The 69,655-nt window shown below is 50.5% G+C and overlaps 3 protein-coding genes and 1 long non-coding RNA gene across 20 annotated transcripts in view; 1 reads left to right on the top strand and 3 right to left on the bottom strand.

Annotated features, from left to right (window-relative positions):
- Positions 1-9,349: 9,349 nt before the first annotated feature.
- NDUFS6 (NADH:ubiquinone oxidoreductase subunit S6) lies at positions 9,350-24,648 on the bottom strand. Its single transcript, XM_003776565.5, has 4 exons — positions 24,465-24,648; positions 23,637-23,690; positions 11,017-11,139; positions 9,350-9,547 (listed from the first exon to the last, which is right to left on the bottom strand). The coding sequence occupies exons 1-4, from the start codon at positions 24,594-24,596 to the stop codon at positions 9,482-9,484; spliced, it is 375 nt and encodes a 124-aa protein (XP_003776613.2). The 5' UTR covers positions 24,597-24,648; the 3' UTR covers positions 9,350-9,481.
- Positions 24,358-27,640, top strand: MRPL36 (mitochondrial ribosomal protein L36). 8 transcript variants are annotated; one of them, XM_054555375.1, is made up of 2 exons: positions 24,358-24,680; positions 27,093-27,640. In XM_054555375.1, exons 1-2 carry the CDS (start codon positions 24,648-24,650, stop codon positions 27,414-27,416), a joined length of 357 nt encoding a protein of 118 aa, XP_054411350.1. In that variant the 5' UTR covers positions 24,358-24,647; the 3' UTR covers positions 27,417-27,640. The 8 variants fall into 8 exon arrangements, with proteins under 8 accessions (XP_054411350.1, XP_009238833.3, XP_054411351.1 ...); XM_009240558.3 differs by having other exon boundaries at positions 24,670-24,774; XM_054555376.1 differs by lacking the exon at positions 24,358-24,680 and adding an exon at positions 26,041-26,207.
- Positions 27,641-35,544: 7,904 nt separating this feature from the next.
- LOC129059318 (uncharacterized) lies at positions 35,545-56,074 on the bottom strand. 10 transcript variants are annotated; one of them, XM_054555368.1, is made up of 5 exons: positions 55,165-55,795; positions 53,826-54,618; positions 46,762-46,916; positions 45,370-45,651; positions 41,919-42,540 (listed from the first exon to the last, which is right to left on the bottom strand). In XM_054555368.1, the coding sequence occupies exons 1-3, from the start codon at positions 55,202-55,204 to the stop codon at positions 46,814-46,816; spliced, it is 936 nt and encodes a 311-aa protein (XP_054411343.1). In that variant the 5' UTR covers positions 55,205-55,795; the 3' UTR covers positions 41,919-42,540; positions 45,370-45,651; positions 46,762-46,813. The 10 variants fall into 10 exon arrangements, with proteins under 10 accessions (XP_054411345.1, XP_054411343.1, XP_054411348.1 ...); XM_054555370.2 differs by lacking the exons at positions 41,919-42,540; positions 45,370-45,651; positions 46,762-46,916 and adding exons at positions 35,545-35,839; positions 36,970-37,152 and having other exon boundaries at positions 53,826-56,074; XM_054555373.2 differs by lacking the exon at positions 41,919-42,540 and having other exon boundaries at positions 44,181-45,651; positions 53,826-56,074.
- Positions 56,075-66,768: 10,694 nt separating this feature from the next.
- Positions 66,769-69,655, bottom strand: part of LOC134761478 (uncharacterized) — a 9,852-nt gene continuing 6,965 nt past the window's right edge. The window contains exon 3 of the long non-coding RNA XR_010140146.1: positions 66,769-67,818. This is a non-coding gene — a long non-coding RNA (uncharacterized LOC134761478). The remainder of the gene's footprint in view (positions 67,819-69,655) is intronic.

Genomic DNA, 69,655 nt, shown 5'->3' with positions numbered 1-69,655 from the left:
TGCCCAGGTCCTCACGGGACCCTCTGTCACTGCCCCCCCGCCCCACCCACTACCTAAGCAGCTCTCTTCTTTGCCTTCTGCCCACCAGCACAACGGCTCCAAAGCGGCCGGGTGGCCCTCACAACCGCAGCTCCATGGCTGCCTCACTGAAGCACGGGGCAGAAGCAAGACTGGCGGCCCAGCAGCTGAGGCTGCAGAAATGAGAAGCACAAACTCCAAGTGTGTCCCGAGAGGGGCAATAAGAAGGGCAGGTCCTGCTTCCCTCCCCACCCTCAGGCCCTTGAATCCAACGTTTGGCGACTCAGTGCCACTGTCTGGGGCAGAGACACCTCAGCTGAGCCTTTGTCACCCCGCCTGCCTCTGGGAGGGGACACCGCAGGACCACGCTTCTGCAGAGTGTGCACGTCGCCTAGAAATGGGGCCCTCAGCTGCAGCAATGCTGTGTGGTCCCTGGAGACAGGTGAGGCTTCTGCGGTTCTCAGGAGTGCTGGGGATGCTGCAAGTGCACTGGGAGCTGTGGCGCGGCTCAGCTGGATCAGGCCGGGAAGGGAGCCCCCATCAGGACATGCGTAGCTTGCTCCCCTGCCTCAGTGACCCCTGGGCACAGGGGCCACGGTGCAGGCCAGGGGGCCAGAGCCCATACCCGAACAATACCTCCCTGTTGGTCCCACATGTCCCTCAGCAGCTGACATACATGCTCCGCACCTGCCCGCACAGGACACCCTCTCAGACCTTCTCCCGGGTCAGCTGCTCTTGCCTCCACCAGGCCCCTGACCTGCCAGCCACTTTTCATTATCCCCAAGAAGTCCAGGTACAGCAAAGTCTAAGTCTATGCTTCCTTCCTTTAAAAGTGAATGGCCGGTCCAGGAGCAGTGGCCCATGCCTGTAATCCCAACACTTTGGGAGGTCAAGGCAGGCAGACCACTTGAGGTCAGGAGTTTGAGACCAGCCTGGCCGACATGGCGAAACCCTATCTCTACTATCTCAGCTACTCGGGAGGCTGAGGCACGAGAATCACTTGAACCCAGTAGGTGGAGGCTGCTGTGAACCAAGATCGTACCACTGCACTCCAGCCTAGGTGACAGAGCAAGACTTTGTCTCAAAAAAAAAACAAACAAAAACCAAAAAAGTGAATGGCCAGGTCTTCTGCTCACAGAATGTGGAGGATATGAGCTTTCCCCATGCCTCTTGCTAAGTGCAACTGTGAACCCTGGACCCTGCACACAAAACAAGCACAAGACAGACCCTCTGAGAGGAGGGGAGGAGGCAGCCCCGCTGAGCTTGGAACCTGAGGAATGGCATTCTGGGGAGCCGTGGGCTTTTTCCTCATAGATCCCTGACAGATGAAGAAGCCAGCAACACAGAAAGACCAATGGATGCAAACCGCACCCCCCGACCCCCCAAAATGTCCCTGCAAAAGTCTGCTGTCTCTGGCCGGAGACCCAGGGAATGAGCAGTATAACAGGATGAGAAATGTCCAGATGGGAACTGCTCCATCCAGCCAGTCACCAGGGGCCACACTGCACCCCACCCATGCCAGCAAAGGCCAGCGGGGGAGCCTGGACTCCACCTCTGCCAGGCTGCAACAACACACCTCAAACCCTACCAAGGTGGTATCAGGAAGCTGCTGGGCAGGAAGCCGTATATGCCCATGTGTAAGGTAACTCCCAGAGCTGCCCACACACAGAGACACTCAGAACACCACAGGTACAAATCCTTCCGTGTGTGTGTAATCAAAACATCACAGAGTATCCTATGAATATTTACAATTATTTTTTGTCCATTTAAAGTAATTAAAAGAAACACGAAGCACAGAACAAAAAAACAAAAAGGTGGATGTAAGCCCTAACATATCAATAATTGCATTCAATGTAAACAGTACAAAGACATCAATGAAAAGAATAGAAAAGGGCTGACGCGGTGGCTCATGCCTGTAATTCCAGCACTTTTTCGGAGGCCAAGGCAGGCAGATCACGAGATCAGGAGTTTGAGACCTGCCTGACCAACATGAAATCCTGTCTCTACTAAAAATACAAAAAATTAGCTGGGCACGGTGGCACACGCCTGTAATCCCAGCTACTCAGAAGGCTGAGGCAGAACTGCTTGAACCCGGGAGGTGGAGGTTGCAGTGAGCCGAAATGGCAACACTGCACTCCAGCCTGGGCAACAAGAGTGAGACTCCATCTCAAAAAAAAAAAAAAATAGAAAAAGTGGATCACAAAAACTATGTGCTGTGTATAAGAAACTCATTTCAAATATGAGGATATATGCAGGCTGAGAGGAAAAAGGTGGAAAATAACACATCAGGCAAGCATTAACCAAAGAAAGCAAGAGCTACTATCCTCGAATCAGATAGTGAAGGCTTCAGAGCAAAGAACATGACCAGGGACAGAAGGGGAGGCCACGGTGGTGTTTTGGGTCCCCTGGCATCAGTGCCAGCTCAGAACTAACATTTAGCAGTCATAGAAGAGTCTAATTATTCTCCTTTCCAGGTCACCATTACTCTGGGAAACAGTTAAAATACCTTAAACAGGTTGGTGGCTCCAGACTTCCAGTCCCCCTTCCTCAGCAGGCTCCAAGTCTGTGAACGTCTGAGACCTGCAAACTGGGGGTCTTGTTTGCATTCTACTGAGAAGGGTTGAGACATGCACCCTGGTCTACCACACTGGGATAAGTACAGCCCACCAAAATTCATGTCTTCTCAGAACCTCAGAATGTGATGTTGTTTGGAAATCAGGTCTTTGTAGATTTAGTTAAGACGAGGTCATACTGGGTTAGGGAGGGCCCTAAATCCAATGACTGGTGTCTATTATAAAGCCATATGAAGACAGACACACACACAGGAAGAAGGCCACATAAAGACGAACACAGAGAATAAAGCGATGGAGACACAAAGCAAAGAATGCCAAGGAAGGCCAAGGATGACTGAGGAAGGACAAGGAAGGCCAACAAAGGCCAAGGACACCAAGGACGGCCAATGAAGGCCGAGGAACGCCAAGGAGGGCCAAAGAATGGCCAAGGAAGGTCAAGGACAGCCAAAGATGGCCAAGGACGGCCGAGGACGGCCAAGGACAGCCCGGGAATGCCAAGGATCGTCAAAGAATGGCCAACGACAGCCCAGGAGCATCAAGAAAAGCAAAGGACAGCCAAGGAAGGCCAAGGAATGTCAAGGACAGCCAAGGATGATGAAGGATGGCCAAGGAAATAAAAGGAAGGCAAAATAAGACCAAAGAACGCCAAAGAAGGCCAAGGATGGCCAAGGAACACCAAGAAAAGCAAAGAATGGCCAAGGAAAGCCAAGGAATGTTGAGGACAGCCAAGGAAGGCCAAAGACGATGAAGGACACCAGCATCCACCAGAAGCTGGAAGAGAGGTTGGAATGACCTTCCTGGAGCCTTCAGTGGGAGCAGGGAACTGTCAACACCTTGGTCCCAGATTTTAGGCATCTGTGAGGGAGTGGATTTATTGTTTGAAGCCACCCAGTTTGCATTAGTTTGTTAGGCAGCCCTAGGAGATCGGCACACACCTTCGAAATTCATTTTATGCCTAGGCTACCAGATGTGTAATACCCATATCTCAGCCTTACTACAGGATTGGAGAAATGCATCTGATTTTCCATGAAACTAGGTGTTTGGTATGCACATACAAAGCAAGTAAAAAACCAAAACAATAGGCACTCCTCCCCCCATGTCTCTAGGACTAGTGGCGACCGCCCCCCACCCTCAGGGCCAGGTACATGAAGAAGCAAGGAGGGCTCAGGGAGCTTCATGTTCCACCGCAGGGTCCCTGCCAGGCCAGCCATGGGGGTCTGTCCTGAGCTGAAACACAGAGACTTCCTCAGAATGCATGGGCCACCTGTGGCTAAACTCCACCTGCAGGATTGAGAACAGAGTTATGAGCCCCCACACTTCAAGTCAGCTCGGAGCAACAGCACCACGGGTCTATGTAGGAGTTGAGCAGTCAGCCAAACATTTATTTACAGCCCCCAAAGGATGGAGGGTGAGCAGCTGCAGTGAGGGCTCTCCCTCGGGGCCCCAGAGTCTCACTCCAGCTTCCTAGTCACCCCAGTCCCAGCAGGAAGGTGAAAGCAAGAGCTGGAATGTGGTTTCCATGGGAAACTTGTTTTAACTTCCTAACACTAACTTAGTTGGCAGTATTTGTGGGAGGACTGTCTGGGACAAGATTCCGTAATATCTAAGTGAGCCATGCAGAGGAAATGTGTGGTGGTGAAACTGGCATGTGTAGGTAAAGGCAGGCTGAGTGGGGAAGAGACAGGACCCTTGAGCTGGCACAGGAGCAGCCACCTCCCCTGGCGCAGCCAGCGCCCTATTTCCTGGGGGAGCAAGAAGCACCATGGTTGAAAAACCAGAGCTTGCCTGCTCTCTACCTCCAGGACCCAGGGCGAGCGCAGACGCTCTGCAGGGGGAGGCTGGGCTGCTGACTCAGCTGTTCCTCAGGGTGCTGCAGAAATTCAATCAGGGTAATTGGCTCTGAGAGTGGCCAGCTGCCCTGTGCATCCACCTTAGAGATTGCAGCCGGGACATATCGTTTCTGTGAACAGATCTAAGGACACAGATTAGAATGACAAATTTTGGATGCTGTAATGTGAACATAGCTGCTGTAGGTTTTATAAATAACAGAAGCTGAAACTGGTCTGCTTCATGAGTAATATTAGATCTTTTCTTCTCTGAAATTCTCAATCCATTACATTGATAAGAATATTGTTTCCCCATGTAAAATTTTGTATGGAAAACATATTTACCGTGACACATTTATTATAATAATCTCAAAAAGTACAGAAAGGGTACTAAAAATCACCCAAATCTCATTCCCAGAATCACAGTCAATGTTTTGGTGAACCTCTTTATACATGAATGCTCAAACAAGTTACAGCTACAGCAGCAACCAGTGGGCATATTCTATAGAACTATTCTGTTACTTGATTTCTTAATGCAACCGTATGTAACATACTTATTCCACATCAATGAATATTGGTCCATATCATTATTTCCAATGGATTCATACTATCTCATTGAATTAAGCACAAGAAAAAGAAACCTATTTAATCAGGCCTGTATTTCTGTATCATTTGCCTACCATAAACAGTCCTTTTATGACACCTTTGTGTATAATTTTCACACTTGACAACCAACTCCTTAGGATAAATTTCCAATACTAAGATACTAAGATGCTCCCTCCACTTCTGGATGCACAACTGACCCCCAGCCCAGACACCTAGAGCCGCTCCTTATACTGCTTTGCCCACGGGGCCTGACATCAGCTCATCGCGGAAATGCAACACCTGCCTTTACACACGACCACTGGCCTTTGTGTTTCCTCCTTCATATACTATCTTTATGCCTTTTCCCATTTCCCTCAAAGGCAGCTGTCTTTTTAATGTTGATGAATATAGGTTATGACCTATATTTTGCTATATGAGAAAGATTTTTTATTATTTTAGTTGTCAACAATTTCTCCAGTTTGTATGTGGCTTTTCTGTTTTGAAGAAAAAATAACTTCTAAAGTATTAGGAGGGAAAGAGAATGATAAAATAATTCTGCCAAACAAAGAAGACACAGGAACATGGAACAGCTGGGACAGATGGCAGCTTGAAACTGAAGCAGGCCAGCAATTACACTACACAGAAATGGACTAAAATCTCAAGGTAAGAGACAAAGAATTTTAAACTAGGTAGCACATATTCAGCTATATTTTCATAGGAGACGCAACAGAAACAAAGTCTACATTAAGATGCAGATAAAAGGACTCAACAAACATAGTAAGCAAACGTAACCAGACCAAGCCAGCCAGAGCCCAGTTAAATGCTGGCAGAACAGACTTGAAAGCAAGTTGTTAAAAGATTCCATTCAATGAAAAGATAAAGCCATTTTAAGATGAAAGACACTATCAGCAGAGCCTCAAAGGTAGTTCTTTAAAGAGGCACAAAAGAAGAGAGCAAGAACTCTGGGAGGGGCCCTGGGAGCCCGCAGTGGGAGGTGTGGACAAGGGTCAGCCTGCACTGAAACCTGAAAAACTCACATTCTGAGCAGGCGCAAGACGTTTCTAGAAACACATGTGGTGGACCATGGAGCAAGTCTCCACAGACTTCCCACAAATGAACTCATCTAAGGATGTTCTCAGACCACAATACAAATCAGCATAAAAGTATAAACCCCATACACTTTGTTTTAATAAACACACTTTTGTAAGATATTTAAAACTGAATGGTAATGAAAAAATAACCTATAAAATTAGGGGAAATGCAGCTGAAACAGAGATTAGAAAGAAATTTAAAGCATGAAATACACATGAAAAGACGAAAAGCTGGGAACAAAATAATTAACCCACCTCAGAAAGTTATAAACAGAGCAGTAATATAAACACAGCAAGAATGTAGAAACTGAAAATAACGAGCAGAAATTAAGTAGAAAACAATAAATACAACCGAGTGGATTGCCAAGCTGAAGGTCGCTTAGAAATACAAATGTTACTGACAACCTCTGGTGAGACTTAGGAATAAACAAAGGCACATATGAACATTAGAAAAGAGGGTGTCACTGTGAACCCGAGACACTGAAAAATCTTGAAAATACTTGAGCTACATCTCTAAGCCAGTAAAACTCTGAAAGTCTCCGCAAGAGAGTCCAAGTTTTAGAAAAAAATACAATTTACAACACTCAAGAAGAAGGCTGAATGTCCTACTCAAGGAGACTCAATCTTAGATGCTCACTTTCCCACAACAAACCCAGGCCCAGAAGACTTTCCTGCGAGTTCCACCAGGCAAGAAATAGGAATCCCAATCCTACACCTTCTCTTCCAGAGAACAGAAAATGTGGGCAGTTTCCCAACTCAAAGTGAGCATGGCCCTGACACAAAGACCCAAGGAGGACAGTGTTTAAAGGGGAATTAAAAGCAAGCCTTGCCCCTACACTCAGGTCCACCTTGGAACATGCAGGTCTGACTAACGTCACTCACCACGTCAACATGTGTAAAGAAAAGCAGCATGGTAGCCCAACAGATGAAGGACAAGCAAATGGCACATTAGAGATGGGGGGTGGCGGGGGGTGCATCTGTAGCCCAGGGTGGAGCTTTGGGGCCTCATCTCCACCAGCGGCTCCCCCAGGGGCTGGCCTGGCTCCTGGCTCTAAGTCCTCGCTCCTCCCTTCTCTCCCCGTTCCCCTGTGCTCACCCCTTCACCTCTCCCCATCCCTGGTTATTCTGCATCCACATTTTCAATTTCCTGGCCTGCTGCTGTTCCCTCTCTGGGCCCTCACGGGGACAGCTCACAGATGTTGCCACAGTTATTTCGAATCCAGGTGGCATCAGTGTACTCCATCACATCTGTCTCCATTTTGTTTTCACGCCACTCCAAGAGGGAGCTTCAGCCTCCTTCCACCTCCACCCACCCAACCCAGGGACCTCCTGGATCCCTGCATCCCCTTCTTCCCCCTCCCCCTCCCAGACCTCCCAACTCAGCACCAAGGGCAACATGATCGACTGTCCCTGCAGCCCGGGAGCATGGCCTCACACGCACGTCTGGGAAGGGTGCCACTGGAATGAACTGGTTCCCACTAGCGGCCGCTCCTGCCTCAGCCTCCCTCCCCACACCGAGGGCTGTGATCATGTCTGCTGGGTAAGGCCTTCTCCTCAAGGTATTTTCCCCAGTGGGGTCCAGGATGATGACCTCTGAACTCTCCCACATCCAAGAATGTCTTCCTCTCAGGATAAGGAATTTAACTTTGGTTATACATGAAGATTGTGGACAATGTTTCACTCTTCCAGCCTCCAGCATCAAAGACAAAGAGCTAGATGCCTGATCGCTGATCACTTTTCCATTATAGTTTGTTTTCACCCATAAGCTTAAAAGGTTTTCTTTTCTCTAGACTCTAAAGTTTACAGTTTAATTCTTTTCTTAAACCAGAATATGCCTAGTTGTCTTTTCTCACCAATACTGCTAGGAACTTGGTGAGCCCTGTGATCTGTGGCTTTTTCTTTGGCTTGGGAAATGTGTTTCTGCCTCACCTTCCCTCTCACCATCCCTCTCACCTTCCCATTCGCCTTTCCTCTCACCATCCCACTCACCATCCCTCTCACCTTCCCACTCGCCTTCCCTCTCACCATCCCACTCACCATCCCTCTCACCTTCCCACTCACCTTCCCTCTCACCATCCCTCTCACCATCCCTCTCACCATCCCACTCACCATCCCTCTCACCTTCCCACTCACCTTCCCTCTCACCATCCCTCTCACCATCCCTCTCACCATCCCTCTCACCTTCCCTCTCACCATCCCTCACCTTCCCTCTCACCATCCCTCACCTTCCCTCTCACCATCCCTCTCGCCATCCCTCTCGCCATCCCTCTCGCCTTCCCTCTCGCCTTCCCTCTCGCCATCCCTCTCGCCATCCCTCTCGCCATCCCTCTCGCCTTCCCTCTCGCCATCCCACTCACCTTCCCACTCGCCATCCCTCTCGCCATCCCTCTCGCCTTCCCACTCGCCTTCCCACTCGCCTTCCCACTCGCCATCCCTCTCACCTTCCCTCTCACCATCCCTCTCACCATCCCACTCACCTTCCCTCTCACCTTCCCTCTCACCTTCCCTCTCACCTTCCCACTCGCCTTCCCTCTGCTCTGGTATTTCCTCCTCTGGAATTCCCGTTACTCATGGGCCAGACTCCTGGATCATTCTAGCAAGACTCCTTTCTCTTCCCTCAAAATCTACTTTTATTTTTGTGTTACACTACATTATAATCCTTACTCTTTTAAAAACATAGACTGCCCTTAATGTGGCCAGTACGTGACTTTCGATACCTTCAAACCAGTGCTTAAATTCTTGGGTTTTAAGATCTGACATTTCAACATAGGGACTAGGACGGAGGGATAGACCAGCTCTGCAGGCCAGCGACAGGAGAGAGGCTGACCTTCCCACAGGACCAGGTGAGGCCTGGGTGCCCTCCTTCACTGTGCACCTCAAGAGCCACCTCGGCTCTCTGAAGCACAGTTGCATCTGCAAAACAAGAGGCACTCCTCCTTCTCCCTCCCCTGCCCTCGCCCGTTCCTGCAGCCCACGTGGCCCCAAGGATAAGAGGAGACATACAGAAGCAGCCGGTAAGGCAGGCAGCGGCCGGCAGGAGGCAGCTCAGGCTCCCTGGAGCAGGCACTGCTTCCTCACATGTCTACCCACGTCCACGCTGGATGTTCACTTCCAAAGCCCAGCCTATGAAAGACACAAACTCACAAACTGCTGGATGTTCACTTCCAAAGCCCAGCCTATGAAAGAAACAAACTCACAAACTGCTGGGTGTTCACTTCCAAAGCCCAGCCTATGAAAGAAACAAACTCACAAACCGTCAGCCTTGACAGCAACACCCTTTATTCAGCACCAGGAATAGCCTTCGCACAGAACCAGCGAGCTTTACGCGCTCAGCTTCCCTGTGGAAATGCTCACAGGACGCTGCAGGACCCCCAGCGTGCCACACGCTCTAGTGGTGGTGCTGTCTGAACTGGAGCCCACAGTAACCGCACGTGCCAGTTTTTGTTTCTTTGTCCTGAAAAAATTCAAAAGGAATGATGTCGTATTTCCATATTCTATTTCAAATCTGGATATTAAGCATTGAAAATGTATGTATAAAACTTGAAACAGACTGTCACAAACATAAAAATACACAGTTACTACTAAAGGAAGAATGCAGACTGTCAATCTCGGTTCCAGCCTGACTAAAGCCCCTGGCCTCAGGCTCCCACCCCAGGTTACGCAGCCATCCCCTAGGACCCCCAGGGACATCACTGTCGGTCTGCAGCTCCATTCACTCCCCACACCTCAGCGGCCTGGAGCAGGTGGTGGGTGCTGCACAGGACCGTGAGGCACACCCAGGCTCGGCTCACAGGGCTGGAGCCCAGGAGGGGACATGCTGGGTGCCCAGTCCCACTCTAGGCTGCTTAACCATTTATGCCTGTTACACTGTCCCCTTTTCAGGACAGGCAACAAGATAATGACAGCTTTTAATAAATGTCAGCTCTAACAAAGTTAAAGTCCCTTAACCAGGACTCTGCTTTGGGGAGAACACCAAGCCCAGCAGCTGCCAGAGTCCCTGAGTGCTCCACGGTCGGTGTCCTCCCTCCCTCCCTGCACCCCAGGTCAGCAGCTGCCTGAGTCCCTGAGTGTGCCACAGTCGGTGGCCTCCCCCTCTCCCTGCACCCCGGGACAGCAGCCGCCTGAGCCCCTGAGTGCTCTGCGGCAGCCTCCCTCCCACTCTGCACCTCAGTTGCACATCCCAGCTTCAGCCCATGGTCTCTTTCTCTAGTCCTGTGTTCTTTTTTTCTCAATGGTCCTGTATATGACACTCATCAACAGGCATAAAAGATTACATAGGGATTGTTACAAAATAAACCATGTGTCCCCAAAAGTCCTAACCCCCGATGTGACTGTGTTTGGAGATGGGGCCTTTAAAGAGGTGATGAAGGTAAACTGAGGTCACATAGGGGCCCTGAGCCAATCTGCCTGGTGCTCTTATAAGAAGAGGGGATGAGGAGTCTCCCACAGAGGGACGGCCCTGTGAAGACACAGGGAGGAGACCTCATCTGCAAGCCCCGGAGCGAGGCCCCAGGAGGAACCAACAGAGTGGCACCGTGGTCTTGGGCTGCAGCCTCCAGTGCTGTGGGAAATGTGTTTGTTGTTTTCGACCCCAGCCTGCGGTGCTGCGGTGCTGTGTGTGGCAGCCTGAGCTAAGATGATGACCAAACCGAGAAGGGCCCAGAGAGGAAAGACGCCTGAGCGTTTGAGAAGAGAAACACGCCACCCACCACTTCACAGTTGAAAGGGGGTTTTCGGACATGTGGCTATATGTAGGTCCTGTAGTGTGGCGCTGTAGGGTGAATGTGCCAGCAGTGTGAACCCCGTAAGGGCCGCCTTGGGAGCAGGTAGAGAAGAGGGCAGAAAGAACAGGCATTGGGAATGAAGGGGAGTATGAGGACGAGCAGGCCACCCTAACATGTGCGCGGGTGGCTGGCTACGCACCAAGTTTATATACACTTTTGGATGGCCAAGAGCTCCCCCACCGCCGTCGCACGCTATCACCCGAGTCTCCACCTCGCTCACGGGCTGCTCTGCTATCAAATCAATGGCAAAGTTTTCATTCACCTGGAACAAGAAGAAAAACTTACGTAAACAAATACACAAACTTGCTAACTACATACAATTTAACCCACCACACACAAATTCATGTACCATCAGCATGATCTATGGTGCATGCTTCATTTAACTATTATCATTGTAGACCTTCATGACTCACAGATTGTTAAATTCAGGGCCTACACACACATTTACTTTTCACTGGAATAAAGTTCCAAACTTGGAGAGGCGCTGCAAGAACCAGAGCAGCACAGAGGCTTTCCCTTCTGTCCCCGTGGACTCAGCAAACGCTGACAGGTGCCCCATGGGCTCTGCCATGCCCTCTTCTCCCCACCACATCGTTCTGTCCCACCTGAGGGCATTTGTATTGCTCGGGCCTGTCCCTCACAGGCTCCCATGTGCATTTCATAAGAACATTCTCTCACAGAACCGCCATGCAGTTATCCACCTCAGGAAACATGATACTGATGGAATAGATTTATCTAAAATGCCAAAAATGCCACTAGCGCTGCAACCCGTTAGACCAACAATGTCCTTCCGGCTTTCCCCTTGGGCCACAGAGGTCCTGAATGTCGGTTAGGTCGTTCCTAAGTGTTTTCTCTTCTTTGCTGCTACCGTACACTGGGTCTCCTCATCCGCTGTGTCTTCCACCTGGTCATTTATGACTCACAGGCATGTGCAGGAAAGACTCTGGTAACTTCACGTCCTGCTTGTGTGCTGTTGCTTTCAGTTACAATCAAAATGGAACGAAAAAGGTGTCTCCATAATACCGCGATGAGGTGAAGGAGGACACAGGACTACGTGGAGACACCAGGCAGTGGGTAAGTGGACAGAAGGCTTCCACTCATCCATGTGGGAAATACCAGGGGTCCGCCTACATATTCACTTATTTACATGAAATCCAAAGGAGAAAGCATTGAACAGTTACTACTGTGAGGTGGAAAGGAAGGAGGACGCGAGCACGATCGTTACTTTCTTCCAAGTTTTATAAATCTGACTCTGAGACTATATTTTACATGTTTCAAAGTTACAAAACTAAACTTTTAAAGGAGACAAATGGACCTAAGGAATTCCCAAAAACTTTAAGAGAGTAACAGGAACATTTCCAACAGGATACACCTTAAGAATAAAACCGCTTCCAAAGCAAATGAAATTATCATTGAAAAATCAGGATTTTCAGTGTGGGGAAGGAACTAGAGAGGTCAGCTCACTGGTTCAGCAGAAGTCTTGTAACCCTGAACTGAGTTTTGGAAGGATCAGTGTGACTCATCCCGTGTCTGATGTTCACACACACCCTTTCTTTTCTTTTTTTGAGACAGAGTCTCACTCTGTCGCCCAGGCTGGAATGCAGTGGCGCGATTTTGGCTCACTGCAACCTCCGTCTCCCAGGTTCAACCAATTCTCTGCCTCAGCCTCAGCCTGTCGCTGGGATTACAGGCACCTGCCACCACGTCCGACTAATTTTTGTATTTTTAGTAGAGACGGGGTTTCACCATGTTGGTCAGGCTGCTCTCGAACTCCTGACCTTAGGTGATCCGCCCGCCTCGGCCTCCCAAAGTGCTGGGATTACAGGCGTGAGCCACTGCGCCCGGCCTACACACACCCTTTCTAGCTCCATCCCCAGGACCATGATTAACTCAGCGGCAATGAGGACCCCTGCTGCCCACATGGTGGTCTCTAAACACCATTTCACACCGAAGGGAAGGGACTGGATTCTTTCAAAAATGACTGATTCTGGGTCCAGGACAGGAAATGTTATAGGATGAACTTCAGACACTGGATTGTGGCACAAGTCAGGGAAGCTTTTAAGGCAACTAAGGTTGTGTCAAAAGAGGAGTCAACCCGGGGAAATTTGCCACATGGGATAATCTGGGATACAGGAAATTGGAGGGACAAGGGGATTATAACTGCAAAATGGGGAAACACAAACTTTTACACTCATGATTTCATAAACATATTTTAAAAACTCATTAATTACCTTACTAGGTACTATGGTTTGAATGTGCTCCCCCAAAGTTCCTCTGTTGGAAACTGAATAGTCAATGCAACAGTGTTGAGAGACAGGGCGGGGCCTTCAGAGGTACTGAGGTCACGAGGGTTCTGCCTCATGAGGGATTCTGGCTGCCCTCACAGGTGGTGGGCGGGCTCCTGGTAGAAGGAGGAGTTCAGTCCCCTTCATGCACACTCTCCGGCCCTTCCACCTTCCACCCTCACCAGAGACAGCCCTCAACCTTGGATTTCCCAGCCTCCAGACTGTAAGAAATAAACCTCTGTTCCTTATAAATTATCCAGTTATCAGGAATTCTGTTATAGCAACATAAAACAAACAGAAACCAGAAAATCAGCCCATTAAAGACTGGTAAATAAACGGAAAGAATCAAGTATTTCTTCTGATTTTCCTACAGAAACTTTACCTCAGCACCAAGGTTTCTTTTGATATAAGTATTCAACCTAATAAGATAGATAATATCATCATTTTACAACCCCTTATGAAATCACAGATGTAAGAGATAATGATCAAAGTCTCTTACTACAACCAGAACCAATTATATTATGTGCCTCCTGATGGAAAGACACATCACCTATGTAGCAGTCTCACCAGGAACAAAACACTGACCCTCAATCCGATCAAGCCTTGAGATCCAACTAATTTCCAAAACATGCAGAGACAAGAGACATGTTCAACAACACTAGAGTGATGCGGTCAGTAGAATCCATCCAGCTGTGGGTGACTCTACAGAGGAAATGACCCAGGTTCTTTAACAAATAAAATTTTCCAATGAGAAAAAGAGAGTGGGAGACCGACGGGAACCTACAGATTAAAAGAGACATAAGAGACACCAACAGCTGCATGTAGGAACTTACTTGGGCTCGGAGTCACACTGTAACATTTTTAAAAACACGCATGATCAAGAATATTTAACACCACTTAGATATTTAACTTAAAGAAATTATAATTTTTAAGGTGTGATAATTATATTGTTGTCATGTTAATACATTTTGTTATTTTGATTTTTTTTTTACTTCCCTGTAAAATCCAAATGTTAGTATCTTTTGAAGGTACAGTTAATCCCTGAACAACTCAGGGGTTGGGGGAACCACCCCCAATGCAGTTGAAAATCTGCATATTACTTTTGACTCCCCCACAATTTACTCATAGCCTGACGCTGACCAGAATGTTTGCCAATAACATAAACGGTCAATTAACATATATTTTGTATGTTACAAGTATTATATATTGAATTCTTATAATAAAGTAAGCTAAAGGAAGAAAATGCAATGAAGGAAATCACAAGGAAGAGAAAATGAACTGACTTTTCATTAAGTGGAAGTGGATCATCATAAAGGTCTTCATCCTCATCATCTTCGCATGGAGCAGGCTGAGGAGGAGGAAGGGAGGGTTGGTCCTGCTGTCTCGGGTGGCAGAGGCGAAAGAGAAGCCACTTAAGTGGACTCACACGGTTCAAACCTATGTTGTTCAAGGGTCAACTTACACACAGATAAATTTAGACTCAGTAACATGACGTCAAAGATTCACGTCAACGTTACCAAGGGCTGGGGGCTGGGGGCTGGGGGCTGGGGGCTGGGGGAGAGGCAGTGCGGAGCTGAGCCAGATTGGCCCCTCCGACAACGATTAGCACAGCTTAGCCAGACTGGCCCCTCCGACAACGATTAGAGGAGCTGAGCCAGACTGGCCCCTCCAACAACTATTTCGGTTGGTAATTGTTGAAACTGACTGCCTGGGTACATGGGAAAAGGGAATCATTCGACCATTCCCTCTGTTTCACAGAATTTACGTTTTTTAAAAAGCAATTAAAACATCTTGGCTTGGCAAATAATGTATTTGATGATGCTCACGATGGGAAATCTGGGAACCTGGAAAGGGGACGTGCCTTGATTTCCTCCGACTCTGGAATGAGCCAGCCCCTTTCAGCTGCCCCTGGGAACAGTCAATGAGTAAGTGCCAGGAAAACAAGGCACGAAGAACCGGGAAGCTATGGGAAGTAGAGTGCTGGTATCCTTGCATGTAGAGGGAAGGGACTCAACTCTACACCCGCAGCAGGCCTCAAAGCCCAGGGATGTGGGTCTACCTGCGTGTCCCCTCCTGGAGGGCCGGCCCCACCAAGCATGACACAACCCTCTGCCTCGGACGTTGCTCCTGGGGTTCCCCTGCTTAATGGCACAGCCTGAAACTTTGCGCTCCTTCTACAGCGTCCCCGCCCCAGAGTGGAGGCAGCAACAGGGCTCATCACAAAATCACTCATTTCTGGAGGCCAGAGGCCCATTCAATGCCACACAGTCACAAAGAACACACACGCAGTGCGAGGCAGGGCACCACTCTCCCTCACAAATACGTTTCGGAAAGGTTTATTTTACAAGAAGTTCTGTCAGTTACAGATGACCATTGTGTAAAGCTTTTCCTTGAAGATCTTCATTAGCGGAAAATGAAGCCACATTAAAGCAAAGGCCTGAGCTGTGTGGCGCCGCCCAGGTTGTTCCACACGCTCCTGCAACACAAGCCTCTGCTGCCGGCCCGGCGGCTCGCCTTGTCCCAGCGCCTTACAGCGGGCTCTGGAGTGAGCAATGTTCTGCTCACCCCTGCTGCAGGCGATGCAACTAACCATACAAATTAAGCCTTATGGTGTAAATAATATGGTGTCTGCTTAAGTGACAACGTGTCACAAAGGCCGCACTAACAAACTGCCAGGCCCCGATCACGGCAGTCAAAGAGACCGGCCACCTCCCTGTAGGGAGGGCTGCTGACGCCTCGACACTGCTGACTGACGCGGGATGCCCTCCCGTCATTTAGTGTGCAGCTCAAGGGCGACCCTGCCGCCCATCACCAGCAAACGTCTGGCTCCAGGAGCTCAGTGCAACCGCAGGAATACAAAGAACCAGCAGTGAACACACCCAGCCACGACACAGACCTCGCTCCGGGTTCACACACACAAGCTCCGGCGGTGAACACACCCAGCCACGACACAGAGCCCCGCTCTGGGTTCACACACACAAGCTCCGGGGGTGAACACACCCAGCCACGACACAGAGCCCCGCTCCGGGTTCACACACACAAGCTCCGGCGGTGAACACACCCAGCCACGACACAGAGCCCCGCTCCGGGTTCACACACACAAGCTCCGGCGGTGAACACACCCAGCCACGACACAGAGCCCCGCTCCGGGTTCACACACACAAGCTCCGGCGGTGAACACACCCAGCCACGACACAGAGCCCCGCTCCGGGTTCAGACTCAAGGCTCCATTCTCACCCGCTTTCACCTGGGGAAAGGTGAGAAAAACTCAAGAGCGCTGCTGCACTTCACGAGGGAATCAACGGAGAACCGTCACGGCAGCCCGCACGCCATCTCTTGTTAAGCACAGGGCACATCATACACAGTGAAGTGTCCAACCACTGTAAAATGAGTCCTTCGCCCATCACTAACATCAAAAATAGGAAACACTCTTTCCACTGACCTCTTGATGATCAAATGATTGGGCATAAAAATACGTAGGTTTAAATCTTTAGGAGTGAAAGTCCTATTATGTCAAACTGAGATTACATCTATTAAAGATAAAACATCAAATATGTGATTCTGTGACACAGCATCAAAACCAACGCAAAAGGGAAACATCCGCCAGCTGGATCATCGACGCTCTGTAGAATAACCGACCCCATTCATGGACATTTAAAATCAAGGTTTAAGATAAAGTAAAAGCTCAGTTCAATTATTTAGAACATCAGGCATTCTTAACATTAACACCAATAATTATTTTAGCTAAACGTGTGTATACATGTCTACATAATTCTTAAATCACAGGCAAAACTGAAGTTTTCATTCAAATTAATTTTTCAACTAGGTAACTTCATAGAAAATGCTCTAAAAACCACAATTGAGCTGTCTGTACAACATGTTCAAACTTGCTCTGAGGATGCTGGAATCTGCTCTGAAAAGCACAATTGGGCTGTCTGTGCATGTTCAAACTTGCTCTGAGGATGTTGGAATCTGCTCTGAAAACCACAATGCAGCTGTCTGTACAACATGTTCAAATTTGCTCTGAGGATGCTGGAATCTGCTCTGAAAACCACAATTGGGCTGTCTGTGCATGTTCAAACTTGCTCTGAGGGTGCTGGAATCCGGTTGAGGGTGCTGGAATCCGGTTGAGGGTGCTGGAATCCGGTTGAGGGTGCTGGAATCCGGTTGAGGGTGCTGGAATCCGGTTGAGGGTGCTGGAATCCTAGTTGAGGGTGCTGGAATCCAGTGACTAACTTTGCCAGTGCCTTGGAAGAGAAAGAACCACAAGACACAAGACACCATAGAGAAGCAAAGAGGAAGCCAGGGAGCTGCACGAGGGAGGAAATAAAGCCCATCTCGCCGGCTCACCGACAAAGCCACCGGCATGTGAACCTGGGGCTCATGAATTCATAGTTCCAACTATTTTCCTCTGGGTCCTGGGATAAATAAACCTCACTTTATAACCATTATTTCTGACAGTCCAAGCCTTTCTAAAGGAAGCAAAGACCCACGGTTCTTATCCATCCAGAAGATTTCTTTTAAAATCCGATTGCCTTCACTCCACTATAAAGATGGCGTATTTGGGAGGGAAGCTCAGGAGGAGGAGCACGCAGAAGCAGGAAGCCACACAAAAGCTCTGGAGAGCAGCCATGGCACACACCGCACCGCCCGCGTCTCAAACACCCCCTAAAGGACACCCAGGTTGCTTCAAGACAAGAGAGACTCAGGAAAACCTCCCCTCTTAAACCCTCTAAGGATGAACCTGAAAGCAAGCACAGAGCTCCGCCTCTGCCACCAACCAGATGACCTGCAAAGGCGGAGGGTGGAATTCCGAGGCCCCTCAATTCAATCTTCCTCTCACGGAGGACCTTCTCAGCCACCACTGTCTGGCTGGGGGCCTCACCCTAGCACCCATCCCCGACTCCCAGTCCTGTCTCCCACCTGGAACTCCGGCAGCACCACAAGGGCACTTTCACAGCTTCCTCCTGGTGACGCCACCTCTTCCTCCTGCCCCCCATGTCCTAGGAATAGTGGCTGCTTCCTGCAACTACTGACCCCTGGGTACCTCAGCACTCCCTCTCAGCTCTCTGGCATCCCTCCTGTGACCAGCAGCGTGTGTGTGCACGCACGAGAGCCAGCATGGTTCGGGTGGTGCTGCGCTGGCCTCAAGAGACGGCTCAATGTGGACAAAAGATGTCACAAGTCTCTTCCACTGCTGATCTGAGGAGTGCGCTTGTCCTGGGTGATAACACAAGTTACCACCATAGGTGTGCAGAGCCTCTGGAGGTGCCGCATGGGCCCAGCCTCAGTCTCACTTGCTTCCCCGCCCGAGTGCGCCCTGCCCTGCCGGCCTCTTGGGAGAATTAAGAATGAGCGACACCAGCCACAGAAGCCTCAGGGAGGAACCTCTGGTTGATTCCTGCATGGGCCTGAAGCCCCTTCCCTCTCAATTTTTTTTTTATTGTGGTAAAATACACATAACATAAAACTTGCCATCTTTACCATTTCTAAGGACACCATGTATATTCACATTATTGTGCAACCATCACCACCACCCATCTCCAGAACCTTCCACCTTCCTAACCTGAAACCCCATTTCCATTCAACACTAACTCCAAATTCACCCCCCGCCCCCGGCAACCACCAACTACTTACTACCTCTAAGAAGTGACTGTTCTGGTCCCTCCTGTTAGAGGAATCACGCAGTGTTCACACAGTACCTCTAAGTTCCTCACACAGTACCTCTTAGTACCTCACACAGTACCTCTAAGAAGCGACTGTTCTGGTCCCTCGTGTTAGAGGAATCACGCAGTCTGCTTCTGCGACTGGCTCACTTCATTGAGGGCAATGTCGTCCAGGCTTATCCATGTTGTGGGGCATGTCAAGCATTCTTCCTTAAGGCTGAATAATATTCCACTGTCCATGGACAGATCACATTTTGCTTATCCGTTCAGCTGACAATGGACCCCCAAACTGCTTCCAGGTTTTAGTTATAATGAATAATGCTGCTATGACACGAGTGTACCCCAGACCCCGCTTTCAATTCTTTTGGGCACACAGAAGTGGAACCGCTGGATTGGATGGAAGTCCTAGTTTCAACTTTTTGAGGAACCCACACGCTGTTTTCCTTCACGGCTGCGCCATTTTACATTCCCAGCAGCAAGGCACAAAGTTTCAGTCGCTCCACGCCGTCACCCATGCTTGTTTTCTGTTTGGAGGGTCTTGGTAGTTTTCCTCTCTCGTGAGCACTACTCAATTATTTCCATTAACAAAATCTACACACACTCTTCTCAGAAGGATAAAACTTCACGTTATCGCAACAAAACAGCACGCCAGGTAGACATTAGCACCGCGTGCAACTGCTCCTAATCCTGGTGGCACCACACACCTTGAAGCCTGCTACTGAAGAACTGAGGGCCAGGCAGGTGAGGTCACAGGGTCACAACTGGACTCAACCCTGCCAGCCTAGGTGTCTCAGAAAACGTGCAGAATCTCGCTCTGACCCAAACGCCCAGCTGTGGGCTGTGCGGGTCGGGGAGTGACTCCACCCTGCCAAGCATCTGAAGACAGAATCCATCCCACTGGCAGGCAGATGAAGGCACAAGCTGAAGCCCCCCAGCTGTTCCATGTTCCTGACACACACAGGTGGAGAGGGGCGGCACAGAGTTGCACTCAAGGGATCCCAGCCTCCTGATGTTCTGGGTTTGCTGCCTAATTCCTTCTTTACAAAAACTAAAAGTAAAGACCTTGTGTATGGACACTAACGTTTAACTTCAGTATTTAAAAAAAATCTAAAAGTGAAGCCAGCCCTCATGGTGATTGTGAAGGCAGCAGCAGAGTAAGGTGAACACACACTAGAGGCTTCCCTGGAACAGGCACTGCTCCAAGCCTTTCCTCATCGTGGACTCAATGCCCACGAGCCTACGAGCTAAGTCACTGAAGCACACAGCCCTCATAAGCCCATCAGCGCAGGAGCCTGAACCCGGATGCGGCCAGGCAGGGCAGCCCCAGCTTCTAACCGAAAAAGCAAATGATGTCGCCAAGTACCTGGCTACCAGGCTGTTGTTATTGCTATTATTATTACCACACCTCACTGCAGACCTCCCCCAGTCATCCCTTCTATTAGAGGACAAGTCATATCTGCTTTTACTTGTATGACTATAAAGCAATGAAAATATTTCCATCAACAGTAGAGAAATACCTGGTCACTTCCAAGTGCATTCCAGCCCCCCATCTGACTCATGTGGCCCCAGAGTGCCACCTGCTCCAGGACCATGTGAGGCCTGACTTCTGGCTGGGGGTGGCTGGCACATTCTTTAGCACGTGAGGAGTCTCCTCACAGGAAGGCCCGTCACAGGCCCAGGGGCCATGGATTCCTTTGCAGGTACCCCCGGTCAAAGGTGGGCAGGAGCCACACAGAGATACTTTCCAGTTTTTTTCTGCAAAGACCAGCTCAATTATCTAGCTTCCTGCTATGCTTGTTCTACAGGTGAAGTTCAGATTCAGTTTATTTTTTCTTTTTTTTTTTTTTTTTTTTTGGAGATAGGGTCTTGCTCTGTTGCCCAGGCTGGAGTACAGTGGCATGATCTCTGCTCCCTGCAGCCTCAACCTCCCAGACTCAATGACCCTCCCCCCTCAGCCTCCCACATAGCTCGATCTACAGGCATGTGCCACCATGCTGGGCTAATTTTTATATTTTTTGTAGACACAGGGTTTCACCATGTTGCCCAGGCTGGTCTTGAATGCCTGGGCTCAAGTGATCGGCCCACCTTGGCCTCCCAAAGTGTTGGGATGACAGGCATAAGCCTACTGTGCCTGGCCCAGTTTATTTCTTAAAGTATTACTTGACAAAACTAGAGGACAGTACGATCACGGGCTGCCAGGGGTTGGGAAGAGGGAGGGATGAACAGGCAGAGCACAGAGGATTTTTAGGGCAGTGAACTCGGTACAACACTGTCACGGTGAATATATGTCATTACACATCCATCCAAACCCTAGAACATACAACATTAAGAGTGAACCTGTGGACTTGAGTTAGTAATAATGTATGAGTATCAGCTCATCAACTGTGACACACAGGCAGCACACTAACGAGAGATGGCAGTAAACAGCAGAAACTGAGCGGGGGGGCTGTGAAAACTCTCCTTTCTTCAGTTTTTCTGTAAATCTAAAAGTGTTCCAAAAAATTAAGTTTCTCAGAAGCCAAACAACTACTACTAAAAACAGTACTAAACACCCAATTTGTGTTGAAAGAAGGAAAGCTTGGGCAGGATGCCCACTCATCATGTTATAAACATGCCTTGAACCTCCAAGGTGTGAGGCCAAGACGTGCCCTGGACACTCGGGATGCTGAATGGGGGAAGGCACTGGAGGCTGCACCAGCTGGAGCATTGAGGTCACAACCAGGACGCCCTGGGTGAGCTGCCGGTCACAGACACTACTATCACACTCTCCCGTACCCACCCTCACTGGCTTTGCCAATCCTGATTCTGTTTGGTTTAAGTTGTTTCCCACTACCCTGTGCTACACCAACCAGAAACCAGAAGCTACACAAAGAATGTTCAGCAGAGAGGCGTTTGTGACAGGGACCTGCATACTTGCTTCATCACTGCAAGAGCTGAGATAGGGAGCTGGGCTGGGGGCCAGATTGCATGAATGAGCCCAAGGGCTTCAGGACCAATCTGCTCCGGAACTGCTCAATCTGGGGCTCCTACGTTGTCCTCACAACCCTGCCATAACACCCACAAAGCAAGGATGTAGAGTCCATCCACTACCTCAGTAACAACCACCCATCGATGCCCAGGAAACCTCCTTCCCCACAGTCACTGCCAAAAGAAACCAAAGGGCCTGCGAACCCTCCCCACATCCATCGGTTTCTCCCCTTCTCCACGGTCACCACCAAAAGAAACCATACCGCATCCACACTAGGAGAAACCTCCCCTTCTCCACGATCACTGCCAGAAGAAATCAAATGGCCTGTGAATCCTCTCAACATCCATCGGTTTCCACCTTCCAAATGTCAAGTTCGTATACCTAACAAGAATGCCCAGGGCAGCCTGCACACAGAAGAAATGTCCCATTCGCAATGCCATGAGCTCTTTTGTGTGAATCACTGCGATACAGCATTGGAGAATGTGGCACGTGGAACAGACGCTTCTACTGGGAATACACTAACAATTCAAACAACAAACAGACAAGGGTTTCTGAGGATGGAGAGAAGGAGGACTTACCCTATGCACCACTTACTCGACAACTGACAGTGTGATATCACTGGAGGCTTACAATTCGATTAAAAATATTCACACGGTTCCACTTCACAAATGAGAAAACTGAACCCATGCTGTGATTCGACCTCACAATTTTTAGACTGCAAGTCCACACGGCTTCTACTCCGAGAGGTAAACCCACCAGACACAAGCCCCTCTCCACCACCATGATCCTGGTAGACATCACTAATCAATCATGGCACACTCTTTCACTGAATGTGGATCAGGCCTCAGGCTCTTTCTCAACCCAACACTCAAGCGGCATTGCCAAATAATCAACCACTGTAAAACAAACTTTTCTGACACCCACCCATCAAACCACACAACAGTGAACCAGCTGAATTTTGAGAATGTGAATTTATAGTCAATTCATGATCATGTGAGCTTTTCTGGAATGCCCTGTAGCTCTGGAATAGAAGTACAAAAACTACACACCGGGAATGGATAACGTAACCAAGATTGAAGGAGAAGGGAAAATACATGATTTAGGGATAGCTATAGTGTTAACAAGAAGAATCACCAGGCTAACCAAAGTGGGAAAAAGAATGAATAAGGTGGCTGTGAAGGACGCTTCACAGCATCCTTCAGGAAGCAAATTCAGGAAACATGGAGGCATGCCTGATCTAATTAAGAATTCAGGAGCTCATAGACATGAGTGCTAGAGAAGGAGTCAGGTAAAAAAAAAAACAGGCTGATTTAGGCAGAAGGACTCTAATTTCAACATTCTTTCTCCAGTGGTCACTCACAGGCATCTGAACTGATCTACCTTACGATGTGTAGAGCTAACAGACCCACTAAGGGAAGAAAAACTCACGTGCCACTTTCAGCTCGTCAGTGTTAAGTCCCTGAAAAAATTCATACTAATTGATTTGGTGAAAACTATAAAAAACACACCTCCAGGTGGTTAAAAGAGTAACTTTTTAAAGTTGATATGATTTACTTAAATCTGAGTCTCAGGAGAATAAGGGACAAAAAATTTTAAAAAAGATCACTTCCATTTATATGTAAACGAGAACTATGGCTACAATGTTATGTATTTCAGGGGGAAACAAGTCAGAAATAGACATAATTAATATTATAAGAAAGATAGAGCCCCATCCAGAACTGTTAGGGTGCTTGCAACATGGGAAAAATTTATTTAAATCTTATATATTAATTTTTATTTCTTGTTGGTTACATGAAAGTTTTAGGAAAGCTTACCTCTCTTCACTAGATTTTTTACTCACCTCTTTCTGACGACCTACAAACCGAATTCTCCTGTAGTCTTTATCATCATAAACCTGGAAAAAAACAAAAAGACCATGTGTGATTTTTACGGCCTAATTCTGAAAATCACTTCATATCAATCATAAATATTACAGGAAAGTGTTTTTCTTAACTTTTAGGCCATTGATGAAAAATCAAACAAGTGCACAGTACTCGGTGTAATCAGGGGCATTTTTAGCGAGATACCTGGGATGAAAACGGGTGATCACCTGGATCAGAGAGCAGCACAGAGACATAGCCCGGGAAGGTGGAGCTAAGGAGGAGAGACAAATCCTGACCGAGGAGAACCGCCCCCAACCTTCTTTGGCATATGGCCTGAGAGCTTTAATATCCCCCCATTAAATCTACTAGGGCACATTCCAGTATACACAGGTACCTTTGTTCTTCATTTTGGCTTAGGGCTTTTTTGTGCCTTGGACTACAACCGACTTCTCAGGTTACTAAAATTTATTATTGAATATTACACAAATTCTAAACGTTCTGACCCAAAGAATCGGCGGCCACAGATCGCCTATAGGCAGCCAGTCCACAGCAAGTGCTGCCCGCTGGGGAGACTTCCCGTTCCAGAGCCCGCAGGCCCTGGAAGGACGAGACCCACCGCTACAGACTGCCGCCACCGTCCCGACTCGCGGGCGTCCTCCCCGGCGCGTGAGCGACAGAAGCACAACCTTACCACGACCTGCGCTGCAGGCGCAGAACCAGGGCCGCGGATGTCCGGCGAGCCCACCGCCACCAGCCGCCCGAGGTGCGGCCGGAGGAAGGGGCATCCTGTACAGAGCGGCCGTTACCTGGCCAGTGTGCGTGACCTTCTCCCCAGTCGGCGAGACCCGCACCCCGAAACACCTGGCGCCCAGGCGCAGGTTCCGCGCCGCCTCGCCCCACCGGTTCAGCAGCCGGTAGAAGGTCATCGCCGCCGCCATTTTGAGCCGCTGGCCTTTGACCCGGCGCAACGTCCCGCTTAGCGCCAACGCATGCGCACGGCTTCTGGCGGCGCCAAACCCGCGGTATTTATTTCGCCCTGGGGAGCGCGCGCGGGTCGGGGCAGAGGGTGCGCCGGAACTGCTCTCTGATTCAGGTGGTCACCTGTTTTCATCCCAGGTATCTCTCTAAAAATGCCCCTGATTACACCAAGTACTGTGCACTTGTTTGACTTTTCATCAATGGCCTAAAAGTTAAGCGGCCTCGTTGCGCCGGCAGGTGCAGCATCACGGAGTTGCAGCCGCAGGCTAGAGCTAGGGCCCTGATGAGGCAGGCAATGGTGTGCGAAACCTTCAGCGATTAGGAGTACCCAGTGGTTCTTATTTAGCGGACAGGCAGGGGAGGATGTAAACTGAAAATACATTGTTTATATTTTATGGTAACCGATAATCATGAGACGTTTAAATATCAAAGTTATTGGGTGAAGGAGTCAACTGCTTAGCAGAAGAGACTGGAAGTGCATTCTCTTCGTTCAAGGCAAGCGTTCCTGTGTGTGGTTATGGGGAGCCGCGGAGGAAACGTATATTTGGGGGATTTCTGCAACAAAGCCTAGTACACCAGTTGATTTTACAGCATGCAAATACAGCCTCTAAAAAGGCCCGTTTTGCTTAGAGCTGACTTGGGTATAAATCGCAGCTTAACGCTCCAGCATCCAGCTTTAATTTTGCTGTGGTCAGAGCCTGAGGACCACGTGACTCCAAGAACAAAACACTAGAGATGGATGAATGGCGGGGAAGATGATGAAGAGGGGGAAAGGCAGGAGAAACAAGAATGCACGTAAAAACCTCCGGTCCCAAAGATGTCCCAGCAAACGTGGTGGTCAGAGGCAGATTTGTCCTGGAGCTGATAAACTTCAGCGGCCCGCCCGGTGTTCGCCGGGTGAGGTGGAAAAAGTGGGCACTGCGATGAAGCGTTGGGGCCTGCAGGGAGCGCGGGGTGGACGCAGCCACGTCTGCAACTCACCCGGACACACACAAAAAGGAAGGGTGATGGGAGTTACGGGTAGATACCTGAAAAGGCAGGGATAAGCCAGCTAAGTGTAGAATCTAAGTGGCAAGTATATGGGTGTTCACCGTACAATTCTTTCCCTTTTTCTCTATGTCCGAAGTTTTTCATAATGTTGGGAAAAACAGCTGTAACCAGCTGAAACTACTGCCCGTCTCCACTCGTTTCCCGGAGCCTGTTTACATTTCTCCTGTCCACTTAAAAACATGTCCTCTTTCTCAGTTTGTTTTGACATTGGTATTTGCCAGTTTTTTCTAAGGTCTAATTGGTTGTAATTTCTTTTTCGTTGCGGATATCCATTTTCGTTCCTGGTTTTTGCATTTTTTTCCCTGAGAGTGCTCCAGCCGAACAGCGCAGCTGTCCCCGTGGCCCGCAGGCAGTGCGCGGTCGGGGAGTGATACGTCGCACTCCAGCGCCTGCGCACTCGCGGCTGCGACTCTGAGCCCCGCACTGGACGTGGGCACGCCACGTGACCCCCCCCCGCCGCCATCTTCCTTCCTGGCAGCAGCGTCCGCGTGCCAGTGCGCAGACGCAGGGGTCGGCGCAGGGTGAGAGCGCGCGGCCGGGTAAGGGAGCCGTCTTCTTAGGTCAGGGGTGCCGGGTGTCCTGAGAGTGGGGGCTGCGAGAGGGTGGGGCCGGCCACCTTGGGACCCTCGGGCATGTCTCCCTGAGTGGGCTGCGGTCAGAGGAGCGTGGGCCGGGGCCTGGCGGTCTCAGAGGGCCAAGGTGGGGAGGTGCGGATCCGACCATGGGCGCCCGACTTGGCCGACAGGAGGGGGTGTCCAGCGACCCCGGGGCGGGAGACCCGGCGGCTCCCGAACGCGACCCCACAGCCCGCGCGCAGGGCCGGCTCCGGTGCCGCGGTCTCCGGGCCCTGCAGACCCAGCTTTTCCCAGCCGGGGCCGCTGAACCCTAAGGGCCGGGGCGCGTGGGGAAGCAGGGGCGGGCGACCGGGCTGCCAGAGTTCCGTGCCCTTCCCGAGCGGGGGCCGGGGGGTCCCCATCTCGGGGGTTTGTCCCGAAACTGGCCAGAGGGAGGGTCCCTGGGTCTGGGGAAAGTTGGTGGGAGGAGCTCATCAGTTGAACCGCCCTTGACCTGGTGTGACTGTTTGGAAAGGGATGCGACCTAAGTTTAAGCTCCCTCCCAGCCAAGTGAGCCGCTCCTCAACATCGCGGGGCTTTGCACACTCACCTACACTTGCAGCAGGCGGGAAAGGGAAGGAAGCCACCGTCCACTGCCCCTTATTCTCCTGGCACACTTGGCTGATTAAGGCAGTGTTGAAGCTCAGGTCGAGGCTGCAGCTGGTATGGGAACACCCTCAGACCCCGAGGTCCTTGCCTTCCCAAGCCTCAGTGCAACAGAGAAAAGGAAGCCTTAAAGAGCAGGTGGAAACGCAGGAGAAGCTCTAACACTTTTTTTCCTCTCTCCCATAGATTCACCACAACATGGCAAATCTTTTTATAAGGAAAATGGTGAACCCTCTGCTGTATCTCAGTCGTCACACAGTGAAGCCTCGAGCGCTCTCCACGTTTCTATTTGGATCCCTTCGAGGTGCAGCCCCCGTGGCTGTGGAACCCGGGGCAGAAGTGCGCTCACTTCTCTCACCCGGCCTCCTGCCCCACCTGCTGCCCGCGCTGGGGTTCAAAAACAAGACTGTCCTTAAGAAGCGCTGCAAGGACTGTTACCTGGTGAAGAGGCGGGGTCGGTGGTACGTCTATTGTAAAACCCATCCGAGGCACAAGCAGAGAGAGATGTAGACCTTTTCCCTCCAGAGGCACGCACATACTCGTCATCGCATCACTTGGGAGAATGGTTGTATCTCATGGAAGGAATTATCACATCAAGGAGTCAGGGGAAAGTGACTGGAAGCAGACGCCCTAAAAGTTACCCATCACGTTTCAGTGTAAATGAGTAACTATAGAAGACATTGCGTTATCTTATTTCCAAAACGTTCCAATTAAAAAACATTTTCTTATTAAAATAGACCTGAATAGCTTAGTTCATTCATCCTCTCTGAAGTCAGGCTGCAGGTAGGGATTGGACGGTGCTGGGTGAGGCGGGGCAGGACTTCTCTATGTCTCCGTGAGGCTGCTTAGAGCCTCTTGGAAGAAGTCGTCAGTGTTTTGGTCAACCATCGCCGTACAAGCCAAGGCTTGGTGGCTTAAATCGGCCATTTTACATTGCTCACGATTTTGTGAGGCATTTGGGATGGGCTCAGCTGAGCAGTTTGTCTGATCTGTGTGGCATTAACTGCAGGACCCACTTCCAAGATGGCCCCGGCTCTCCTGTCTGGGGTCTCGGTGCTCCTCAGGCTGCAGGTAGCACCTCCTCAGGCAGGGCCCACGGCGTGGCTTGCGCTGCCCCAGAGTGAGCTTCCCGAGAGTGTCCCGAGAGACCCAAGCGGACGCTACGAGGCTTCCTATAACCCAGCCTCAGAAATTCCAGCGTGTCATTTCTACCGCACTCTTTCAGTTCAGCAAGTCCCTAGGGTGAGCCCAGATTCAGGGGGAGGCAAGGAGCTCCCCTTGCTAGAGGATGGCCACACCTACAACTGGTAAGGACTTGGAGGGATGGAGTGGGCTGGTCCTGCCCTGGTCATCGGGATTCAGAGTTGAGTGAGCCCCATGCCTTGGGGGAGCATTGTTGTCAACATGAATTTGGGGGTGGGCAGCATAGTCCAACCCAGAGCAGATGCTGAGATGGGACGGCCTTCTCACGGCTCCTTTCCTCCTGGCCAGGGACACCTCCCCTTCTCCCAGAAAGGAGTTTCGTGAGACAGGAGACCATGCAAGAAGCCTAGCCCGGGGGGAGCACCCTCCCAACCAGATCAGCAGCAGGGGTGCAGCAGGGTCACCCAGAAAGTCCTGGTGGGGTGGCAGAGGGTGCACCATGGCCACATCAGGGCCAAAGCTCCTCCCCAGCACCCACATCATTTCTCCAGCGGGAGCAGACGCTGGTGTGGGTTGCTGTGAACTCTGTGCTGTGCCCATTCACCCTCACGAAGGGCCTCTGCAAGCAGCTTGACGTGGGCATTGCAGCCCGCAGGCGTCTGGCCAGTTGAAGAAGGTGGAGGGCGTTATTACCTGAAAGAAAAGGGAACCAGCTCTGTGAAGAGCCTGCTTCTGTTGTGCAGTGAAAGGGAAGCCCTCTCTCGAGCTGTTCTTAAGTGAGGAGTTGATGCACTAGAGTGTCTGTCACAGGGGCCCCTGAAAGTGTCAGAAGTCAGACCCCACTAGGAGACCTGTTATGCAGTGGGGCTGAGAATAGTTAAGCAAGAGAGAGGACTTTCCTCAAGCGTGTGTGTGTGTGCATGCGTGTGTCCACATATGTACACGTGTGTCTGCATACACCACCTGAACAGTCAGTGTGGGAGGGTGTGATGAGTCAGCGGCACCGCTGTAGTGACCCTCGGTGGACTGTGAACTTCAGCCAGTGTGTGCTCTCCATGTCTCTGATCTCTCATGGGGTGGGTGATGTGGTTTTGAGAACCACAGGGTCCTGACAGCCCCCAGCATGGCTTGCTGATGCTTCCCGAGCACCCTTAGCCTGGGCCCTGGGGTGAGGAGGAGAGGAGGTGCTGCTGCCCTCACACCCTTACTGCGCTGGAGCGTGTGAAACAGGCTGGTGAGTGCTGTGTGTGAAGCGTGCCAGGCCCTCCAAGGCGGAGGTCAAGGATGCTTCCTGCAGGGGGTGACGGCCAAGCTGAAACTTTGGTTGCAGGGGGAGGCAACCCGAGGAGGGGCCTGAGGCTGGGCACGGGCAGGGGGCATCCAAGCCATCCTGCGTGGATGAAAACTGGGTGTGTTTCTGCAGTACGCAGTGCTCTGGGGGGAGACCTGACCACCGGCTGCATGCCTGCAGTTGGGTGTGATGTGCTTATGTGCCATGCAAACGTGGGCACACAGTCATGGCCTCTTGACGATTGCACAGACACATCCCCAGCAAGGCAGCGTGGCACAGGAGGCAACAGGAAGGAATAAAGAAGGCATGGATTTCATGGCACGCTTGATCCAATGGGGAAAGGTGGGATTCTGCTAATTTTGCTTGAGTAGAAATCTAAGGCTGATAATTACCTATCCAGGCTTCAGTCCAGAATAAGTTATTAATAAAAGAATTCTGCAGAACCAGGCCAGGGATCCTGGGCATCAGCACTGTGGACATCTGGGGCTGAGTTGTGCTCTGGGCCCATCCTGGGCACTGCCGGGTGTTCAGCATCCCTGGGCTCCACCACAAGATGTCGGGAGCACCCCACACACAGGCAGGGCCAACCAAAAGTGCCCCAGACACTGTCAAGCACTCCCTGGGGGGCAACACATTTCCCCAACAATGAAGCAGGGTTGCTGCCGCCTGTCCTAACTGGGCACACCTCATGACGAGGGCTGGGATGCAGGTGCACCACTGGGAGGTGATGTTGGAAATCAGGATGGGGAGTGGGGACGTGAGTCGGGGAGGAGAGGAGCTTCCAGGGCACAGAACCAGGGGGGCACCGGGCGCCACCCTGTTGTGTCCCCTGAGCGCTAGGCGGAATGTACCTTGGTGTCCTGCAGGGGATGAGGACTAGGGGGGCATTTATCCACAGATGCTCATCACTGGTGGTTGAGGGTGACCGTGTGGGGACTTAAATCCCAGGCACTTTTCAAGCCACCCGAAGGTGGGCTGAGCAGGTCCTCATGGGCACAGAGAAAGGCGACTGCAGAGAGAGGAGGCGGGGGCACGTGGGCCGGCAGGGTCATCCTGTCAGAAGCTGTCCCTGCACTCGAGACCTACAGGTGGGCCGGGGCCCTGCCAGATGCCAGCCCTGTCTTGCCAATGTCCTCCCTGTCTCCTGAAGGTGTGGTGCCAGTGAACTGAAAGATGGATTGAAAATACTGTGAGAAGTTAGAAGTGCTATTCAGGTGTACATTATTAGGTTATTCTCTGAGGGACTTTTAAAGTATGATCAGCTGGGGACAGCAGTGCAAGCGGAGGAAAAGTAAATGATGCTGAGATGGAGAGAAGAACGTAGGAGCTGTCTATGCTTTTCCGGAAGGAGGTGAGGTGCAGCTGAGCAGGAGCCAGGACGCTCTGTGGGACACTGTCGTGTTTGTATCCGCCTAGGAGGCTACTCACGGACCAGGTCTAACTGACGGACCACCCACCTGGCAGCATCGCTGTCACTCACCCAGGAGAGTGGGAGGCGAGACCGGCACTCCCAGGGTCCAGGTCTCCTTCCTGTGCCGGACCGGTGGGGGCTGGGGCTTCCCTGCCTCCCTGCGGGTGGGCATGGCTGTGAGACCTGCTGTGTCCTATGGAGCTGGCTGAGAGTCACCAGCAGGGTCTCCAAGCAGCATGATGTGCTGCTTTGCGGCGGAAGCACTCACCACGCAGTGCATTCGTTCTTCCCCCAGCGATGGTGGAAGTGATCGGGAGGTGGAAGAGTGTTGATCCTGTCCATTCCTCAGTGTCCAGCCTTCGGCAAGAAGCTTCCATGGAAGCCTCGTGTTTAAAAGGGGGCAGGCGCGACCCAGCCCTCCCACAGGGTTCTGGGAACCCAGAGAGCTGGGTGCTGTGGTCTCAATGTTTGTGTCGCCAAAAATTCCTGTGTTGAAACCTAATCCCCCGTGGGAGTGCTTTGGAACGGGGCCTTCAGGAGGTGACTCAGTCCTGCTCCAGGGCCTCGTGATGGGGTTTGGGCCTGAGACAAGGGAGTCCAGAGAGCCAGCTCGCCCCATCCACCGTGTGAGGAGCCGCCCTGTCTGTAAGCCAGGAAGCCCCACCAGACACAGAAGCTGCCGACGCCTTGATGCTGGGCTTCAGCCTCCAGAGCTGTGAGAAACCAGTTTCTTTCTGTAAGCCAGGCCATTGGTGGAATTTTGTTATTGCAGCCCGAACAGATGAGCATGCTGCGTGGAGGCAGAGCCTGTTTCCCAGTCGTGTTTGTGTCCGTAGCATCTCCCACCAGCCCAGCCTGCAGCGGGCACTCGGCAAGCGAAGGCAGACCAGCGCCCCCGTGCCTGCTCATGAGAGGAGGCCCGTCTCCTCCTTGCTCACCCCTTTTAAGGCCAAGCTCACATTTTGCTCTATGGACTTTGCCGAACGGTCCTGCCCAAGAGAACCCTGAGCACCTCTGGCACTGGAGTGTGGGACAAGTTTGACACTGGATTTTTCTAGAAATACACGTTCAGCAAAGGGCAGATGCGAAATCAGTGGTCACACAGGCTCCTGGTAACCACGCAGCCCTGCAACAAATGGTAACCACGCAGCCCTAGGGCAAATGGTGTGGCTCGCCACAAGCCATCTCGAAACTCACGCCAAGACATTTCTGAATATTAAATATGCAAAAAAAGTTGTACAACCGTGTGCAAAGTACGTTTCCATTTAAGTAAAAAACACAAATCTAAGCACGTTTTTCGAAGCCACGGTATTTAGGTAACTTTGTAAGAAAAATTCTGGAGCAACACACTGCAAAACAGTGGTTGTTTTTACTTCTCAAGGAGAGGGGAAAATAGACAGGTGGGAGTGAAATGTGAGGTTCCCTTTTTGTGGGTTTTAATTTTGTTGAGGAGTTGGGTTTATATGTTACTTTTATATTGATACCTAGAAAAACATAAAAATTGGTCAACAATATGCTTTGCCAAAATAATCTGAGCAATGAAACAACTATCAAGGAAAAGTGGAAGCCCCTGCCTACCCACTCCACGCCCTCCCCTTTGCCAGTCAGGCTAAGCGCCTTCTCTGGGGCTTCCTTCCAATCGCAGCCACTCACCATTTCGTCCACTTACTCAGATTGACCATGTGTCTCCCACACACAGTGATGATTCTCAGCCCCATCGAGCTCGTTTCCGGGCCTTGGAGAAGAGGAGCTGAGGGCCCCGCCAGGAAGCTCTGGGCAGAGGCTTGTGCCCAGGAAGAGCCCAGCCTCAGGGCCCTGCTCTCCACCTGGGGCTGCAGCTGCCTTCCTTTCCGACCTTGCTGGTGTTACAGAGTTCATGGGAATTACTGGGCTGGATTCCAGCGCTTCCTGCCAGGAGGCAGCTCCCCTGGGAAACGTCCTGCTCCCCCACCCGAGGTGACTGCACGGTTGCTTCTCCCTCAGCTGCCTGCTGCGTTCATTCTCTTTTTCTTCCTTTTGGGACTGCAGGCTCACCAGCTCACCCACCACATAACCCGGTAAATACTTGAACTAGTATCACCTGTTGTTGAGCATGTCTTTAATCTTAAAAGGATGGAGTGGAATCCACGTTCTGCCTCATTACCACGTTGGCGTGTCTGAGCTCCAGTGTGGCCAACTGCATCAAATGATGGTCTCCACAAGTCCGTGGCTGGGCCACTGCCAGTTTTTGTTGATAAAGTTTTATTGGCACACGCCCCCTAGCTCATTTATGCATCCCGTGGTCTGTGTGTGTTTCCTGCTGCCACAGTAGAGTTGAGTCATTGCCTCAGAGCACACAAAGGTTTTGCTCTCGGGCTTTTTGCAGAACACATTTACCAACCCTGTTCTATTCTAGGACATTCACCACAGCAAGTGCACCCTCTGCCATCAGAGCTATGCTGTGTGCAGCTGTGTGTGTGCAAGGGTAATTCCACTCTGAAAGCCATGTGTGTAGAGATTTGGGGAGCCCTGAGACTCTCATTTCTGCTCTAAAGACCTTTGAATAACCGTTACTCATTTTTAAAAGTCAAAAAGTATAACTACGCCAGGCACAGTGGCTCATGCCTGTAATCCCAGCACTTTGGGAGGCCGAGGCGTGGGGGTTCACTTGAGGTTAGGCGTTGGAGACCAGCCTGGCCAACATGGTGAAACCTTGTCTCTACTAAAAATACAAAAAAAAAAAAAAAAAAAAATCAGCCGAGCATGGTGGCGGGCGCCTGTAATCCCAGCTACTCAGGAGGCTGAGGTGGGAGAACTGCTTGAAACCAGGAAGTGGAGGTTGCAGTGAGCCAAGATCACACCACTGCACTCTAGCCTGTAGGACAGAGCAAAACTGGGTCTCATAAAAACAAAAACAAAAGGATAAATAAAAAGAAGATTTAGAGAAGACGCCATGGTCTCTCCTTCCTCCCTATCGGGAGCCACACTCGTATGTTGACATCACATCACACCTTGCACACGTGCACGTGCTCTGCACATGTCTCTTGGACTGCCTGGATGCAGTCCCAGGCAGGATGACGCTCTCCTTCCCTTCATTACTCAAATTATTTTTGACTTGTGTTGTTGCAAAATTTAAATTGAAAGAATGTGCTCTCCCTAAATTTAAGGTGTAAAGCCCTAAGAACTCAGGCAACCAGTTTTCATATAAAAGTACTTTGGAAAAAACTGTGACATATTATTTATTATTGTTTTTCTAATTAACCAAGTATAGCAATTCTCTTTGGCTTTTGTTGAGTAAGTGGCTGGGTGAGAAACAAATTGTATAATATTTTATTATTGTGCATTACATGCCTGTCGGCTTTAGAAGGACACCTGTCTTGTTCATCCCAGATGAAGACAAATTTAAGATTGAAAAGTGGGGAAAGGCCAGGCACAGTGACTCATCCCTGTAATCCCAGCACTTTGGGAGGCTGAGGCAGGAGGATCACTTGAGCCCAGACATTCAAGACCAGCCTGAGCAACACGGTGAAACCCTGTCTCTACAAAAATACCAAAATTAGCTGGGCATGGCGGTGCTTGTCTGTGGTCTTAGCTACTTGGGAGGCTGAGTTGGGAAGATCATCTGAGCCTGGGAGGTTGAGGCTGCAGTGAGCCATGATCATGCCATTGCACTCCAGCCTGGGGGACAGAGTGAAACTATCTCCAAAAACAAAAAAAAGGGCGGGGGGAATTTATTTTGTTAATTACACTTCAAGTATCCTTCTTTAGAGGCTAAGATGATTTAAAAAGGAATGAAGTGATATGTTAGTTGCTTGTGACTGCCATAAAAAATTACTACAAACTGTAACATAAGAAATGTATTCTCTCACAGCTCTGGAGGCCAGATGTCCAACATCCAGGTGTGGGCCAGGCAGTGCTTCCTCCAAAGAATCCAGGGATGGAGGCCTCCTGCCTCTTCCAGCTTCTGTGGCCCCAGGTCATTCTGGGCTCTGGCCACAGGGCTCCAACCTCTGCCTCTGCCTTCGTAAGGCCTTCTCCTCTGTTCTGGAACCTGCGCCTTCTCCTCTTCTTAGAAGGACACCTGTCATTGCTTTAGGGCCCACCCTAATCCAGGATAATTTCATCTGGAAATTCTTAATTACATCTACAAAGACTCTGTTTCCAAACAGGATCGCATTTCGAGGTTCCAGGTAGACAGGAATTTTGCGGGGGCTGCTAGTCAACCCGCTACAGTGGTATAGAATGTTTTTGAAAATAATTTTAATTTAAATTGGTATTACTCGATAATGTGTTCACATGGTTCAAAATGCAAAAGACACCCAAGTATATAGTGACGTTCTCTCCTGAATGTGAGACTCAGTTTCTCTGCCTAGAAGCCAGCAGGATTATTAGCTCCTGCAGGACTTCTGGGCTCTATCCTGTGAGTCTCTACACAAATGCCTGTAGTTCTTATTTCTTTCCTGTCTTGTGCACCGTCTTGCAACCTGCGGCTGCATCTGGACAGCAGCTCCTGCCGGTGACCCGGGGACATCCCCATTCTTCCCCCAGGTGGCTGCGTCCTTCATTTTCTCAAGATGGTTTAGGATATTGTGAGCATTATTTATGACTGAGGGTGTTTTTCTGCATTTATGCACAATTTTATCTTTTCTCACTCCTCTTTTTGACTTTTAAAGCATTTTCCCCCTATTTTATAATTAGTGGTCATGAGTCCCAATTAGAGGTTAATTGTTTTTTCCTCCCAGTTCCCACTTGTCATTTCCTATTTAAAATGCATGGAAGAAATGAGGAATGCATACAACAAAGAAAGCTGTTTTGCATTGCATGAGAAATTGACTTTGGCTGTGTCAGTGTTCAGAAACATGCTGTCAGGGAGCCAGCCCCGGGAGCCTTAGGACGCACCCAAGCAGCTCCCCAGGGGGGAGATGAGAATTGCTTCCCCTGGCTGGCCACCACTAAAGATTCATTGTCTTTTCCTCAGAAAGCGATGCATGTTTTTCCTTACAGAGTGATGCTGTTAGAGTCAACACAGGATGAATTCCTACCCAGAAATCCTGGTGGCTTGTCTGCTGTCTCTCAGGAAGTCGGGAGGCACGCTTTCTCCTACGGTTTCTGTCGAAAGCATAATGGTTCATTTCAGTGGTTAAGAATGCAGTCACCTATTCCAAAATTTCAGTGGTTAAGAATGCAGTCACCTATTCCAAAATTGTCATCGATTTCTTATGTATAATTTTTATCAGTTTAAGTAACTAGCATGCTGTTTGAGATAGGATAAAGGCATTTCCTGTGGTCAGTGAATCAAACTCTAATTCTTTACTCATCCAGCCAAGTGTTTATTAAGCTTTTATCTTGAATCACGCACTGTGCCAAATGCATGGTACGTATATAGATTCATGTATTAGGAGAGTCCTGCCTGATCATCCGAAGATGAACAGCTGGTTATACATTGTGTCCACTTCAAAAGAGAAGGGATGAAAATAGCAGTGTTACTGGTGGAGGGTGCCCAGGTTCTTGGTGTCTTGAACAAAGAATTGGACAAAATGCACAAACAAAGCAAGGAAAGAATGAAGCAACAAAAGCTTCCACATGATGGAAACAGCCCTGAGCAAGCGCTGAAGAGTCCAGTTACAGAATTTTCTGGGGTTTAAATACCCTCTAGTGGTTTCCCATTGGTTACTTGGTGTACACCCTATGTAAATGAAGTAGTGGCCCATGATCAGTCTGATTAGTTGTGGGAGGGGACCAATCAGAGGCTGAACCAAAGTTACAAAGTTATACCCTATGCAAACGTCTGATTGGTTGTGGAAAGTGACCAATCAGAGGCTGAAGTGAAGTTACAGCATTATACTCCTATGCAAATGAAGACTTAGCCCTAGACCAGCCTGATTGGTTGCAGGAGGGGACTAATCAGAGGTACTTTCAATTTTTCATCTGCCACTCAGAAAAAAGGGGGAGGGGTTGCAAAGAGAGTAGCCTCTGGTCCTTTGGTTATTTGGGCATGGAAAGTTGGGGTTTTCCTTTTGATTTAGTTCTAGGAAGTCAGCGTGAATCAGCCTTGGGTTGCCCGCCTCCAGACCCTCTTCTCCTGCCTCAGCCCTGGTTTAAACCAAAGATGCAGTGTATTGTCTGCCTGTCTCAAGGAAGGCCGTCCAAAGGCTCTCTGGGCAGCTAGGGCATCTCTGTGTTTGGACTTCCCGATCTCTTTCTTCCCTTCTCCCTCACCAGCCAACCCTGGTGCTTACTTTCCATCCTCATGACAAACTCCTGGCACGATAGGGTGGCCAGTGCTCCAGCGATTACTCCCAACCTTCCAGGCAGTCAGACGCCGAAGAGCTGGAGGACAAAGGAAACACCCGCTGCCCCTGCTCCTCTTATCCTTCTAGGCAGCTCTTCCGGCATCACCTGGACGTTGCTTTCATCGGAGCCTGCTTTGAGGAAAGGAGGGGGGGGTCGCTCTTAGCTGTTGGCAGCTGGATCAGTTGGTTCTGGTGCTCTGTGGCCAGAACCTTTGAACCTTCTCATAGGACTTGCAGTAAAACTTGCTTACGAAGAACTGCACGTGGTAAGATTCCAATAATTATTGTTAGATTTTCTAATGCTTTTCACTGGAAGGCTTTTATTAACAAATGGCTTTCAGCTCTCAATACCATCAGAATTTAATTTGGATTTTTTACTTCTACTATTTTGAAACGCAAATTTTGCTGTTTGTTTTAGTATTTATCATAGCTGCTGAGTTCACAGGTATCACCCAGGCTACCCTGAAGTTGCGCCTCCCGCCACAAAATGTAATCTCTGTCTCTACTCACAGAGAAGGCAGCCCTTGTCGTGGTCAGGTGCTAATGGCTCACAGTCTGGAGGTGTTGCTATGAATATTGTTTGCTGTTTCCCAAGTCTCAGCCACAGGAACCCCACAGCAGCCACCTCCAGGACCTGGGTAATGGTCACACCAGCATTTACACGGGGCCCACTCACGAGGCATTGTTCAGGGTGCATTCATCAACTCAATCCTCAAAGTGACTCCGGGAGGCGGGTGTCACCATTACTCCCACTTTACAGATGAAAGCAGCGAAGTGATTTTCCCCAGGTCACCCCATCTCTAAGTGGAGGGGCCCCCATCAGCCAGTGATTGGCTCTGCCCCCCCATCTCAAATCCACTGCATTGCACCACGCCGTCTCCCCACCAAGTGTACCATCCCAGGGCGGGCAGAGAGGGGACACCCCCGTTAAGCTGATGGGGACCCCTGGGGGATGAGATGCAGAGAAAGAGACAGAGACAGAGATAGGCATAGAGACATATAGAGACAGAGATAGGCATAGAGACATATAGATACAGAGAATGAGATAGAGACAGAGAAACAAAGACAAAGATCGATAGAAATGGAGACAGAAAAAGAGCAGGAGGGGAGGGAGGAGGGAACACAGGATGAAGATGCCACAGCTCCCGGGCCACAGGGTGTCAGGGAGACACTGAAGGCAGGTGCTGGGCGCGTGGGTAAAGGCCATTTGTCCACTGGAAGGCACCCTTCCTGGTCTGGGCCCTGCAGCAACTGGGGGTCTCAAAAAAATCCAGGAGCCCCCAGGAGGGAAGGAAAACTGGTTTCCAGCCCTTCCTCTCCTCTCCAGCGCCCCAGTCCTGGCCAGAATGTGGGTAGGGTGGGCTCGAGGGAGGGGGACCCACACAGCCCTGCCCTCCTGGGGACCCAGTGGAGACAGGGCAGGATTCAGACTCCAGCTCAGCAGCTTCGGGGCAGCAGGGGCAAGGAGATGTTCCTGGGAAGGGAAGACCGGCCCAGGGCAGGTCTGCTCTGTGTGGGGAGGTGCCGGGGACAGAGGGGGCCGGATGTGGGTGGCGAGGCAGCCCTCCAGGACAGGGATATGGAAGATGGGAGGTGGCCGGGGATAGGCTGGAGGCCATCTCTGGTGGAAGAGTGCACGGCGAAGGAAACTGCCGCACAGCGAGTTTCCTTGTGTTTAACTCGGCCTCACCTGGGAAAGCCATGGGCTGTGTGGGGAATGCAGGCAGAGCAGGCCTGGCCGGGAGGCACTGCCCAGCTCACACTCACCTGCCCAGGAGCACTGCTTCCCCTAGCCCCAGCCTGCTCAGCAGCCTGGGCACCTGGAAATCCTTGCTACAGCCTTGCTGGAAGCTCACCTAAGGACAAGCAAAGAACCGGGGCTGCCGGGTCTGCCAAGAGTCATGGAGGGGCCTCCACAGGGTGTGCTGCTGACGGTCGCGTGGAAGAATTTATGGGGAGTCTGCATGCCCCTCCCTCTCCATACTGGACCGGGAGGCCGAAGAATGCCCAGGTCCTCCGGCCTGCACTTGTCCTCAGACTGAGGCTTCCGGTCAGGGTACTCCCAAGGTTTGTCTCTGAGGGTTATTAGGAACTGCCTGTGGTTTAAGGCAGAACACTCCTCTTTCCATTTGGAATAAAATGATGACACGAGGAATTTGGAGACCAGGCACAGTGGCTCATGCCTGTTATCCCAGCACTTTGGGAGGCTGAGGAGGGTGGATTACTTGAGTTCAGGAGTTTGAGACCAGTCTGGCCAACACGGTGAAACCCCATCTCTACTAAAAATACAAAAAAAAAAAAAAAATTAGCCAGGCGTGTTAGCGTGTGCCTGTAATCCCAGCTACTCAGGAGGCTGAGGCAGGAGAATCACTTGAACCCAGGAGGCAGAGGTTGCAATGAGCCGAGATCGCACCACTGCACTCCAACTTGGGTGACAAAGTGAGACTCCATCTCAAACAAAACAAAACGGAATTTGGAGATTTGGAGATATGTATGCGGAGCCCTATAAGTGGGCAGTGTGGTCAATCTGGAAAGTTAGAGGTTAGAAGCGCAGCCTTCCAGGAAAGCACCTGTGGGCTGGGCGGCTTCCCTTCCTTAAACGTCTCCCTGCTGTCTGTTAGTCGTGTGCATCTGAGAGAAGATTTCACCAGGCTTCCCAATCGTCACTCTCTTTTTTAATAAACCAGCATAAAGTAGAATTTATTTACATAATGCAATGATCCATGAAGGTTACCATAACGCCAAGGGACCATATTAGCCGCTTGAGTGGAATTCATTAGAAATTAACTACCACTTAAATTAATTTTCCCACAGTCACAAGTCTGTAATGGCGGGAGAAGGGGCCGTCCATCAGCGGGTGCTGACAGGGGACCTGTCACCGCTGTTATTTATAGATGCACGTGTCAACCCCTAGAGCAGGTGCCGGGCCAAACTCAGAGCCTCCAGACTCACAGAGCCACTTCAAAAGGCCCGAAAATTCCACCACTGATAAGTAATCCAGCCCTACCAAGCCTCACCCTTCCTAGCAGCCGGAGGAGGGGTAACCTGGGCAATGCTGGTCATGGTATCTGACAGACCAGAGGGACCCATCTTTGTTTTAAACCCACACTGTGACATGCAAGTCCTTACAAGCTGGTGAGGGTCCTGTGGCCTTTTCAAAGGCAGGGGACCCCTTCCGGAGCTCTGTGTCCAGAGCCCAGTTTCAGACAAACTGTGCGTGGCTGTTTCTTAGGGATCTCTGGGGACAGGGCCCACTCCAGGGTAAGAGCTTGCAAGAGAACAACTGAATCTTATGTGGAAGGGCAGACCATATGTGTGCGCAGATGTGTGGTGTGTATGTGGCATGTTTGCATGCTGTATATGTGTGCACATGTGAGCACACGTGTGAATGTGCATGTGTGTGAGCGCATAGGGTTCACGCATGCGTGGTATGTGTGCTCAGACGTGTGCATGTGTGTGGTATGTGCATATACACATGACGTGTTAGTGCATGTGCAGTTCATGTGTGTTCTCATGTGGTGCGTTTATGTGTTTGCATGTGTGGTGCGTTTATGAGTGTATGTGTGCACACATATGTACACTGGAGGATCCCTCCTGTTTAGGAAGATGAAAGCACTGAAAAAGGCGTTAAGCATTTCTGGGGCTTCCACTTCAACAGTCGAGACCATATTTTATTCTGAACCGGTGGGCAGTGATCAATGTGAGTTTCCTGAGACAAGATGGGTGCTCCCACAGGGAATGCTCACAGTTCCCAAGGGTGACGGTGCAATGGCAGAATTACTCTAAGGCCGAAAGGCTCTGAAGTGATCACCCAAGTTCTGTGAGGGGCCTTATTAACCCTTACCAAGGAGACTGACATTATTTAGGAGTTGTCTAGGGGAGGACCAGCTGAGGCAGGGGGGTTCTTCTGAGGTGTACGTCGGATGACATTTTTATCTCCTGCTGAGACACAGCACCAAGGATGCACGAATGGGCAGCTGCATGGACACCACCCCCCCCCCAGGCTCCTGAGCGGTGCCTGCAGTTGCCACCCATGCTTCACACATGAGTAGGGGACAGCTGGATCAGGAACCACCACACACAGCCCAGGAGATTGGGGGACTTGGCCTCAGGGGTCTCACACCAGTTCAGCAACCCCCTCAGCTAAATGGCCCCAGTGAGAGGCCACCTTGGCTGGGAACCAGGTGAGCAACCAAGCCCTGGAGCTTCCCTCCTGGTCTGGGCAGCTGCAGCCCTGCTCCTCTCAGAGGTGCCTTCTCAGGTGTGAGTCCAGAAAGTTTTAGGGACTGAAGTCACCCAAGCATTTGCAGCCTTTGCTGTTTGAGATCGTGGGGAAGTGGTGGCTTGGCAGTGCTGTCTGCAGCCTGGCCCAGGAGAGAGTGAGCACAGCTCAGAGCTGTCCTGGGGCTTGGTGGAGTTGCGGAGGGGAGCCAGCGAGGCTGAGGCTGAGGCTGGAGGTGAGGCGGAGGCAGCTGCACGGTCCTCCAGCATCTGGGGTCTGTCCCAAGGCTGCTCTGCCAGGTCCTTGTGAAACCAGGTCCCAGGGTGTGGGCCAGGGGGAGATGGGGGTGGGAGAGCAGATACAGAAGAACCTCCCAGAAACAGTGTCTCTGCCCTCCCCACTTCTGACAGAGGGAAGGGCTGAGCTGAGAACGAGGATGCAGGATCCATTCAGTCACCTGCTTGATGTTCCGGGAGAAAGATCCTGAAGTGCAGTGAGGCACTGTCGGAAGACCCAAGAAGACGTCTTGGGAAAGTGAATAAAAGAGATTCCCGCCAATGTGAGTTTCAAAATGCACAGTGCTAAATCAACTTTAGCCTAAAGCTGCCTCCTTACATATTTTAAGTTTAGCCTAAAGGTTTTTCTGCACATCGTCAACTCTAACAAGTGGAGGTGTAAACAGGCCAGAGCCTACACTTGTGCCTATCACTGAGTTTTGGCCGATCACATGTAGCCAGCTGTTTGAACCGTGTTCAAATAAGGCAAACACCAACCTGTAACAATCCGGCTGTGTCTGGGCCTCACTTCCATCTTCTGTGCATTACTTTCCTTTTTCTGTCCATAAATCTTCTTCTGCCCGAGGCTGCGCTGGAGTTCTGGAGCCTACTGTGGCTGACAAGGCTGCCCGATTCACAAATCATCCATTGCTCAATTAAATTCCTTTACATTTAATTTGGCTGAAGTTTTTCTTTTATCAACGGAAACTGCTTTGCCCCCCAAGACTGGACGTTGAAGGCCTCAGGGAAGTGGCGAGGCCAGAGTCCAGCAAAGGACAGCCAGGAGCCACCCCTGGCAGGATGCTGATCCCTGAGCCAGGGACTGCCAGCCAAGTCCCTCCACGGGCATCTCTGATGCCAACAGCAGACCTGTTTGGGGTTCAGTGTGATCCTCTTGGAACTGAGAACAGAGCGTCCCTCCTCCCACCTTCCCTGGGCAGTGGGGGCAGCCATGCTCTGGAGGGGAGGGGTCGCAGCGCCACCTTGTTGCTGGACCAAATCGGCCATCACGCAGCGTGACTGTATGACAGAGACAGAGAGAGACAGGGATGGAGAGACAAGACAGAGTGGGAGAGACACCATCCCCACAGGAGCCAGGGTGGCTGCATGCCTCTGGGAGTAAAAGGCATATAGCCTAGGAAAGAAGAAGGGAAGCTGGGGCCGGCACTGGACTAGAATGTTCTGTGGGCAACTCACTCCCTGGGCCATGTTTCCAGCTCCCTTCCAGATGCTGCTGAGAATTTCGGAAGGATGGTAAAGGGCCTGTGCTCGGGAGGCCATACTGGCAGGAGGCGGGAAGGAACAGGACCCATGGCCAGGGTCCCCTCAGCCTCACATCGCCCTCAGGATGGGGCAGGTGCACGGGCTGGAGTTCCCCTGTGGGGGTCCAGGAAGGCCTATGTGTGCCCTGATGGCCCTGCTGCGGCCCCTGGAAGGACAGGCTGGGTGGGGAAGGGAGGCTGGCAGGCAGTGGGGACCAGGGCCAGTAGCTGCACACTTTGACCTCTTGCTGAACTCTCACAGGGCAGGGACCCCAAGAGCCCCTGTTCTGAGAGCCCTCCCCCAGCATCAGCCACGTGGGCTGGGTTTTCATGGGGGACTGTGGGCTTAGAAATCCTGAAGCTTGGCCCCAGGGTCAGCGATGAAACACTCCTAATCCCATGGAAAAGAAGGAACCTCGAAGTGGAAATTCCAGGTAGGGCTGCCTCCCACCAAAGCAAGACTTCCATGCCCCGCCGAAAGGGCGCACATGGGCCTGCCTCCCAGCGGGAGAGGCTGGGGTGGGAGTGACCGAAGGCCAAGCTGGAGAAGAGACTCCGAGGTGGGGCCACACACATCGCGAAGCAACAAGTGCCCTCCGGAACCTCGGCCCTGTGGCCGCTACGCTTTTATGAAATGTGTGCGTCTGGGCTCACTTTGCGGAGCAGTCGTAATCCCCACCACATCCGCAGGAGGATCTGGGACAGCCCCGGGGCCTTGGCCCTGATGGTGCCGTCTGCCTCTCAGGACCTGACTGCCCAAGTCCTCCTCTACGGGGACTTCCTGGGGAATGAACTCTGATTAAATGACCCTCGGCTTTCCAAGGAGCTTCCTTCTGCATATAAGCATCATTGGGAGACCTGTGAAGGGCAGCTTCCTGACAGACAAGGACCCAAAAGAGCTCCAGCCCATGGCACATCCATAAGTGTTTGCCACGGGGGCGGTGACCCTGGTCTGGCCCCTGGTCGCTGCCACCTCTGCCTCCTTGCCTTCCCACGACTCTTGGCGCCCAGGCCCTCCGTCCTGCCGGCTGGCAGCATTCTGATTTCTGTGTGCTTATGATTAACCTGTACAATATGTTCCTCTTAATGCAGAGCTGTTTTCCTCTCCTCCAATTCTACAAACTGGAAAACAGCATATAGCCCGAGGCCACCTGGAATAATGCTGGTGTCAAGCGTTAAAAAACATATTTGTTTTGTGTCCTCTAAGGACGAATGATAGACATGTAAAAATGTTTCCCTGCTTTCCTTTCAGGGAATACTTAGTTTAGAATTAACTTCTGTCAGAGAAAACACAATTTCCCGCACCCACTCTGTATGACTTCCCACCGTTTCTATTTTGCGGGGGAAAATACCACACTGTGTTTGACACGTATGATTACAAGTTTACAGAATCCACTTACGTTTCTGCTGTTATTATTGTTTCTCTTTAGGAAAAGCTACTCATTAGAACCAAACAGAAGTCTTCTTTCGGGAGAAACAAATAAATGCAGGAAATTGGCTGTCCCCAGCTGAGCTGGCCTGATTTGTCCTTGTGTCTGGGAAAATGGGCTCCTCCAGGGGTTAGGGCAAGGGAGCGCCCACACCCCCAACCAAGCTGAGACCGTGGAAACTGGCCCCCCGAGTGGGGTGAGGGGAGCTGGCATGTCGCTTTCCTCCTGGGAATGTGCCCGTAACACACATGCACGCACATGCACCCTGCCCTCTCAGAGACAAAGGACTTGCTTGGGACAGCCAGTGACAGCCAGTGACAGCCAGTGCTGCCCTCGTTGTGACTGTTGCAGCCTGGGTCATCCCACAGGCCCCCAGCTTTCTGGTGGAGGGCACAGGAAACCCTGGGCTGCTCAGGCAAGCATGGCCCAGACCAACCCTCATCTTCACGCCGGGCTGCGGCTCGCTGTGCCTTTGCCAGTGTTCCCAGGAAGGGAGAGGCGCTTGGTGTTTTGCATCCTGGTGCCATAGCCGATAGCCCCGGGTCTCTGCCTTTCTTTGCAATTGCACCAGGACAGCAGGTATGGACGACAGGTGTGTGTCTCCTGGCTCTGACTTCTGGGTGACCAGAGGCCCAGGGGGCTTCCATGCAGGAGGGTCATCTGCTTTGCTGCCCACAAGGTAGACAATGAACACAGAGCCCCGGGATGTCAGCTGACTCACCAGCACTACCCAGCCAGGCTGGAGACAGGACCTCCTGACACCAGAGCCTCCCCGGCTGTGCAAGGCCCACACGCACCTGGCACACTGCTGTCCTTCCTCTTCATCCGGCCTTGTTGGCTCAGGCAGTTGTAACAAAGCGCCACGGGCCGGGGCTTCAACACCAGAAACTGTTCCCTCCCAGTCTGGGGGCTGGGAGTTCAAGACCAAGGGGCCACTGGGCGGTTTCTCCCGAGGCCTATTCGTGGCCCGCAGACGGTGGCTTCTCCCGTGTCCTCCCACGGCTGCTCCTCTGCGCACACGCATCCCTGGTGTCGCTTTCTCTTCTTACAAGGACACGTCCTATCGGGTCAGGGCCCTCTTCACACCCTCATTCAACCTTAAGTTCCTCCCTAATGTCCTAGCTCCAGATACAGTCCCGTGGGGGCTGGGGCCTCACCTATGAATTTGCAGGACACGGCTCAGTCCACAGTGTCGCTCTCTGCCGGCGGCATCCACCATAACAGACGCCGCACGGGAGGCGCAGTGCTTTCCCCAGAGAGGGCGCGGCTCTTCTCAGCTGAGCTCCTGGTCTCACCAGGCTGCTGTCCTTAGTCTCCCTGCTCAGCAAGGCCGGTGTCTGCTGTGGGCTGTGTCTACTGCCCCTCAGGACAGTCCGGGAGGAGACAGCTCCATGTGCTCAGAGGCTCCTCGCAGCTCCCACTGCCCGCTGTGTCCTGCCCTGAATGCATCCAGAAGGGGTCAGAAAAAAAGGAAGCTCCGAGAGGGGACAGGGAGTGACAGGACAGATTGGATCCCATGTGTCTGTGTCACCAAAGCAATTGGCACAAATCCTGGGAAGAGAGTGGGGCCTCAGCCCTGCAGAGGCAAAGACCTGGGAGAGTTTCCGCCCTCCCCACGGAGGCATGGGTGGGTGGGGATGGGAGAAGAACTGGAAGGCCGTGTGGTGTTTGAAGATGCCAGATGCCCGATGCCCAGGGGAGCAGCAACAGAGGGAGCTCATACTGTGAGGCTGAGCCCAGGAGGTAACTGAGGACATGGCAAGAGGAAGATCTCAGTGAGGACTTTGTGAAACTTAGGAAGAAAGAAACTGTGACCCAAAACACATGGAGAAGAGGAAGGACAAAGAGTCAAGAAGCCAATACAAGGCAGCTGCCTCCAAGGCTGACCTGAGAGGAGTGACCGACCAACCTCGGGCCTGGACCTTTGAGGTTTAGGGCCAATTTCTTACTGACCTGATGCCCTCCCAGCCCCAGGCCTTCATTATGATTATGAATCCTTTCTTCTGTTACTGAAGTTCATTGTAAGAACATTTTCTAGAAAGAGCTCATCAAATAGCTCAGAAGAGAGCTAGGCCCTACATCACTCTTTGCTAAGCATTTATACCTTGAGATAATTTTAGGTCATATTTTTACTGTTTGGACTACATTGGATTAGTTAATATTTTGATTTACCAATGTGATACATAGTCATTTCAGAAAACTTACAAATAAAAAAAGGATTGAACAATAAAATATAATTAAATAAAATCCCACCATTTGTAGAAAAACCAATGTGGATGTTTTTGGAAACTGAGAAATGATTTCCATACCAGGAAGTGCTCATGCCTTCGGAGTGCTCTTCAGTCACTTCAACAGGCCGCAGGTGTGACACAGGCTCCCGTAACCTTTTCCCATCACTGCCCACAAGTTCCCATGAATCCGATCTAGTCAACATCGATGGGCCCCAGGTGTGACACAGGCTCCCATCACCTTTTCCCATCACTGCCCACAAGTTCCCATGAATCCAATCTCATCAACAACAAACAAACAACAACAAAGTTTAGTCTTACCTATTCAAGACTTTCATATAAATGGAATAATTCAATATAAACTAGTTGGCATTCAGCTTCTTTCCCTCAGCACTTTTACTTCTTTATTTTGAATTAATATGGCTTCCATTTCCCATTCATGTCTGATTGCAGTGGCTAGTACCTCTTGTACCATACTGAGAAGAAGAGGCAAGAGCTCTTTATCAGGTTGAAAAATTTACCAACTTTTTTCATTTGCTAAGAGTTTTTAACAGTTATAAAACGGTGTTATATTTTCTCAAATAATTGATTTGCATCTATTGAAATGACAATACAATTTTTCTTCCTTAGTTTGTTAATATAGTGAACTACATTGATTTATTTTCTTATGTTAAACAGATTTTGCATTTCTAGAATGTTCTAGAATCATGATTAAGTGGTTCAATTTAATCATGATATCTTATTCTTGTTACTTATTGCTGAATTTGATACGCTTATGTTTTGCTAGTGATTTTGGCATCAATGCTTATGAAGGATATTGGTCTGTCAATTTCCTATCTTATAATACCTTTGTCTGGTTTTTGAATTCTGGTTATAGCAACCTCATAAAATACTTTAGGAAATGATAGTTCCTCCTCTAGTTTATGAGTTTATATAGAATAGATGTTACTTCTTTCTCACATACTAGATGGAATTTACTAGTGAAGTTGTTTGGGCCTGGAATTTTCTTTGTAAGAAGTTTAATTATGAATAAATATCTTTAACAAATATAGGGCAATTTAAATTTTCTATTTTTGCTAGGGTTTATTTTGGTAATGTGTGTCTCTCGAGGAACTTGTCCATTTTATCTAAGCTGTCGAATGCATCAGCGTGAAATTGTTTGTGTCATCACTCATTACCCTTTCCGTGTCTGCAGGACCTGTTGTGATGCCCCTTCCTGGTTCCTGACATTGATGATTTGTCTTTCCTTTTTTTTTTTTTTAAATAATCAGTCTTGTTAAGGGATTTTCAATTTTATTAATCTTTTGTTTTTTTCCTTGAGAAAGAGTCTCACTCTGTTGCTTAGGCTGAAGTGCAGTGGCGTAATCTTGGCTCACTGCAACCTCCGCCTCCTGAGTTCAAGTGATTCTCCCACCTCAGCCTCCCAAGTAGCTTCCTTCTACAGGCATTCGAACCACCATGCCCGGCTAATTTTTGTATTTTTTGTACAGATGAGATTTCACCATGTTGCCAAGGTTGGTCTTGAACTCCTGAGCTCAAGCAATCTGCCCACCTCGGCCTCCCATAGTGCTGTGATTACAGGTGTGAGCCATTGCACCCGGCCTTAATCTTTACAAATAACAAATTTTGGGCTTGTAAATTTTCTCTGTTGTTTTATATTTCATTAAATTTCCTTTTGTTTTTATTATTTCTTTTTTTTCCTACCTACCTTGACCTTAATTTTTTTCTTTTTTAACTAGCTCCCTAAGGTGGAACCAAAGATAATTGACTTAAACTTTTTCTTCATGTCTAATATAGGCATTAATAAATTTCTCCTTAAAAACTGCTTTAGCTCCATCCCACAATCTTTGTATTTGATTTCAATGTTCCAAGTTGATTTTCTTGAGTATATGATGGGCATCTTTCAATAGGTAGAATTAAATTCAGAAAACTTACAAAACACAGACAGGGTTGAACAATAAAATATAATTAAATAAAATCCCACCATTCATAGAAAAACAAATGTGGATGTTTTTGGAAATTGAGGAATGATTTTCCATACCGGGAAGTGCTCATGCCTTTGGAGTGCTGTTCGGTCACTTCGATGGGCCCCAGGTGTGACACAGGCTCCCATCACCTTTTCCCATCACTGCCCACAAGTTCCCATGAATCCGATCTCGTCAACATCGATGGGCCCCAGGTGTGACGCAGGCTCCCAACACCTTTTCCCATCACTGTCCACAAGTTCCCACGAATCTGATCTCATCAACAAAGTATATAAAATGTATATATATATATAGTGGGTCTGGCTTTGTCATTCAGGCTGCAGTGCAGTGGTGCAATTTTGGGTCACTGCAACCTCTGCCTCCTGGGCTCAAGCCATCCTCCCATCTCAGCCCTCCCAAATAGCTGGGACCACAGATGTGCACTACCACACCTGGCTAATTTTTATATTTTTTTTAGAGACAGGGTTTCACCATGTTGCCCAGGCTGGTCTCAGACTCCTGAGCTCAAGGGATCCTCCCACCTCAGCCTCCCAAAGTGCTGAGATTATAGGTATAGAATTATAGTGTTTTGTTTGTTTGTTTGTTTTTGTTTCCTTGAGACAAGGTCTCACTCTGTCTCCCAGGCTGGAGTGCAGTGGCACAATCTCGGCTCACTGCAACCTCCACCTCCCGGATTCAAGCGATTCTCCTGCCTCAGCCTCCCGAGTAGCTGGGATTACAGGTGCACGCCACCATGCCCAGCTAATTTTTATATTTTTAGTAGAGACAATGTTTCACCATGTTGGCCAGGCTAGTCTCAAACTCCTGACCTTAAGTGATCCGCCGGCCTCGGCCTCCCAAAGTGCTGGGATTACAGGTGTGAGCCTCTATGCCTGGCCAGAATTATAGTTTTAAATATCAGTTCTGTTCCATTGTGTTAATTTAGTCTTCATTTACTCCAGTTGCATCTGTGTTGTATATTCTTTGACAGGCTTTTATATTTATTATTTTCTCATATTTTAAATTTCCTTTATTTTCATTTTAATTTCTTATTTGCATCTTCTTATTTCTGTTCTCTAAGTCTCTTACTGTGCTTTTGGTTATATATGTTTTCCCTTTGGCACCCCATAACTTATCCTTACTTTCTATTATGATTTCTATCTTTTCTTCAGTTTCTTACTTGAATGTTGCTAGCTGTAATTTTATACCCTCCAGTATTTATCTATTTGTATTCTGAGTTTTTGAGCCTCTGATTTGTGATGACCTTTTAAATATGCAATTGCTTGTTTATATTGGAAGGTTGTGGTACACTTTTCATTAGCTTTGAGGATTTTTTGCGGTAGGTTTTTCTCCTGCTGAAATTTCCATTCTTATTCTCAATTTTGGCTCTCTTATAGTCAATTTTTATGGCTGGATGCTGATTCTTATTTTGTTCAGGATTATTTGTGTCAGATTTTCCTGGACCAGCAGTAGCTGATGCCTTGTGGAGGGAGTCTGGATGTTTTACTCAATTTTTTAGTTTAAGAGCACCCTCTTATTGGCTACAGTAAAGTTCAATTTGTTTGATAAATGGCAACTTTGGGGGCCTGTTTCTTTCTGATTCTTCGATAACATCCTGGGTCAGTAGCGCCCTTATCGAAGCGGCATCTCCCCCTTCCAAGAAGCTTTCCTCTCCCCAGACAGTTGTCCGCACGATTGCATCCATGGGTCCTGTGCACATTCCAAGCATCGTCCTTTCAGCTCCCAGCACAGCTTTCTGATCCACCTTAGACCTCCTCTTTGTCTCCCTCTCTCGGGGAGCAGACGTCTCCTCTGGTGAATGTCATGGGCTTCCTCCTACACGCGGGCACTGCAAACCCTCCTGTCTTCCAAGCACGCTCCAACTCACTCTGCTCTGCTGTGGGCCCCCTCGCCAGCTCTGATGGGTTTAAATGTTTGTTTCATCTTTTATGTGTCAGTTGAAGTTTGTATTATTTGTTCTCTGTGTTCTGTTTGGTTGGGGGTGGTTTTGTTTGCTTTCTTTGTGCTTTTATAGAGGATATGTGGACAGATTTGGATCTAAGGGACAGTCATTACCCAATAGGTCCCAGAAGCTACCCCTTCCCCTTTTTCATTTCCTTTTTCAGTTTCCCTCACTCATATTGAACACTGCACCCTGGAGTGTCTGCAGCTGAACTCCCAGCACCCCACCTGTGTGGCACATGGGACACAGACTGAGAAGAATGAAGGCCCAGGTGTGAGAGCTGATTTGATGAGGGCTGCGGGTGTCCAGGCCTCCCGGGTGTGGCAATGGCTCAGGAGGCTCAGAAAAGCACTGTGGAGTGACTTGGCCTCCCTGGACATGTGCTGAGGATAAACCACACCACTGAACCTTTTGACAAGATGCATGAGCCACGTACACAAAACGGGTCCACATCCCCCAGAACCCGGCAGCCACGTGGGTTCAGCCCATGGCAACACATTCATTTCCAACTTTGCACATAATTCTGGCCGAGGCAGGATTCACCATGCCCAGCTTATAGCCACATCTGGCCAATCTGGTTCAACATCCGTGTAATGGAGTTGTGGCTTGTTCTTCAGTTGCCGTGGACCCCAAGGCTGAAGGTCATATAACCTGAGCATGCCCAGACAACCCACACGTGCAACATGGGGGAATCTAAGTGCTGGGGCTGGGGAACGGGGACTGAATGAGGATCCAGGATCCAATTAGTGGAGCCCCAGCATCAGCCCCATGGCAGCACACCTCATTACTGAATGCTTGGAAGACCCAGTCCAACCCCAGCTCGGGGAGGCAGATCTGGGCACTGCCTCCTGTCTCCTGGCCAGTCGACTCGCAAAAAATCTTTCTTGCTGCAAAACCCAGTGCTTCGGTGTTCAGCTTTCCACTGTGTGCTGGCAGATGGACCTGGTTCAATTTGGTGACAAGCCTGAGAGCATGCATCCTGCAGCTCCTACTACAACCTCGGTGCTGTGCGGCGGCTCTCAGGACTCACCTGCACTCCCACCTCACCCCCGTGAGCCCTCCCTGAAAGCTGAGCCCTCACATGGCTGAGATCTGGGCCAGGTGCTTGCCCTGGATGTGCCCCATGAGGTCCTTCTGATCCTGGGCCAGTCTCTTGTGACCGAGAATCTGTCCTGCTGCTGACAGAGCTCCCAGCCCTGCCAAGGGGACCTCCTATGGGGCTGCCCCTGCTTTCCTAAGCAGCTGGATGAATCTTGATCAATCACATCTTGTAATGACTGCAGTGTCACCTTACATTTAGATGGTGCACATTGTTATTCTGCACTGTAAAAAACAGGCATAGAATTCAGTTGTTGACGTTGATGAGCTAGTCCACACCAACCGGAATGTTCACAAAAATGTGAGTGTACTCACCATTGCTCCATGATCTCATATCATCCCCACAAAACACTGTGAGATGAAAATTATGATCCCTGTTTTATAGGTCAAGAGCACCTTCTTATTTGCTATAGTAAAGTTCAATGTATTTAATAAATGGCAACTTTGGGGCTCTGTTTCCTTCTGACTCTTTGATAACACCCTGGGTCTGTAGTGCGTTATCATCAGCTACTTTCTCCTTTTCTTTCACCATCAACCATTTAAAGTACATCTCCCCCTTCCGAGGAGCTCCCCTCTCCCCCAGACAGTTACACATGAGAACAAACTATGGAACAAGCCACAAGGAAACTGAAGCTTGAGGAGGTGAGGTCCAAGGTCAAAATCATAGCGACTGGCAGAGAAAATGCAAGTGTCATGGAGCCGATGCTTTGGGACTGGTGATTTGTTTCACAAAAGAATTCTTTCTTTTCCACAAAGCGTGGGTTTGATTAAACACTGAGGTCTCCTCCATTTGATATTTAAATTTACATGTAGAAGATTTTTCCCCACAGCTTTTCAGAAACCTGCACTACGGACAGTGAAGGGAACTTGTGTTCACAAAACAGGCGTCCCCAGAAGCCTGGAGAAAGGAGAGGCTGCTGGATGTGCCTCAGGACACAACCAGGGTGTCATGCCCTGACTTTCACCTTTCTCTAGGAAGCCGCCCAGGTTTTCCGCCACCCGTGCTTGCTGTCACAGAGGCTGCTACTGCCACACAGGCACCACCCGGCGAGGTGGGCGTTACGTGAATTCGGGTTTCCAGCCCTTCTCAATGCTCTTTAGAAAAACCAGACGACATGCCTCAAAACAAAGAAAAATAAAACAAGCAAGCAGTGTCTCAGCCCCTGGGCCCACACATAACCACTGAACACTTTTCTGTAAAATAAAACTTGAATACATTAAAAGTGTCTGGAAAACACTCCACGGGGAGCCTCTGAAGGATCCAAAGTGCATGGTGCTTGCTGGCCGGGGCTGTGCTTGCCCCAGAAGGGCAGAGCTTGGGGTGAGCCCTTTGCACGCACATTTTATACCTCCAGGGGTCGTGGTGGCCTCGGGGGACCGGGCAGGGTCCTCTTCTTTTTAAAACTGAAGTGAAATTCACACAACACAAAATTAACCCTTTTAGAGTGAGCAACTCGATGGCATTTATCACACTCGCAGTGGGCAGCCGCCACCTCTGGCTTCAGAACATCTTCATCACCCCAAAAGGAAACCCCGTACCCACGAGCAGTCATTCCCGTTCCCCTCTCCCAGCCCCAGGCAGCCCTCTGACGCTGTGGAATTACCGGTTCTGGATATTACATGTAAAAGGAATCGTGCGCTCTGTGGCCTTCTGTGTCTGGCGAACCCCACTGAGCACTGTGTCTCTAGGCTCACCCGTGCGGTTCCCCGTGTCAGTGCGGCGTCCCTTGCTGTGGCGGAAACATATTCCCTTCTATGGAGGCCCCATTATCCATTCAGCCCTCAAGGGGATGTCTGAGCTGCTTCTGCCTCTCGGCTGCTGCGCATGCGGTTTCTATGCACATGTGTGTACACGTACTTCTTGGAGCCCCTGTTTTCGATTCTTTTTTGTATAGGCCTAGAGGTGGGGTTGCTGGGCCCTATAGAGATTCTGTGTTAACTTTTTGAGGAGTTGCCCTATGGTTTTCCACAGCAGCGGCACCAAGTTCCATTCCCACCCACGGTGCACGAGGGCCCCAGTTTCTGCGCAGCGCCCGGGTCCGTGTGGCCCTGCATGGCCGCGGGCTCCAGCGAACACTGCAGAGGTGGAGCCAGAGACACTGGCCTCAGGGAGGCCCTCCTGTGAGGTTCCGCCCGGGGTCAGGAGGCCTCTGCTCCTGCCCTCCATGTGAGCTGCTTCGTGGCCAAGGGAGAGCCCAGCCAGCTGCTCCTCAGACTCAGGACCTGGCCCCAGGCCACTCCGTCTCTCCTACGCTCAGTTGCTGAGCCCAGAACAGAGCACACTTGTGACTTTACCCGCAGGGGCGCTCCTGCAAGTCTGACCAGGGTCGTCGCCAGGGAGCGCCAGGCTCCATGCTCACCTGCCAGGACAGTGGTGCGGTCCTGCGGTGCGGTCCTGCCGTGCGGTCCTGCCGTGTGGTCCAGCGGTGCGGTCCTGCGGTGCGGTCCAGCGGTGCGGTCCAGCCGTGCGGTCCAGCCGTGCGGTCCAGCGGTGCGGTCCTGCGGTGCGGTCCAGAGGTGCGGTCCAGCGGTGCGGTCCAGCGGTGCGGTCCAGCCGTGCGGTCCAGCCGTGCGGTCCAGCGGTGCGGTCCTGCGGTGCGGTCCAGAGGTGCGGTCCAGCGGTGCGGTCCTGCGGTGCGGTCCAGCGGTGCGGTCCAGCCGTGCGGTCCAGCGGTGCGGTCCTGCGGTGCGGTCCAGCCGTGCGGTCCAGCCGTGCGGTCCAGCGGTGCGGTCCTGCGGTGCGGTCCAGAGGTGCGGTCCAGCGGTGCGGTCCAGCCGTGCGGTCCAGCGGTACGGTCCAGCCGTGCGGTCCAGCCGTGCGGTCCAGCGGTGCGGTCCAGCGGTGCGGTCCAGCGGTGCGGTCCAGCCGTGCGGTCCAGCGGTACGGTCCAGCCGTGCGGTCCAGCCGTGCGGTCCAGCGGTGCGGTCCTGCGGTGCGGTCCAGCCGTGCGGTCCAGAGGTGCGGTCCAGCGGTGCGGTCCTGCGGTGCGGTCCAGCGGTGCGGTCCAGCGGTGCGGTCCAGCCGTGCGGTCCTGCGGTGCGGTCCAGCCGTGCGGTCCAGCGGTGCGGTCCAGCGGTGCGGTCCAGCCGTGCGGTCCAGCCGTGCGGTCCTGCGGTGCGGTCCAGCCGTGCGGTCCAGCGGTGTGGTGGGACCTGCCGAGTGATCACGTGGGACATCACTGGCGTCTCGCCAGGCACCAATTTCTTATGACCACCGAGGCTGGGCCTCATAGGCGGGTTCTTCAGAAATGGTGGAAGGCACGTGGTGCGATCTCTAGGAAGTCAGCTCCCCTCCCCTCATCAAGGCCTGGCTAGCAGCAAAGGGATGGCAGGAGCCCCTCAGCCCCACCCACACACCCCACAGCCTCCATGACAATGAGGGTGTCTGTGAGCTCATCCCCCCACCGGCTCCACTCCGCCTGGACGCCACGCTGGCTGCGGGTGGGCGGGTATTGTCTGCTCCTGAATTCCTTTCCCTGGACAGAAGTGACCCTGTGTGACCTTCAGCTGCAGAGCAGCCCCCTCCACACATCTGAGTTGACCCTGGACGCCCCGTGGGCAGGGCCCGGATTCGGCCTTGATGCGCAAAGCAACAACGCCAGTGCAGTGCCCCTGCAGCCGAGCACCCCCCTCGTCTTCCCTTGTTCCTGATCCTGTCTGGCTGGCCTGTGCCACCCACCCGGCTTCTGACCCACATACCTCTTCTTCCTTGGGTTAGACGGGGCTCTCTAGACCCCATGGCAGGGGTCCTGCTCCACCTGAGTGGGCCTCCAGAACCCAGACTATGGCCTTCCTAAAACTGCCTACACCTGTCCATCACCCACAGTTCGGGGACCAGCGCCCCATGAGCCCCTGGACAAAAGCAGCTGTGGGCAGCTGCACCCGGGGGTCCCTGGGTGGGCCCTGCGTGCTCCCTCAGCCCAGGGCTCCTTCAGCCCAGGGCCCCAGACTGGTGGAGGAGGGGACCTGCAGGTTGAGGATGGGGCATCAGGCCGGCCTCCCTTGTGGGATGAGGAGTGGCACCAGGCTGGCCTCCCTTGCGGGTTGAGGAGGGACATTGGGCCGACCTCCCCTGTGGGTTGAGGAGGGGGCATCGGGCCGGCCTCCACTGCAGCAGCCCACCCACCCTCAGTGGGGCTCCTTCTGGCTCACTCTTCATCTCTGTAAAATCCATGTAAACCGTTAAAAATACAGAGACGCTTTCAAGTATTCCCCAAGGAACTCTCCCCTGCTCCTTCTCAGGCCTGGTGGGGGGGCCGCCCCCCACACAGGGCCCTCCCAGGGATCAGCCTCCCTCCACGACAGCCAGCCGGGCACCTATCTGCAGTAGCTCATAGCTTATCCTTCCACCTCCGCATGCAACCGGAGAGTTCACATCACCTAGAAGGGGCCCCGCCCACTCCGGCCCGGGAAACCCCCACTTGGCTGTAAGCTCTCTCTCCAGATGTGGCTCTTATTTTTACAAGATTGAATTTCTATTGGTTTTGCTGCTTTTTAACGAGGAAATTTTTTTATCTCTTTTTCTCACTCCCAACCAAAATAATATCTTAGCCAAACTGAAATGTCTGTTTCTCTACTTCAGAAGAAAAAGTAAATAAAGCTACCCTTTTATACCACCTGATTTTTCAGAATTTTAATTAACACAGAAAATTCTGTGTGTAAAACATGGAGTTTATTTTGAAAATGACCATATTTTCTGCTTGTTTAGAGTACCAGCATTTTTTGTGTATGAGCAATAGTATGCTAAATTAGCCTTGCGGATTCTATTTATAAGAATATTTTATTCCATTTATATGAATAAATTATTTACGTATCTAGAAATGTAACAGATTCAAATAAGAATTAGTTTCCAGTTCAATCAAAAAATGTTTTTTTCTCAAAATGGTTTTATTGTTTTTTCACACATCATCAGACATGAAGGAAAGTGATGACTGTAACAGCGAAAAGATCTTAAAACTGTATTAATCCCCTTCTTGGAGAGATCATGTGCAGTGAAGCAGAAACTGAATTTTAGGGACTGGGAAATACTGGAAAATCTTGCTATTTTCCTAGTTATCTGAGCACTTTGCAAACAAATCTAATACCAAACGCTCGGGGAAAACTTCCAAGCCTGCAAGCTGGGTTCCTGCTTTCATGTCTGATTTCCTGAGACCACCCTGTCCGTGGTGATGCGGTGTGGTGATGACTGAGGCATGGGACTGTCACCCCACCTGACGTTGGGTATGCTGTTGGGCGTGGGGTGAGGACACTCTAGATGCCCTGGTTCTCTTTGGTTCCACCACATCTGGATTGCAGACCTGGGGGAGGAAACCAAAGGACACCACAACCCGTTCTTTCATCTCCACCTTGGAGGCGGGACAGGTGTGATGAGACACCTGAGTTTTCCACAGCTGGGATGGGCCACCTGCCCTCTAGGTGGGAGCCGGAATGGATCCAGGGCTGACGTAATCACAGCTCTTCAGAGAAAGCTGGAAATTCAGTAAGAGCTGATGTTGCACTCTACTTTTTGTTCGTTTTTGTTTGTTTGAGACAGAGTCTCGCCCTGTCGCCCAGGCTGGAGTGCACTGTTGCAATCTCGGCTCACTGTGACCTCTGCCTCCCAGGTTCAAGCGATTCTCCTGCCTCAGCCTCTCGAGCAGCTGAGTCTACAGGTGCATGCCACCATGCCTGGCTAATGTTTTTTGTATTTTTAGTAGAGATGGGGTTTCACCATGTAGGCCAAGCTGGTATTGAACTCCTGACCTCAAGTGATCTGCCCACCTCAGCCTCCCAAAGTGCCAGAATTATAGGTGTGAGTCACCGCACCCAGCCCAGATGACACTGCAATCTTGAGTCTGGAATCTGCTGGGTTGACTAGTAACACAGGCAGGAAGTCTGTGGTACAGGTTTGAGGAGAAATCTGTCTTTGCGCCTAAGACCTTCAACTGATTGGATGGGGTCCACCATCCAATGGTGGGAGGGGAGGTGGTAATCTCTTTACTCAAAGTCTACTAGCTTAAATGTTAATCACATCTAAAAAATACCTTCCCAGACATATCTAGGCTGGCATTTGACTCAACAGCTGAGCACCAGGGCCTCACCAAGTTGATACATAAAATTCACCGTCAGAAGGGCTCTGACAAAAGGGAGATGTGGCCCACATCTGGAGCTTCAGCAGCCATTTTGCAACTATGAGGAACAAAGGATGACGGGAAGACCAAGAGACAGACAGCGTGGTCTTTAACTCATGGAGCACCAGACCCAGCCCTGGCAATGGCCCAACTCCCACCCTGTAGGAGGTGTGAGGGGTGACAGACCCCTAGGGGTTCAAATCCTTAGACTGGGTTGGTCTCTGGGAGTCTGTCATACCACTGAAGTCAGCAAAAACATCTTTAAAAACATAACCTCCCTAACTGTTGAGAGGTGGTGGGAGAAACAGGCTAGGACAAGACCCGTGAGATGTGCAGCCAGCAGCGGGCTGTGCTGAACAGAAGCTGGCCATCCCCCACCTGGCCAAAGGGCCGTGCTGAACAGAGGCCGGTCATCCCCGCCACCTGGCCAGAGGGGTGTGCAGCTCCCGCCTGGGCTGCTGCAACAGCTCCCCTCCTCCTCCACGTGGGATCAGTAGCGCCAAAGAGAACATTTCCACCTGACACCTGGCCCCACGAAGCAAGTTTCACGTGGGGGGAGCTGAGAGGTGCCCGTTCTGTGGCCCCACCCTATGTGGTTCTGTAGCTTTGCATACCTTCCTCCCTGGTGGAGACAGCTGCAGACTGAGGCAGCCACCCAGGAGGAATGCGGAGAGCTTGAGGTCCAGCTCATGCCTGATGCATTCTTTCATAAGTCAGGCAGGAACCACATTGCTGCCACTTATTGCCACTGGTCAGATGCTAAGACCATGCGCAGTGAGCCCCTGCCTCAGGAACCCAGCACCTGTGGGGGAAGAAAGACAGGTGGGTGTACCACCCCAAATACCTGCAGACAATCCAGACATGCCAGGAGAAGGAGGAGGGGCTCCTGGGGACGCTTCTTTGGAGGGTTAAAGAGCATCTGTGCCAACCAGCCAGCACAGGGCAGGGACCACAGCCCAGCAAGTGGCCAACAATCCTAGCTGTGCTTGTTATTCTGGGACAAAGTTGGAATTTGTAATGAATGAGGTTTTGGCAATGATGTTGGAGAAGCAGAACCCAGGGGGAGGATGGTCAGGCTTGTGGTGTTGGAGGCGGGGACGTGAGGAGTCGGGGACAACCCCAGGACTCCAACTGAGACGACCGGGTGAAGAGAGCGAGGAGGTGCTGGAGCCGTGGGGTTATTTGCTCCCCGTTTGTTTTTAGTAGTAAAGAGCAGTACAGGAATGCAAATAGAAATCATAAAAGTCAAATATAAAACCAGTGGGGCTGCATCTCGAGAGAAAAGCAACCAACTCTCCTGCTGCAGCTCCTCCTCCGAGGCAGCCCGTGTCTCGTGGAGTCCCAGGAAGGAGCACGTCCTTTCCCAGGACTCATCACTTTTCTTTGCAACCAACTTTCTTTAACTACGAAGCTTGCTCGTGGGCCTTCTATGATTTTACAATCAAAGGGCTACCCAGCTAAAACGGCAGCACGTGCTGACTCGCACGGGCCTCACATTTGTGGTCAGGGCTCCACTTCACTTTGTAGCCGCTCGTCTCCAGCCCCGTCCTCAGCCTGGGGCTCCTGCCTTGGTGTGCTCAGCCTTGGCGGTGCCAAGGGACAAGCTTTGTCCTCCTGGGGCCCCACGGAGGAGGACATTGCAAGAGAAAACAACAGGGCTGTGGACATGGAGCCTCTCCGCCCCGATTCCTCCTCTCACAGACAGCAGCTTCGCTCACTCTACTGTCAAGGAAGAAGAGGCGATGACGCGGCTGCCTCCCCATTTTCTTCTGTCAAGAACCTGTGCGCTCAGGGTTTTCTCGCCACCCAGCAGCGTTCAACTTTTTCGCTACTAGGTTTCATTTCAAACCAACATATGCTGTTTCTGCAGCAGAAAGGGAGTATTGTTTGTTCTAAAGGAACAACACACAGCTGCAACAGAAACACAAATAATTGGCTGTAGGACATTCTTCATAAAAAAGACATGTTGATTGTGTTGTAATGGCAAATTTATAGCACATTTTTCTACTAAGTGAGAACAAATGCAATTTGGAGTGTAGTATCCGTTCGGTAAACCAAGACTGCCCTCTATGGACACGCGGGGCCTTGAGGCTGACCCGTTCTCTAGCTCCCCGTCCTCCAGCTGGACAGGAGGCCGCATGTGAACCCGAAGAAATAAACATTGCTTCCTGAATGACACAGCCTCCAGCAGAGAGGGACATGTTCTGCTCGTGTCTCTCAGGCCCCCCAGCAGGGCTCGGGGTGTGGTCTCCGTCCATTTCCACTGGAGCAGGACGCAGAGAGTCAGGCCCTCATTCCACGGCCCTCAGTGGCTTGTAACTCTCAGACTTCAGTGGAGATTCTCAGGCCAACAGGGCTCCAGGTTGAGACTCTCAAACAGCAGTAGGATTTGGGGAATGCCTGGAGACCCCAGGGAGAAAGAGCCTTTTCTCCATACACGTAACACACAAGGCCACCACACGCTGTGCAGAGCTGGTCCCGGCCACCCTCTGTGTCTAGAGAGGTATCCACAGTCAGAGAGAAAGGACGAGGAAACGGGAGGAGGACAGGCAGCTTTTCTGAGGGGTCGATCTGGGAGTCCAGAACAAGATATGCAGGTCAGTGTCATACAACAAAATGTACCTGAGAAACAGCTGCTGCCTGCATGGCTACAAACTCAATTTTAAACCCAGGGATAGGAAGAGAAGACTATGAGCTGCCAGGTCTGGAGACACCAGTGCCACTGCTGCTCCCTCTCCAAATCTGGGGGGGAAGTTTTGCTGCAGGAAGAAACCCCAAACCCAGCAGGTGCTTCCTGAGGGTCCGTGTGGGGTCCTCAGTGTGGGGTCCTCAGTGTGGCTTCCAGGGAGAGGAGGGAGGCAGCCACACCTAGGGCTGAAAATCTCTGACTTCAAGTCTATGTTTGAGACTTAAACTGTCCTCATCTTTTGGGCACGGTCACTGGCTGGCTTTGCCGACCTTGCCAGGCCAGGGTGTGACCCTGGTTTGTGAGCACTCCCATTTCCTTTCCCTGGGCCCAGCCAAATCCTGGATCACAGCCCATCTCCCTGATGGGGAAGCTGGTCAGTTGGAAATCTGTACCACTCCATGCTACATGCTGTCAGGAGTTGGGGCAGTCACGAAAGCTTGGGCAGAGCTGACAGTCGGCTGCACACACCGTCTGCCATGCAGAGATGATCAGTGTGGTAAACGGGTAAGGAAACCGGGCATTGCTTTTACACATCCTGACTGGGAGAAGGTTGCTCAGAAAATACACGTGAGGTCAGTCCTCTCCTCCCCTTAGTTCACAGCCCTCTGCGGGGACAGACCTCTACACAGGAGCCACTGTCACCAGCAGGGCCAGTTCTGCCTGCGTCCAGCCTCTGACAGGGACCCCTGGGCTGCAGCAACACCCCTGCCTCTGCCTCTGCCACCTCCACTCAGCGCAGTGGCTCCAGCTTCCCTTGCCTGCTGTGCCAAACCCTGGCCGTGAATAGAGAAACTCCACCAATGTTGCTGAGTCCATATGATGGCGGGTCAGGCAGCCATTTAAAAGGACAAAACAACTGTGCATGCTGCTGTGGGAGGCGTGTTGAGAGGGTAAACACGTGAGCTACAGAACAGTCAGATCCCATTCATACTTAAAAATAGATTTTCACATGCACAAGCACATACACACAGAGGTGCACACAGGGGCCGAGTGCGGGGGCTCACGCCTGTCATCCTAGCAGAGTGGGAGGCCGAGATAGGCGGATCAGCTGAGGTCAGGAGTTCGAGACCAGCCTGGCCAACATGGTGAAACCCTGTCTCTACTAAAAATACAAAAGTTAGCCGAAATCACTTGAACCCAGGAGGTGGAGGTTGCAGTGGTCCAAGACTGTGCCACTGCACTCCAGTCTGGGCAACAGAGTGAGACTCTATCTCAAAAAAAGAAAAAAAGTGCACACAGAACAGCTACCGGAGGCCACTTCTGGGGAACCTGGTGATTTGCCGGAGGGTGTGAGGATTGGCTCTCACTTTTACTTGGTAAACTTCTAGATCATTTAAATGTTATGCTGAGAAAAAATAAAAGTGTTAATTTTTTAAAATATCGACTACACCTCATTCCTTAATCTGATGGGTTCTGACACTAAAAGCCATTGCCTCTGGAATCTAAGACGACTGTGAGAACACAAGTGACCACAGCTGTGGCCAGGTGCCCCTCCAGAACGACAGGCGACGGGGGATACTTTGAGCTCCGCCTGCATGGCCAGCGAGACAAACGGATGGCAGGGTCAGCGGGCAGGTGGGAGTCCGGCAGTGGTCACCATGTGGAGAGGTGTTTCTGACTCTGAGGGTCACGGGGTGCACAAGAGGCTTTAGGGGTTGGGAGTGACTGCCTCCGAGGGCTGGTGCAGAAGGAGCCAGCGGGGGAGTCTGAGGGAGGAGCTTCAGACGTGGAAGGTGGATCTTGTTGAAATGCACGTGCTGATTTGGTGGGTTCCAGGTGAAGAGACGTGACCACCCAGGGACCACACCATGAGCAGCGAGCAACCTGACATTGCCTAGGGCTCGAGCAGATAACCTGAGAGGAGACCACCCAGCCCTCGGTTATCAAGTCTGTAGATGGAGCAACCAGGTGACTGGGGCTGCCGCATGAACTCGGTGTGATCCCGCCCTTGCCAAGCCTGTCAGACCAGCCTCAAGCGCAAAGGGCTGTGGACGCCCCCAAAGAGTCTGTGACGTGCAGAACCACAGAGTCCATGCTGCCTGGGAGAGCCCTGACAGCATCTGGGAACTCAGGACCTGCCCCGGAGGCACTGCTGGAGCCCGAGCCGAGACAGCACCACAAACCCCTCTCCCCGCCCCGGGGCCTGGCCCAGCGCTCCTCACCCAGACCCCAGTCGGAGGAGCGTGGTTGAAACCTATAGGGAAAGAGCAGGTTTTCCGGTCTCAGCACAGTGAGTCTGTGTGACTCTAACCTAGACCACAAAAGTCACGAGGATTTCTCCTTTAGTCCTCGCTTGCAAACAATCGGAGAGCAAGGGGACTGATGAACAAAATCCTCCCCCATGAGGCTGCCAGGGTCCCTGTCGGGAGACCACAGCCCTTCTAAGGACTCAAGGGCCTCCAGCGGGGTGTGCCCTGCTGAGGAGCGCGTTTGCAGCTTGTTGAGAATACTTACTTTTAATGCTCCCTTTTTATTTCAGTACATTTCTATTACATTTACTTGTATTAATTAATTATACTGGTTTTTCAAGTCTCGTTAGTTGGGTAGTTCACATTGGTCAGGTTTTAAATCAGCTGACTATTATGGGCTGCGCAGTCCACATGGAGTTGGCCTTCACAGTCTACATTTTAGTATTTCCTGAATTTAAAAATGCATTGGATTGGATTTCTTGTTATAAATTAAACCAAATGTGATTGCCACCCCCTCCCCATCCCATTGACTTTGCCAGCTTTTCATTATGGAACTGAACATGGTAAAACATTTCATTTGGATGGGATTTCATTTTGCTCTGCTGCCAAACTCTATGCAAGAATGGACTTTTTAAAACAATATTTTTTAAACCATTTTGTAAAGACTTAACACTGTGTTCACATTTAGGATGGAAAATGTGTTTGGAAAGAAAGGAGACCCTTAAAGAGTTCAAATAATGTGGAATTTACTAGTCACGTGCAACAATCACTTTTCATATTTAAACTTAATATTAATTTTTAACAGTTCTCAGTAAGACACTGCATTTGTGAAAATAAACACCCTCTCATTGGAATGGGCTGACAGCACCAGGAGAATGTGTCGAGAATGTCGGCTTTACCACGGGCTTGAAATAATTAAATGATATTGTATAATCCTTTTTATAGAAAATATAGTTAGTTTTCTTTGCAAAAGTTTCCACTCCTGGGGTCCTGGAGGCTCCTCCCTGAGACTCTCGGCACCCGAGGTGTGAGTTGGAGGTGACCTGTAGCTTCCACGGGACACACATGCCCTGGGCAGGAGAGCAGGCCTGTTCCTAAACAGTCAGAGAGCAAGTACTTTCCACCTCGCAGACCACACAGTCTCTGTCTCCACTGCTCAGCTCTGCTCTTGTTCAAACGCAGCCTCAGATGATGAATGAATGATTAATGTGGCCACCTCTCAAGGTGATTCCATCTACAAAGGCAGGTGGTCACTCCCCAGCACCACAGTAGAGGGGCCCGTCCCTTCCTGCCCATTGAGGCTTTGTCACAGGGCCTTTGTCACAGGGCCTGATGGGACTTGCTTGGGAGACCACCCTTGGAACCCTGGGAGTTAGCAAACCGCTGCCTCAAGCCCCACCCAATCCCATCCACCAGGCTCCCTGGCATCCTGAGCATTCAGTGTGCACAGATTTCAGACCAGCAGGGCGTTTCCCAAAACCTCCACAGGGGACCTTAGTAAGCATCTAAGGGGACCTGGAATCCCAGCTACTTGGGAGGCTGAGGCAGGAGAATTGCTTGAACCAGGGAGGCGGAGGTTGCAGCGAGCCAAGATCACACCACTGCACTCCAGCCTGGGTGACAGAACAAGACCTTATCTCAAAAAAAAAAAAATATATATATATATATAAAATATATTTAAGTATATTTATTAATATTAATATATTTTTAAAAATATATTTTAGATGGGACCTGACTTCTCTGTAGCTCACTGGTTGCCATGACAATCCTGCCCCAGCAGCGTGCGCAGTTCTACTTTGTTCTTTTAAATGGCTGCCTGGCCCTCCATCGTACAAACCCAGCAGACCTGATGTAACTTTCCCTATTCACAGCCATGTGTGTGCTAGTTTTTCTCTCACATAAACAAAGCTTCAAAGAACATCCTTGTGTATGTCTCTTTTTTTTTTTTTTTTGGTCCATTTGCAAGTGTATTTCTAAGGAAGTTACCTAGAAATAAAACAGGAAAAGATGAGACTGATTTAATTTTAATGGATACTGAAATTGCCCCTGGACATGCTCACTGTTCTTCCTGGTACCAGCATCATGATGAGGAGGGTCTGATGTATGTTTGGTTTTCTTCCTTTCTAGGTAAGCTGTCTGTTCTCTCTGGAAGATGGCAATGCTTTCTCTTGTCTTTGGTGTTCTCAATCTCAGGTAGAATAGAGACTCAGAGCTTACTGGTCTGGGACCGGCCTGATGGTGTCGTTTAACCTCTTTACCCGTTGAGTCAAAGCCAGTGCTTTGTATTGTATCAGCTCTGAGATCTTTTATTAATTCTCCATTATTCTTCCTAGAATTTTCTGTTTTCTTTCCTGGAAATCCTAGAGAAACACTGGATACTCCGGATTGCGTGTTAAGTGTCACCTCCTCTGAATTTTCTTTATTGTGGTAAAACACACACAGTGAACATCAGTGTCTGTTTACTTACCTCTCTGCATTCTGAGAGATTTCTTTGATCATAACTTCCAGTTCATTAATCTGGGCTTCAGCCATGTTCATGCTGCTGACTTCACTTGTTCTTGCATTTTTTGCTGGAGATGTTCAGATTTTTAATTTCTGATAGTCTTTTAATCTTTGTTTTTGGAGGGGCCCGTCTGTTTAATTTTATGAATGCATTAGACTCTCGCATATCACTTCTGATACGAATTAAGATTTTGTGATAATGGGCTGGGCATGGTGGCTCACACCTGTAATCCCAGCACTTTGGGAGGCTGAGGTGGGTGGATCATGAGGTCAGGAGATTGAGACCAGCCTGGCCAACATGGTGAAACCCTGTCTCTACTAAAAATACAAAAAAAAAAAAAAAAAAAAAAAAAACTTAGCTGGGCGTGGTGGGACGTGCCCATAGTCCCAGCTACTCGGGAGGTTGAGGCAGGAGAATCGCTTGAACCTAGGAGGAAGAGGTTGCAGTGAGCCGAGATTGCACCACTGCACTCCAGCCTGGGTGAAAGAGACTCCATCTCAAAAAAAAAAAAATTTTTGCAATAGTGTTTCTGGGTCTCCATATCACTTCTGTTTCCCAGAGCCATCTGCTGTGCTTGCTCACCCCGTTGCTTCTCATGTGTGCCCGGGGGTGGGGCTGATCCCAGTACCTGGAGGCCCTGATGCTTACGCTGTGGAATGCAGGACTAAGTTGATTGGCCGCCCCGGCTGCTGTGGCATCTGCATTTATGTGAATCTACTTTGCTAACCTCTTGTGATTCTGGACCAGAGGAGGCTGCTGGCATGGGCCAGTTAGCCGGCAGAGGCTGGACCCGGGGCAGCTGGGCAGGGGCCAGGCAGGGATCCCGTAGCTTCGGGCTCAGCCACAGTGAGTGCTGAACCTTACAGTGGAGCTTCCATTTCCTCCCCTCCTGGGGACTGCCAGCTTTGCTACCCATCCGTACATTTAATCGCCTCTGAGTCTCTAAGTGTTTGAGGAACTCCACGCGGCTCTCCCTGAGCCCCTCTGCTCAACCCGTGGTCTTCTAGAGACAGGTGGTAAGCTCTGGACAGCATTTCCCCACTTCTGCCTGGTGGAAACACCCCGTCTCATCGCTCGCGATGGGAACTGGGCTTCAAATGGCTCCCTTCTTCCAGCGTGCCTCCAGTCTCCTGATTGGCTTCAACCTTCCCGCGGGCTTTTTCTCCCGTATTTTGGGCCGCAATCTTCTCTCTTCAGCTCAGTCTGATTCTGTCTTCATTTCTCAGGAATGTGTCACAACTCCTGGACACTGATTTCCAATGTTCCTAAGGATTTATTATTATTATTATTATTACTTTTTTTTTTTTTGAGATGGAGTCTCATTCTGTCGCCCAGGCTGAAGTGCAATGGCGTCATCTCGGCTCACTGCAACCTCTGCTTCCGGGGTTCAAGCAATTCTCCTGCCTCAGCCTCCCGAGTAGCTGGGATTACAGGCACACAACACCACACAAGGCTAATTTTTTGTATTTTAATAGAGACAGGGTTTCACCATGTTGCCCAGGCTGGTCGCGATCTCCTGAGCTCAGGCAATCTGCCTGCCTTGGCCTCCCAAAGTGCTGGGATTACAGGAATGAGCCACTGCGCCCGGCCAGGACTTATTATTTTTAACTTATATTTTCTCACATTTGGAGAAATGTTGAGTGGAAAGGAACCGTACGCACTTACTCGGTCTTCCAGTTTGATTTGGATCAAGCAGGAAAAGGAGCTAATTAAATTGGGCGTTCAAAGCTCTGAGGAAGTGACTTGGGATCTAAGACCCAAGGCACAAAATGCAAATTAAACATTGTAGAGGAAGGCGATGGGCTGGCTGAGCACTGAGGCATCTTCCGGCTGAACGGAAACAAACGTAGGCCTCGACTTTAGAAAGAAAAAAGATGTAACAGCACGAAAGCTTAAGTATGCTACAAATAGAACAACAAAATATTAGAAGTTTTGAAATACTATTTTTGTAACCTGGAAGTTGGGAGATCTTCCCTTAACCAGAACAGAAAACCCAAAACCTTAAAGAAAAGTTAAATATATTTTACAATGTCAAATTAGGTATTTTTACATGGCAAGTCCAAATTATAGCAATATAACAAGTGACAGACTGAGAAAAATGTTTGCAGTTCGTATGATAAAGGGTTAGTATCCTTCATAGACCAAATTCTCTTACTTTATGTTGAGAAAAAGTCAGGCAATGCAATGGGAAAAATAGCAAAGAACAGGAACTAGCCATGTGCCAAAGACGATCTACGAACAACCAATAATTTAAAATGAGGCACAGTGCAGGGTTAGGGAAATGCGAACTCTGGCAACGGCAGAGCCTGCTTCTCCACTTTGGAACAGCAAACATCAAAACCCCGCACCTCTGGAGCTGCTGAGGGTGCGGGGAATTAGTTCATGTTTCTGGCAGCAGTGCATACTGAAATGATCTTTTGAGAATCTTACCTGGCCATGTCCGCTAAATTAAAAGTGAATGTGATTTATCCAGCAATTGCTCAGGAGGGCGGGGACCGGGGGCCAGGGGAAAAGTATCATGCAGACATTTTAGCATTTGTGCATAACCATAGGGGTTTAGGGGTGTTTACTGAAGCCTTTTTATGAGGACAAAACCTTGCAGCCCTGCCGGCTGCCTGCCTTTAGCAGACATTGAGTGGAACACGGCGCCTGTCCTCAGCTAGCCTCAGGAGGAACAGGCTTTCCTTTATGTGAAGCCATGGCCGACCCCAGGGTCCCTGGTCCCCATACTGTCGATGTGCAAACAGGCACTTTCCCAAGGCAGCTGTCCACCAAAACAGCTGGCTCAGCAGCAGCTGGAGATGTGAAGTAGCAGAGAAGGCCGTGTCCTAAGAGTCCGGTGTGGGATGGGTCCTGGTTTTGCTTAAAAATAATGAGACAGAAAAGAAGCCCACTCGTATGTGTAATGTGAGGTGTGTGTGTGTTTGCCCGCACGCAGAGAAAGGCACAGAGACAGATTAATGATAAACCAAGTTTCTCACGTTGCACCTCACAGGTGTGTTTGATGGCAGGGAGGGAGATGGCTAAATTTTTCATCACATTCTTTGACTTGCTACAATGAGCATACACTACTTTGGTAATTAAAACATCAGAAAGCAAAACAAAGCAAAAATCAAATAGAGTGAAAAAAAATCATAAGGCTTTAGATTGCTAGATTAGAACGTTAGTCTCAAAGCCAAAAGTAGAGTGTGGACTATTTTTGGGAAGAGGGGACAAAGTCCTCCCTTTCTGGGGTATCTTAGCCAACTCAGGCTGGAATAACAAAATGCCATAGGCTGGGGGGCTCCAAGAACAGACGTGGGTTCCTCACAGGTCTGGAGGCTGAAGGTCTGAGGTCAGGATGCTTGCAGCGGTGGGGTCCAGGGAGGGCTCCCTCCTGGTTCACGGACCGCCCCTCCTCCCTGTGTCCTCACACAGCGGAGAGAGAGGAGGCTCTGGTGTTTCTTCTCATAGGAGCTCTAATCTCATCACGAGAGCTGCACCCTCGTGGCCTCGTCCCCTCCCAAAGGCCCCACTTCCTAACATATTGCAATGGAGGATAGATTCCCCATACAAATTTCATGGGGCACGAACGCTCCATCCTCAGCAGGGGCAATAGTGGTTTGAGTTGGAGCCAAACCCTTGATCAGAGCAGGGCGAGGGAGAGCAGGTCCCTGGAGAGATGAGTCCACAGCACAGGCCAGCTAAGGAAAAAGCCAGGCTGGCAGGCTTAGCCAAGGTCAAAGGTGCCAGACCCTGTGTGGGCGTTGAATAAAACCAGCCACCCAGGCCAGGCGCGGCGGCTCATGCCTGTCATTCTAGCACTTTGGGAGTCTGAGGCAGCGGATCTCCTGAGGTCAGGAGTTCGAGACCAGCCTGACCAACATGGCAAAACCTCGTCTTGACTAAAAATACAAAAATTAGCTGGGCGTGGTGGTGGGCACCTATAATCCCAGCTACTCAGGAGACTAAGACAGGAGAATCGCTTGAACCCAGGAGGCAGAGGTTGTAGTGAACTGAGATCGCACCATTGCACTACAGCCTGAGTGACAAAGTGAGACTCCGTCTAAAAAAAAAAAAAAAAAAAAGAAAAAGAAAAAGAAAAACACAAGCGGCCCTCGAAGTGGCCATGCTCTCCAGCTCAGGCACCCCCAGCCTTTCCCTGCCGAAGTCCAGCTCAGGTCCTCCCCGTGTCTCCCTGCCGAGGGGTTGGATGATGAATCACTGTTGGGTCAGGTTCCTCTGTCTCCTGTACTTTGTATAAACTGGTGCTTTTCAGAATAAAGACACCGTCCTCGTACATTATGTTTTATTAAGAAACATGGCCGGGTGCAGTGGTTCACGCTTGTAGTCCCAGCACTTTGGGAGGCCAAAGTGGGTGGATCACCTGAGGTCAGCGGTTCAAGACCAGCCTGGCCACTATGGTGAAACCTCGTCTCTACTAAAAATACAAAAATTAGCCAAGTGTAGTGGTGTGCACCTGTAATCCCAGCTACTTGGGAGGCTGAGGTAAGAGAATAGCTTGAACCCAGGAGGCAGAGGTTGCAGTGAGCCGAGATCACACCACTGCACTCCAGCCTGGGTGACAGTGAGACTCCGTCTGAAAAGGGTTCTAGGTAACTCCTCGCCTCCTACTTTGAGTCTTTGTTCTCCTGAGCTGAAAACATCTATTCCCAAGCAGACTGCCCTGAGGACCCGGTTACTTTCCCCCACACTTGCA

Source organism: Pongo abelii, chromosome 4 (genome assembly GCF_028885655.2).
Source record: "Pongo abelii isolate AG06213 chromosome 4, NHGRI_mPonAbe1-v2.0_pri, whole genome shotgun sequence".
Taxonomy (NCBI): Eukaryota; Metazoa; Chordata; class Mammalia; order Primates; family Hominidae; genus Pongo; species Pongo abelii.
This window is presented reverse-complemented; position numbering and strand designations above follow the sequence as displayed.

What these genes read in the sequence shown, in the direction of transcription:
- MRPL36 (XM_063724042.1), top strand. Translation starts at nt 26,778, where the DNA reads ATGCGACCTAAGTTTAAGCTCCCTCCCAGCCAAGTGAGCCGCTCCTCA. An exon ending in TCAGGTCGAGGCTGCAGCTG is followed by an intron (nt 26,964 to 27,092) that starts GTATGGGAACAC and finishes TCTCTCCCATAG; the next exon opens with ATTCACCACAACATGGCAAA.
- NDUFS6 (XM_003776565.5), bottom strand. Translation starts at nt 24,596, where the DNA reads ATGGCGGCGGCGATGACCTTCTACCGGCTGCTGAACCGGTGGGGCGAG. An exon ending in TTGTAGGTCGTCAGAAAGAG is followed by an intron (nt 11,140 to 23,636) that starts GTGAGTAAAAAA and finishes TTCTTGTTCCAG; the next exon opens with GTGAATGAAAACTTTGCCAT. An exon ending in CAAAAGTGTATATAAACTTG is followed by an intron (nt 9,548 to 11,016) that starts GTGCGTAGCCAG and finishes GAATTTTTTCAG; the next exon opens with GACAAAGAAACAAAAACTGG.
- LOC129059318 (XM_063724041.1), bottom strand. Translation starts at nt 54,696, where the DNA reads ATGAGGCCCAGCCTCGGTGGTCATAAGAAATTGGTGCCTGGCGAGACG. An exon ending in CCGCACCACTGTCCTGGCAG is followed by an intron (nt 52,870 to 53,825) that starts GTGAGCATGGAG and finishes ATTTCACTTCAG; the next exon opens with TTTTAAAAAGAAGAGGACCC.